The following is a 72,089-nucleotide window of genomic DNA, read 5'->3' as shown; positions in this document are numbered from 1 at the left end:
GAGTTGGTTCTTTGAGAAAATCATCGACAGATCCCTTAGTCAAATTAACTAAAAGATCCAGAGAGAAGATCCAAATGAATAAAATTAGAGATGAAAGAGGAAACATTACAACAGATACTGAGGAAACCCAGAGAGTCATAAGGGCATACTTTAAAAATTTGTATTCTGCTGGGCGGTGGTGGCACGCACCTTTAATCCCAGTACTCAAGAGGCAGAGCCAGGCGGATCTCTGTGAGTTTGAGGCCAGCCTGGTCTAGAGAACAAGTTCCAGGACAGGCACCAAAACTACACAGAGAAAACCTGTCTCAAGAAAAAAATCTGTATTCCCCCAAACTGGAAAAGTGAAAAGAAATGGATGAATTTCTTGATATATACATGATCTATTAAAGTTAAATCAAGATCCAAGAAGACAGGGGTGCTCACTCTTTCCATAGCTATTCACCATATTTCTTAAGTCTTAGCTAAAGCAATAAGATAACTGAAGAAGATCAAGGGGATACAAATGGGAAAGAAATGAGTCAGATGTCTTTATTTGCAGATGATAAGATTTTATACATAAAATACCTTAAAGACTCCATCGAGAAACTTCTGTAGCTGATGAACACTTTCAGTAAAGTAGCAGGATACAAAATTAACACACAAACATCAGTATCCTTCCTATACACAAATGACAAAACAGGCTGAGAAAGAAATCAGAATAACAGCATCTTTTACAATAGCCTCAAAAAAAATCAGGGATAACTCTAACCAAGTAAATGAAAGACTTGTATTATAAAATCTTTAAGACATTGAAGAAGACAACGTAAGATGGAAAGATCTTCCATGCTCATGGATCAGTAAGATTAATATTGTGACGAGCGACAATCCGAACTGACCTACTCTGGTGATGGGATGGCCAAACACCCTAATTGTCGTGCTAGAAACCTCATCCAACTACTGATGGACCTGGAGGCAGAGATCCATGACTAGGCCCCAGGTGGATCTCTGGGAGTCCAATTAGCGAGAATGAGGAGGGTTTATATGAGAGAGAATTGTTGAGACCAAGGTCGGATAAAGCACAGAGACAAATAGCCAAACAAACGGAAACACATGAAATATGAACCAATGGCTGAGGGGTCACCAACTGGATCAGGCCCTCTGAGTGGGTGAGACAGTTGATTGGCCTGATCTGTTTGGGAGGCATCCAGGCAGTGGGACCGGGTCCTGTGCTCATTGCATGAGTTGGCTGTTTGAAACCTGGGGCCTATGCAGGGTCCCTTGGCTCAGCACGGGAGGAGGGGACTGGACCTACCTGGACTGAGTCCACCAGGTTGATCTCAGTCTGTGGGGAAGGCTTTGCCCTGGAGGAGATTGGAATGGGGGGCGGGCTGGGGGGAAGGTGAGGGGGGCGGGAGGGGGGAGAACAAGGGAATCTGTGGCTGATATGTAGAACTGAATTGTATTGCAAAATAAAAATTTAAAAAAAAAAAAAAAAAAAAAAAAAAAAAAAAGATTAATATTGTGAAAATGGTCATTCTATGAAAAGCAATCTACATATTCAATGCAATCCCCATAAAAATTCTGACACAGTTCTCCACAGAAACTGGAAAGAAACAGTTTTCAGCTTCACATGGAAACAAACAAATAAGCAAAACAAAACCCAGGATATATAAAAACAATCCTAAAGAAAAAGAACTGCTGGAGGTCTCACCATCCAGGTTTCAAGTTGTACTACAGAGCAATAGTAATAAAAACAGCATGGTATTAGCACAAAAATTGATCAATGGTGGAATAGAATTAAAGACCCAGACAAAAGCCCTCACACCTGATTTTTTTTAAAAAAAACAAAGAAGCCACAATTACACACCAGAGAAAAGACAGTATCTTCAACAATTGGTGCTAGTCAAACTGGATGGCTGCTTATAGAAGAATGCAAACAAATCCATATCTATCACCCTGAACAAAATTCAACTCCAAATGGATCAAGGAGCTCAACATGAAGCCAGATAGCATGAATCTGACAGGAGAGAAAGTGAGGAATAGTCTTGAATTCATTGGCACAGGAAAAGACCTTTCTGAATAGAACACTGATAGTACAGGCACTGAGATCAATTATTAACAAATGGGACCTCATGAAACTGAAATGCTTCTGTACATCAAGGGACACTATCATTCAGAAAAAGTGGTAGACTACAGAATTGGAAAAAACATTTACCAGTTACATCTGATAGAGGCTTAGTACCTAAAATATATAAAGAACTAAAAAAAATAATATCTGAACATTAAGAAAGTAAATAACACAATTAAAAAGCAGGGTACATAACTAATCAGAAAGTTCTCAAAAGATGAAACATAAATGGCTGAGAAATACTTAAGGAAATGTCCAACATCCTGAGCCATCTGGGGGAAACAAATTAAAATTACTTTGAGACTTTCTATTACCGAAGTCAGAATGGCCACGATCAATAAAACAAATGACTGCTCATGCTGGTGAGGATATAGGGATTTATTGCTAGTGGGAGTGCAAACTTGTACAGCCACTATGGAATCAGTGTGGCAGTTCCTCAGGAAGCTGGGAATAGCCCTACCTCAAGATCTAGCTATACCACTTCTGAGCATATATACTAAGGACTCCACATCTTACTACTGAGACATGTACTCATCCATGTTCATTGCTGCTTTATTCATAATAGCCCAGAAACCAGAAATAGCCTTGATGGCCATCAACTGATGAATGAATGGATACTGAAAATGTGGTACATTTATGTTGGGGGCACAAAGGTCCTTGTGCCCACAGATCACTATGGAAACCAGGAATGTTAATCAGGCAGAGGTGTCTCTTCAAAGGATGAAATACCTATTTTATGCCCAAAAAGCGGGGAGTGGATATTGTTAACAACCTGATAAACTTTTGCTATGTATAGAGACAGACCTCACCCAAATCCCCCAGAATGATTATCCCAGACTTTTCCCTCCCTAGACCTTTATCTTTACCTCTCAGTTAATAGAAACCATCCTTAGGGGAGATGACACATGTCTTTTATAGACTGCTGACCTCTATGCTATCTTGATCAGAGACCACACCAGATCGGAGGCCTTTAGGCTACAGAACCTTTCTTCATGGTCACACGTACTTTGCAAAGGAGTTTTTATGTAGTCATGCCTTAAGCTTTATTGTGCATCTGGAATTGGAATGGTTGTTTTTCTGGGAACTTTTTCCCAAACAATACTGTGTTTAAACATGCTTAAAATAAACTGCCTGGCACCAGACTCTCTAGAAGCTCAATCCAGCCCGTGTCAGGATGGACCAAGTTTCCATTTTCACCTTTTTGTGGACCGTTTCCTTGCCTGATGTAACACCTGCAGGTAATCCCTCACATTCACACAACGGAATATTATTCAGCTACTAAGAAAAATGAAATTAGTAAATGGATGTAAGTAGGGAAAAAAATCCTGAGTGAGGAAACCAGACCCCAACAGACAGATATATATTTTCTTATAAGTACATGCTAGTTTTTAAGCTTTAGATATGTGTTTCAATCTGAATAAAGGTTATTATACCAAAGTGCCTAGTGAAGGACAAGGTGGGAGGAGACAATCTCCCAAGGAAGAAGAAAGAGAATATAGTGTTCTGGAGAGACAAAGAGGACACTGGAGTGGGAGGATTGGATGGGGAGGGGGAGAGGAGTAAAGGAGAGAATATGAGGATGGACAACTAACACTAAAGACCATTTGACATGGGTACCTACCTACCAAGCTTCCTAAAACACACATATACAAAAAGAGTCTAAATGGAGTCACCAAATACAGAGGAGACAATACCCCAACTAGACATCTTATGACACCAAGTAAAACCTCCAGTGTCAGGAATGGGTTCTATCTCATTGAGCATTGGCCAAAGGTGCCCAAGGAAACTCCCAAACACCACAGGGTATTGCCAAGGCTGTTGGTGGCTCTCTGCAACCTGATGATAAAGCACTATTGCTGAGGACAACACTCACTATGTCATCAAACATGAGGAAATTGGAGTTGGTGCCTAACTAGCAACTTCACATCTACTAACTAGCAGTCATATTTTGTTCACTATTGAAAAAGAAAGTTAACCATTAATGTCATCAGCTACAAAACCTATGATCTACAACAGTCTCCAAGGTGTACTGGTACAATAGTGGTACAAAATGTTACGGGAGTAACCAACCACTTCTGCTTGGATTTAAAACCCACTCCATGAGATGGGACCCAAACCTGACACTGAAAGTGGCCGAGAACCTAAAGCTAGATAGGCCCTGAACCTAGGGAGAAAATTATTATTCATCCAGAGGAACATAGCAATAAAATGACTCCTGATGTCATGGTGCTACATCCATACATGAGTGCCTCACTCAGCTCTCATCAAAGAAGCTTCTGCTTGCAGTAGATAGTATTTAACACAGAGACATGTGAACAACTGGACAATGTGCAGAGAGTGAGAGACTTTGGAGCACTCACTCCTAAATGGGATGTCTTCATCAAACCTATCCCCTCAAGGATCAGGGATCAATGTGGAAGAAAAAGTGGGAAGATTGCAAGAGCCAGAGGCAATGGATGGCTCCAAGGAAGCAGCATTTTCCAGACACAACAGTGCTGACACACTAAATGTGTTTATATAAATGAGTTTATATAACTCACAGAGACTGTGGCATCATGCACAGGGATCACACAGGTCCAAGCCAGATAGGGTCCCAGTGCTGAGAAAGGTTATTTGCAATTGGTGTCACTAGAAAAGGGAAGTTGGATTTCTCCACTTTAGTCTCACTGCATTTCCAACCACACATCTCAAGGCAGGCCACATGTCCAGGAGTAGTTGGCCAACACAAAACAAACTTAATGCTATTTTTGTGGACTTTTTGTTTCATTTTGCTTTGTTTGGGCTTTTTTTTAATCTTATGGGTATTTTGTTTGTTTGTTTTGATTATTCTTTTTGCAGATTGTGGCGATATAGTGTATACCCTAATAAAATTAGTCTGAAGATCAGAGAACGGAACAAGCCACTAGATTAAACATAGAGGCCAGGCAGTGGTGGCTCACACCTTTAATCTGAGCACTTGGGAGGCAGAGATCTGTCTGAATCTCTGTGAGTTCAAAGCCACTCTGGACTACATGAGATTGACTCAGTCTAGGAGAGAAACAGAACCAGGTAGTGGTGGTACACACACACACACACACACACACACACACACACACACACACACACACCACGCATTTAATCCCAGTACTTGAGATCTCATGCTTTTGCTTGGGAAGCACACACGCCTTTAATACTAGCACTAAGAAGGAAGTGATATGGCTGGTTGGAGAAAGGTATATAAGGCATGAGGAGACAGGAACTAAAGCCCTTTTGGCTAGAGGCTTTTCGGCTGGAGACTTTTGGGTGAGGATTCAGAAGCATTCAGTCAGAGGATTCATGGAGTTGGCAAGGTGAGAAGTGGCTGTGGCTTGTTCCTTAGTCTCTCTGATCTTTCAGCATTTACCCCAATATCTGGCTCCGGATCCTTTATTTAAAGACCAAATCAGATTTTGTGGTGGAGCAGTTTTTTTTTTTTTTTTTGGTGTTTCTTGAGGATTTTATTTGTTTACTTGTTTTTAAGAGAGAGAGAAATGAACATAAAATTGGGTGAGTAGGGAGGTGAGGAGGAATTGGAGGATGGGAAAAACATGATTAAAACAGATAGTATAAAAAATTTTTCAGTAAAAATGTTTTTAAAGTCTTACAAAGAAAGAGAGAGAGAAAAAAAAACCCTGACATCATACTTAATGGCATAAAGCAAAGTTTTCCTACCTAATCAGCACAAGAGAAAGTTGACAGCTTCCACAACTTCAACATTGCACTACCAGTCCTAGACAAGACAATTAGACAAGAAAAAGAAATAAACACTATTTAAATTGGGAAGGAAGAAGTAACAACTGTCTTCTTCTCAAGTGACATGATTTTGTAGATAGAAAACCCCAACTAATCCACAAAAAAAGCTATAGGAGCTGATTAATTAATTCACCAACATCATATGACATAGAGCATCTATCTTTTTGCTAGAAACAAACCAAAGAACAACCTAAGAGGAAATACTTAGGAGCACACTTAACCAACATGTGATTAGACTTGTACACAAAACACTTCTAAAAGAAAATTTAAAATACCTAAACAAATGAGAGGACTGTTGTGTTTATTACTGAAAGCTTAATATCATGAAGACATCAGTAATCTCCAGGCTATCTATGTATTTAACTAGTTTTAAAAGCTCAATGACTTCTTTTTCAGAAATGTGGAAACCTGTCTATATTCATGAGTTTTTACTGATGTGACAAAATTCTGGGTAGAAACAAAGGAAGGGTTTGTTTTGGCTCATAGGGTCATAAGTTTAGGTCCACTGTGGTGGGGAGGGCCCGACTAAGCAGATCAGAGATATGATGAGCCAGGAAGCAGAGAGAAGGGCATGTTGGTGCTCTTCTGGCTTGTTCATCCTCCCCACACCCTTTTATTCTGTCCATGTTTCTCACTGTGGGACAGTGCTGCCTATATACAGAATGAGTCTTCCCACTCAGTTAATCTTCCCTGGAAATACCTTCACAACACACTCAGAGGTACAACTCATCACTCTCCTGGGTCATTGTAAATTCAATCAAGTTGACAATGTACGCTAATCATAACACTATCTTTGAGTTCCCATGACATCTCAATGATCCAGCAATTCCACTTCTGATACACCTCCAAGAGAGATGAAAGTATAAATAACTCATAGAGGTATTCATGAACCCATGCACTATTATGTATAATAGCAAAAAGGTAATTCAACTGTCCACTGGCAGACGAAAACAGCATGTGGGTACTCTGGAATATCATTAATTTTTTTTTTTAAAGAAAGGGAATTCTAATGAGATGCTAAAATACAGATAAATCCTGAGGAGTTATGCTAAGTAAAGCCACAGAATAACGGGTACAGTTGGTCCCCTTCTATGTCCCATTCACAGATACAAAAGAGAATGTGGTTATTATGGGATGGAAGAAAGTGCCAGCAGTTGTTTAATGGATACAGAGATAGCAGTTGTGTTATTTTTTGAGAGTTTCATGAAACCCAGGCTTGCATCAAACTCACAACATAGCCAAGGATAACCTTTGAACTTCATTTAAAAATTTTATTTGTGTGTGTGCCTGCTTGTGTGCATGTGCACTGTGTGTGTGGTACTTGTAAAGGCGAGAAGAGGGCATCGAATACCCTGGAACTGGAGTACAGACGTTTGTGAAGCTGCCTGATGTGAGGTCTAGAAACTGAGCCTATATTCACTATAAGAGGAGCAAGTGCTCTTAACTACGGAGTCACCACTCCAGCCTCCAACCTTTGAACTTCTGATCCTCCTGCCTCACCTCCTATGTTGGAATTAAAGTCATGCACCACTATATTCAATTTATGGGGTGCTTGAGGTTGAATCCATGCTTCATGTATGCTAGGGAAGCAATTCTAACAACTGAGCTACATCTTCACCCCAAGATTTAGTTTTGTAAGATGAAAAGTGTTCTGGAAATAGATGGTAATAATAACTGCAGAATGTGGAGGTAATTAATACCATCAAATGGTACACCTGTAGATGGTTAAGATGGTAAGGCCTATGTTACCTAAGTAAAAATCTAGAAAAGGGTCTATTCCAAATAATGATAATGCTGAATGCTGGTAAGGATGCAGAGAAAGTGGGGCCTCATAAGTTGCTGGTGGAATGGCAGACTAGTATAGCCATCCTGGAAAACAGCCTACCTGCTTCTTACAAAAGTACTTCAACTATCACATAACCAAGAAACTCACATTCTTGGGCATCTATTGTAGAGAAACAAAACTTACATTTATAGAAAAACCTGTTATGCTCATAACATTAATATTTGTAATAGTCAAAGCTAAACCCAGTCATCCTTTCACAGGTGAGCTGTAAATACAATGTGGCCCATCCATTCCATGGAGTGTTGCTGAGCAGTGAACATCCTAACATCATGTAATGTGTATGGATCACTAGAGTGAAAAAAAGTCAATCCCAATGTATCATACACTGTATGAGTCCACTTATGAAATTCCTGAAAAGAAAAAAATTATAGAAATAGAGGACAGATTTGTAGTTGCTAGGGGCTGGTGACAGAGGCAGAAGGAACAGGGCTCTAAAGGGGCAACAAAAACAAAAGAAACTTCAGTCTCCAAACTGATCTATACTTACTTGTATCCATGTCAGTATCCTGAATGTAACATTTTAGTATAGTCACCATTAAGGGAAAACAGAAACTATTGGTGTTAATTTACATAACACTTTAAATCTACAGTTACCTCAAAATAAAACTTTTCACTTAAAAGCCTTGTTTATGTTAATATTTAGTATGCTTATTGTTGCAATTTTCAATGAAATAAAAGACATATTTTACTTTTCAAATTTTTAATTCTTAATAGGATAAATGTTGATAGATACAATTGCATTAACTTTTCCTGAGGAGACGCGAGCAAATATCTACTTACCCTAGACGGAGCACCAATGACAGACCAAGGTAACGACTCCTGCACAAGTCTTGCTTGGTAAACTAACGAGTTTCCTCATAGGTGCATGGGTGACTCCAGAACAGCTACGTAACTGAAAAGTCTTACCCCTGTGTGATGACTCCCACATCAATGGAGCTCTCCTTCAGTCACACCTCCACTCTGGCACCTCTGAACCCACATACAATTGGGGCAGAATTACATGCAGCTGGAAAGGGAAGGCCTTACAGTTGCCCTGATTGAGACAGTCATGGCTGTTGTACCCAAAGAGCAACATTTCATAACAATAACTCACATAAGGAAAAAATGCTGTGGGTCTGAGTTGGCTCAGCAGGTGGACACCTGCCATCATGACTGATAACCTGAGTTCAATTCTTGGAACCCTATGGTGAGGGGAGAGCACCAACTCTCACTGGTTGTCCTGTGACTTTTACATGCATACACACACAAACTAAATTTAGTAATTGTTTTGAAAATTTTCATGGGGGATCCATAATAATGTTTAAGAGTGTTCTGCAATGTGCAGAGAGAGAGGGAGAGAGACTTTGGAGAGCTTAGCTCTAAATGGGATGGCTTCATCACACTCCTCCCCTCAAGGCTCCGGGGTCTATGTGGAAGAGGAGGAAGAAAGAATCTAAGAGCCAGAGGTGGACTCCAGGGAAGCGGTGTCTCCCAGACACAGCAGGACAGACGCACACATGCACTCACAGACTGTGACAGCACACACAAGCCTGCACAGGTTCAAACATGACAAAATTCCAGCACTGAGAAGCAGAAGTGGACACAAAGTCCCACCCCTAACCAGGAAGCTATTTGTAATTGATACCTGCTGGGAAAGGAAATCAGTTTTCTCAAATGGAGCATCACTGGGTATACTAAGCTTTTGCTTTTAGGCCACCAACCAGCTCCCAAATCATGACATGGAAACTTGTTATTAGTTATGAATGCTTGGCCTTAGCTTAGGCTCATTTCTTGCTAGCTCTTTTAACTTAACCTGACTCTCTTGACTTATGTTTTACCTTGGGGCTTTTTACCTTTTTTCTTTCTGTATGTTCTATTTAGTGTCTGGCTAGCTGGCAGCTGCCTGGGTATGACCCTCTCCTTCTTCCTCATTCTGTTCCTCTTCTCCTCTCCTCTCTTGAGCCTAGATTTCTCCTCCTACTTATTCTCTCTGCCCACCAGCCCCACCTATCCCTCTCCTGCCTAGCTATTGGCCATTCAGCTTTTTATTAGACCAATCAGGTGCCTTAGGCAGGCAAGGTGAAACAAATGCAACACATCTTTACACAAATAAATAAATGCATCATAAACAAATGTAACACATCTTTACATCATTAACAAAGGCAGCATAAACAAATGTAACACACCTTTACATAGTTAAAGTAATATTCCACAACAACTGGGTATCCCAACCACACTCCAGGGCTGGCTCCATGTCCAGGAGAACACAAAATGGACTCCATGGTTTCTGTGTTGGCTTTTTGTTTCATTTTGTTTTTCTTTCTTTCTTTTTTTTCTCTTTTTGAAAGTGAGAGAACATGAAGTTGGGTGGGTAGGGAAGTGGAGAGGATCTTGGAGGAGTTGGGGGGGATATAATCAAAATATTTTGTATGAAAAAAGTAACTTACTAAGATTTCAACATCAAAAGAAGGAGGAGGAATGAGCAGCAGGAGGAGGAAGTGATGGTAGTTTCGGGAATCACATAACATAATTTGTGAACCATTTCTCTGCCTCAGCCCAATATATTTACTATTTCTCCATTTTTGGAAAGACAGGAGTAGCTGCATTTAGCCTGGAATGTAGATGACTTCTACAAATTAACAAACAGCAACTGAGATGCCGCGCCTCCTCCCTGTGTCTGACTCCACGGCAGCTACCGCAGGGCAGCAGCTAAGAAGACATGCAGAAGTGCACACAATACCCAAGAACCTCACCTTGCCTAGATAACGTGCAGTACAACAGGCATCACATCGCAAGCAGACAAAACTGTTTTCCTGATAGTTGTTCTGTCTTGAAGTTCACTGCCAAGCCTATTATTAGGTCTTTCAGACATTAATGGGACAGAAAGCCTGTAGCATTTTAAATTGCTTGTGGTATGAGAGAGGAAGAGGACCTTAGGAACAGGAGTGACTGACAAACCTGACATTGCCCAAAGCAGAGTATCTCTGCATACACAACTCCATTAAAGACCTTGGCTTCTAATTGGAAAATAAAAAAATACAACTAATGCTGGATGAGCATAGGAATCTAATTCGGAAAGAAGGACAAATGGTCAAGGTCTGTGGCATTGTTCATATTATGTTAATCCACCATTATGATGCATATTCAAGACAAGTCCCCTGTTATTATATGGCCTGAAAGTTTGTGTCTAGATAACTGTTCTCTTTTCAATAGACTTTCCTACAGAAAGGGCGAGCCATACCACTTAAGTCTCAGAGAAGCCCAGCCTGTCAGCACCGACCAACTGGCCTCCTTCCACAAAACACATTCTGTGCCTCATTTCCAATAGCACTCACTGACTAATGTATGCGCAATGTTTCTCTGAATTGAACTGTAGGAAGAATATAATGGTGTTTCACAGGTTTGCTTCAGATTTAAGTGATTTCTAAACAGTGCTTAGCTTTTACATAGCTATTAACCTCAAAAAGGGTCAGATAGAAACTAATAAGGAATTTCAGCTCTCTGTCCTGGAGAATTCTTTTCCTTTTCAGGCAAGGTGGCCTTCACTACATTATTTATATAACATTTTGTACTGTTTTATCAACAACAATAACAACAACAAAAACCCAACCTGATTAACAATGAAACTCTAACGGTAAAGAGGGGGCGGGGAGTAAACTTTAGACCCTTTCTGTCAGGAAAACTAATTGATTTATAAATAAAAGTGAGAATAATACATTTACAGTATCAGCTTTTTTGCCCTCTGTGTCTTTATTTTTACTTCTTTTTTAAGAGAGTAGCCCAGGCTAGCCTCCAACTCATTATGTAACTGAGGATGACCTTGAACTCCTGAATCTCCTGACTCTGCCTCCCAAGTACTAGTACTGATGTTATAGGTGTGCATCATCACGCCCAGTTTATGTAGAACTGAGGGTCCAGCCCAGGGCTTCTCAAGCACTCTACCAACAAAGCCATAACCTCAGCCTCTCTCCATAAGTCTTATTTACCATTGGAAAAATGAAGTCCATTTTTCCAATGTCCGTTTTTCACCTAACCTAAGTATAAATTTGGACATTCATGATTATCTCACATTTGGAGGTTCATGTGGAATCCAGAACCCCAAGATGGATACTATGCTGTGATAACAGAGCTTTGGGTTGATCAAAAGTTAGCACTGACATGTGTCCTGGGCAGTTTGCTTTATTATGTCCACTTGACTATCTGGAAAGAGGGAAACTCAACTGAGAAAACACCTCCATATGACTGGCCTATAGGCCAGACTTTGAGGGCATCTTCTTGATTGATGATTGATGTGGGAGGGTGCAGCCCACTATGGAGTGGAGCCATGCCCAGACAAGTGGTCCTGGGTTGTATAAAAAAGCTGGTTGAGTGTAGCTAGAGTTTTCCTGCCTGGCCCACAGTCAGGACAAATCTCTCACCTGCCAGTCCCACAGCTGCTCAGACCCAACCAAGTAAACACAGAGACTTATATTGCTTACAAACTGTATGGCCGTGGCAGGATTCTTGCTAACTGTTCTTATCTCTTAAATTAACCCATTTCTATAAATCTATACCTTGCCATGTGGCTCGTGGCTTACCGGCATCTTCACATGCTTCTTGTCATCGTGGCGGCTGGCAGTGTCTCTGACTCAGCCTTCCACTTCCCAGCTTTATTCTCCTCCTTGTCCCACCTATACTTCCTGCCTGGCCACTGGCCAATCAGTGATTTATTTATTGACCAATCAGAGCAACACATTTGCCACACAGAACATCCCACAGCAGTTGAGCATGAGCCAGAGGGATTGAGCCCGTAAGCAGTGTCCTTCCATGGTTTCTCCTTCAGTTTCTGCTCCAGGTTCCTGTCTTGAGTGCCTGACCTGACTGCCCCTGAAGATAGCCTATAACCTGTAAGATGAAATAGGCCCTTTCTTCCCAAGTTACTTTTGTTCATGGTGTGCATCACAACCACAGACAGCATACTGGGACTGAGATCACTACCACCTATGTGTGTGGAAGGTTTAGCGGGAACCGAGGAAGGTCATTTAGTCTGCTTTCTCATTCCCTGTCTTGGCAATGTGGACTCTGTCTTGCCCTCTCACCAGAAACATCATCACACATCCCATTGCCCTTCCTATGAACCCCATTCTAATGCCCCAGCTGTGACTGTCCATGGTCCTCCATGGTGGTGGAGTTGAGAGGTCTCAAGGCGACCTTGGAGACTTCACTGACCCGAGTCAATTAGACTCAGAGTAAGCCTAGTTAGCACTGAAGCCTCTCATTCGCCAAAAGGTTTCCTGATGGTTCTTCTGCTTGTTTCTCTTCTCCCTGAGCTTGTTTCTCTTGTAGTTCTGCTAATATTAGCATTTGCTTACCACCCCACTTATGCAAGGCATCCTGATGGACAGCGGCCACCAGGCAGTCCTTCACATCTCCTTAAGAGAAAAGAAAATCAGGAATAACATGGGAAAAGGCTGCTGCACAAAAGGACATTTGCAATGGGTAATGGGCCTACAGGTTTTTCCTTTGCTTTTGAAAGACATTGCTCTTCAGGAGGGGGGCTTGAGTCTTTCCTCACCTGTCCTAGAACTGTATCACCTCATTTCTGGAGCATCATCCCTCATTTTTCTTTCAGTAGTTCAACGCATACATATACAGTGCACACCATACAGCAACAAATAAGACAGATACGGTCCTTGGTTTCCCTGTTGGAAAAAGCAAGACACAGACAAAGAAAGAAAGAAATGAGCTACACAGAGAATTAAAATCAGCACATGTGACAGTGATTACATGAGTACATTAGATTGTGTGACTAGGATTACCCTCCCAAAGGGGTGACATTTGCACTCAAATCTAAATCATAAGATGACAATCAAGGGGAAAAACAAGACGGCATCAGGACAGGAGCAGTCCTGAGACAAGAGTACACTCATGCCCCTACCCCAATCACCTCATCACCTCCAAATATTTTCCTGAAAATGAACTTTCTAAGGCCCAGATGCATTTACTTACCTATGTGTGTGCATGCAGTTGTGTGTGCCATGGCACATGTATAGAGATCAGAGGACAAACAGTGAAAGTCAGTTCTCTCCTTCCACCATGAAGATCCCTCAATATTGAACTCAGTCATCAGAGTGTTTTCTGGGCTTTCTGACTTGTGCTGGATGTTTGTAAGTCCCTGATTGGTTGATGTTTTTCTGTCTACCATCTCTTGCTATATTTTTACTTTGGATTGCTATACACTTAATAAACAACTCATTCATAACCAAAAGTATGAGTATCATAGGTCATTCTCCAGACCCCACAGAACAAGATCACATTTCTAAAGTGGGGTAATTGTTAGAAAAACCCTTTGGAATTCGGACAAGAACAAGCTCCTAAAACAGCTGTCAAGTGTCAGCTGACTTTTAAGCAGACCAATAACTACTGTTAAATATATGAAGTCCGTGAAGTGCCTCACTCCCTGACCAACTGTTACTGTCCTTGATGACATGGGGAGAATCGGGGTCCCCTCTGGGGGTTCTTGGTGTCATTAACAAAACAGGAATGGACCCAAAAGAAGCCTGAGGACAATTTTACTAGCAAACAACAACAAAACAGGGTAGGCAAGCTCTAAATCTCAGCAGCTGCCCAGAGAAAGAGAATGGAGAAGAGAAGAGAAAAAGGCACGCCATGTAAGCAGACACCCTGTGGACGAGAAGCAGCTACATGGCAGGGAGGGAGGCTTTGGAGAAAGAGGAAAGCAGTAAATATTGGGAAGAGCCAAAGTGTTAGAGAAAGCATGCTGAGGAAAGAGATAAAAAGAAAGATAATGCATGCTTTTCTCCACAGCTTATGAAGACGTATGAAGCTGTGAGCTGCTGTGCTGTTAGCAGGGATTCTGGGAAGGAAAATATGGTATCTCATTCAAGGACTAATCATTCTTTGGGGCATGGCCCGAGGTGGACCCACCGTCCTAGGGGTGCCCCTTGCCCGGGTGATTGACCTGGACCAGCTAGAATGTTAGGTCTCTACCCAGACCGAAGATTCTATTCTGCTAACCAGAGGAGATTTTTTTTCTTGTTAATGGGCTTTTATTGAGACTCTAACAGTAACTAATGTAGAGGAAAAGCAGATATCAGAGCAAAATAGCTACTGAGTATAATCAGGAAATAATTCATGCCATTTTTCTGTTGGGCACATAGGACCTGGTGATCTCTTTGGCAAAGCAAATGTTTATTAGCGATAAACAGGAAAAATATTTAAAGCCTGGTAATAGGTAGCCAACAGATTGTACACATTACAAAGGCAAATGCAATAATAAAGGAAGGGGAGTTCCATAAAAACGAAATAATCAAAATGGTATTCAGAAACCCATTAGCAAGGAGCCAGGATACTAGGAAAAGTAGCACTCTCAATGTAAGCAAAAGACCTCTGCTTTTAAAATCCTTAATGAGGATGAATAAAAAAAAAATACTAAAAGCTTGTGGGAAAGTCTTGAATATCAGACTGTCAGAAAAAAAAAATCAGCCTGCTGCCTTGTCCATAATGGTCTCTGGAGTCCACGAGGGTGGAGGAGGGCGCCATGAGTTCACGCAGGCGCAGTGTGCTCACGCTGGTGTTGGTCCTTGTTTAAGCCATAGTCTAGTTGGACGCCACGTGGAGATCTTTTGAGCTCTCTGTTACCGGTCGCTGACCTTCACCTGCCATTTTCCTGGAGTTGATTAGACTTTCCTCCCGCCCCACTTTGACTGCCATGTGACAGCCAAGAACACAGAGTCTGCCCTGTCACAGTTGGTCATGACTTTTCACAGGCTGAGCGCTTTCTCAAGAGGCGCTTGCTTTGTCGAAGCTCCTTCCAACAATACATAAGTCTGTATTCTGGTAGGTGAGGGGGACTCTCTCTGAGAGAGGGAACAGATAGGCACCTGGAGTTCTTGCAGCTGGCTCCCATTGGCCGTCATGCACACTCTGAGTGGAGGCAGCAGGTTAAGTTTGGAAGCCATGTTGTCTGCTGCCTCAAAACTTCCTGGACCTGTTGGATTCTTTTTTCCATTTCTTTCTGAGAAACCAGCTGTGGCAAAGAGGAAGGGTACAGGCGGGTGCCTTTCAGGAGGTGAAACCCTTCAACATGACTTAAGGTGCACCCGCCTTTCTGGGGGATGTCCCATGGCCAGGTGATCGACCTGACCCAAGTGAAGTGTTAGGTCTCCTCCTCCTCTTCCTCTTCCTCTTCCTCCTCCTCTTCTTCCTTGTTTGTTTGGTTTTTTTTGAGACAGGATCTCACTAAGTAGCTCTAGCTGTTCTGAAACTCACTATGCAGACCAGACTGGCCTCCAACTTCAGAGATCTGCCTGCCTCTGTCTCTTCGGTGATGGAATTAAAGGTGTGTGCCACTACACCTTCTTTGAAGGGCTTTTATTGCTACTCTGACAGTAACTAATGTAGAGGAAGAGGAGATCTGGGCAAAATAGCTACTGAGTATAATCAGGAGACAAATTTATGACATTTTTCTGTTGGGCACATAGAACCTAGTGATCTCCACCAGACCACAGACAGAGGGCTGTGTGGTCAGTTCTACAGATGCAGATTTAACAAAGATCCAAGAGAGGTTTGGATTGGCTGAGGATCTAGGACAGTTGGTAGAGTGCCTGTCTAGTATTCATCAAGTCCTGGGTTCCATTCCCAGCACTGCAAAACTGGCACTCCTGTACTCAGGAACTGTGGGCAGACGTAGCAGAAATTCAAGGGCATCCTTGGTGTAGCTGGAGTTTTCCTGCCTGGCCCACAGTCAGGATGAATCTCTGTCACCTGCCAGTCCCACAGCCACTCAGACCCAACCAAGTAAACATAGAGACTTATATTGCTTAAACTGTTTGGCCTTAATGGCTCAGGCTTCTAGCTATCTAGTTCTTACATCTTAAATTAATCCATTTCTATAAATCTATACCTTGCCACATGGCTCGTGGCTTACCGGTGTCTTCACATGCTGTTTGTCATGGTGGCGGCTGGCAGTGACTCCCTCACTCAGCCTTCCACTTCCCAGAATTCTCCTCTCTCCTTGTCCCGCCTACTTTCTGCCTGGCCACCGGCCAATCAGTGTTTTATTTATTGACCAATCCGAGCAATTTGACATACAGACCATCCCACAGCACCTTGGCTACAAAGCAAGCCTGAGCTACATGAGACCTTCTCTCAAAAAAACAACCAAAAGCTAGGCTTGGAGGTCTCTCTCCGTGTGTCTCTCTCTCTGTCTCTCTGTCCCTCTTCCTTCTTCCTCATTCCCTCCCCCTAAAGAATTTTGGAAAAAGCGGACCTATAATTTGGGCTTTATTTTATTTTTTAAAACATTCTAATTTCATTTTCCTACCTTCTATAACAACAAACAGCAATTATCTCTCATGAATAAAAATGTCACTTAACAAAGTGGCATTTTACAAAAAAAAATTTTAAGCAAAATGAATGTTTTAACATTCACTCATTTTTCAAAGTAGTCTGCTGTGCCCTCTTGGTATCAATTATCACTGTTTCTTCTTACTTGGCACTTTGCATTGATGGAATGCTTTATTTTATTGGATTTGAAAGTGTGTGTTCAGTGTCTCCTCTATAACTACACTGTCAAAACAAAATCTGTTCCATGGGGGCTGCAAGATGGCTCTGCTGATAAAGGTTCTGACCAACAAGCTGGATGCCCTGAGTTCAAACCCTGGAACCCACATGGTGGAAGTAGAAAATGGACTCCTGCAAGTTGTCCTCTAACTTCCATGTGTGTGCCACAGCAAGAGTACACACACACACACACACACACACACACACACATATATTATTCTACAAATAGATATACATATATGTGTATGTATGTGTATATATATATATATATATATATATATATATATATACATACATACATACATACATATATATGTATATTTGGCCAGAAATATGACTCAATGGTTAACAGCACCTGCTGCTACTCCAGAGGACCTGAGTTTACTCCCTAGCACACGTGGTGAGGCACTCATAACCACCTGTAACTACAGCCCAAGGACTCCAGCGCCCTCTTCTGGCCTCATCAGGTATCCACACACATGCAGGATAATGCTCACACAATCAAACATAAGTAAAAGTACTTATTTAGAAAAGAAAAAATAAGCTAGGTGTGGTGGCACGTGACTTTAATCTCAGCACCCAGGGAAGAAGAGGCAGGAGAATGTTGGAGGCCAGCCTGGTCTATGTAGCAAGTTCCAGGCCAGCCAAGTCTAGATAGTGAGGCCCTGTCACCAAAAAAAAAAAACCAAAAAAAAAAAAAAAAAAAAAAAACCCGAAAGAAAGAAAGAAAGAAAGAAAGAAAGAAAGAAAGAAAGAAAGAAAGAAAGAAAGAAAGAAAGAAAGAAAGAAAAGTTGAGGAATAAGAAGATGAAGAAAAATATAAATTAAATGAATTTTTTAAACACCTGCTTTTTGACCCTATATGTGGTGATTTGATGTGGGAGCCCAGCTGGAACACCAGCTCCCATATTTTATGACAGGAAACTCTTGAGAAGAGACGGATAAGAGATATTTAGATAGAAGAATAGAGGAAAGAGAAACAGATAGAAACACACGATAGCCTCAGGAGGGCCTGGATCCTTATCCACCACCCCCTCCTGCCTTTTCAAAGGCTCTTTATAGAAATGCCAAGGAGTGTAGCAAAAGACCTTCCCCTAGCCCAGCCAAGTGTAGACCCTTCCAATCATCTGGTAACCATGCACATGGTCAAGCAATCCTCTAATGCAGTTCTGCTGGGTAAAGCAAACTCAGATCTCACTAGGAAACCTTTGTGAGCCTCCACAACTCCCCCTTCTTGATATAATAAAGGGTCCCCCAGGCCCCTCAGATAGACTGTGCCTGTCTTAGGTCATTCTTCTTGATTTATTTTACAAACATATATTCAGGAAGCTATCAAGAAGAAAGTTGTCCATCTTTGGCTACCAGCCTCTGGCAAGAGGGCGTACAGAGCTTAATTCAACTCTGACCCAGGTCCCTACTAAGAGCTTGCAAACATCTACAGTGATTTCCATAGCTGCCACACCTCCCAGTAAAGGAGTAGAGTATAATAAGAAATGTCTAGGAAGAAGACAGAAAGATTCCCCTTATTATGACACCTTCACTTAAGTTTTCCAGGAGCTACTGAGATGATAAAATTGTATTTTAAGCTGTCATAAAAAGTATTCAAATATATCTGAAGGTAAAAGAGTAATAAAAACAATTCTAGTATGAATATCACTACACACCTTTTTAAAAAACTTACATTCAACATTTACACTTTTTACATTCGATATTTACACTTTTTACATTTAATATTTTTATATATATATATATTTGGTTTTTCAAGACAGGGTTTCTCTGTAGCTTTGTGCCTTTTCCTGCAACTCACTTGGTAGTCCAGGCTGGCCTCGAACTCACAGAGATCCACCTGCCTCTGCCTCCCAAGTGCTGGGATTAAAGGCGTGCGCCACCACCGCCTGGCAATATTTATATTTTTTACATTCAGTATTTACACTTTTACAAGTAGCATGAATATCAATATACATATTTACACTTTTTACAAACATATTCAAAATGAAACTCTATAGAACTACTTTACAAACTTTAGCAAACATCTAGAAGAGATTTCTTAACAGAACTATTATATTTTCTTTCAACAAGACAGAAAATATGCAAATCATTTCCAAAGTTCGGAGTTTACAGTCAACTTTGATATCATTTTGAAAGTTTTCTTGAGAGTTTGAAGTCAGAGCCTAATTCATCAGTGGCTCTAAGTTTAATTTGGTGACTGAGGGTAAAATTATTCCCTCTTCTTAATTTTTTTAAAGCTGCTTTTTGAGATTATCATGAGTGTTTCAATGATGCCAATGTTGCTGTCTTGCATTTTAAGTACAACCCAAGTTTCTTATTGTTTTTTATTTTCCCATAAGTTTTTTTCTTTTTTCACACCCAAAGCAATTTCCTAGTGTACAGATCTCTTTCCCTAGTTTTCTAAAGGGTTTCAAAGTGGCTTGTTGACAAATGGTATTAGCATTTTAATTGCCTTCTGACAGGCAAGCTATTCCCCTGTTTCTCATTTTTGAGAGGCAAACTAACAAAGCTTGTGGAAAAAAATAGCATTTTGAGCTAAAAAAAAAAAAACAAAAAAAAAAAAACAAAAAAAACCCAAAAAAAACAGAATTTGGGGGCAGTGCAGTACTGGTATCTCTCTTACAGACTTCATTTCCCAACTGCCTTCCTCTATATCATCACACTGTTACAAACCACATTACAAACTACATTTCTCAAGCTTCCTTTCTCTATATTGTCACACTGTTACAAAAGAACTACATTTCCCATGCTGCCTTTCTGGTCCACCACACTGCCATTTCCATTTACATGGTTTACTGAAAATCAATATCAAGCAAGCTTTTTTTTTTCACCACGGGAGGTTTCTGTTCTCCCTGAGCTGGCACTGACAGGTATACTTTCTTCACCTAACATTGTCCCAAAAACGGGCTGTATCTGTCTGTGTGAACACACTTGGACAGGTGTTTTGGTAACCCTTACCAGGTCAGTGAAAAAGTAAAGAGAGTACTTGAAAATAGAGTTTTTTTAGAAAGATTTTTTTCCCTGATAGAAAAAGAAAAGAAAGCTTTTTCAAAGAGACATTTTCCCCAACAGAAAAAGAAAAGAAAAAGCTTCTCAGTTTTGTTTTGTTTTTTTTTTTTAAATACCAGCTTGAAGGGGAGATAGGACTAGCAAAGAGGATATGCCCTGTTCCAAGAGGCTTTGTGTTTTTTCTAGAGCAATTACAGGTGATTTTTCTTATAGATGTTATTTCCAGGTGAGTTAAAATTTTGCCCTTAAAGAAAGAAATCTGAGCAGGAAAGACCTTCCAGTTTTTTCGAGAGAGATTACTAAGTTTTTCATAAGAAAGCTTTTAGTTTTTGAGAGAAAGATTACTAAATTTTTCCCAAGATTTCTGTTCCCTATTCTTGGCTTAATGGCCAAGGAAACTAATTCTGATGATAAGATGTTATACAGTAACAATGTCAGCAGAATGAAGAGTTTTGTTTCATCTGCATCTGCCTCAGGAAAAATTCTTTCCTCTGCCACCCAGGACTTAAATTGAAGCTGTTCATAGGCCAAACACTTCCACAGGAATCTTTTTCTGCCCATTTTTTCATCTTTGATAGATTTTTTTTCTGATTCTTCCCCAGGAGTTTACGTTCATAGTCCCAAGAACATAGCTTCTCTGTCTTGTTGCTTTTCTTATCCTAAGTTTTTCTTATAGTATACTTCTACATTCTTATATTTTTCCTTAATTTTTATAGATATAAATTTAGAGAGATGGCTCAGTGATTAAGAGCAATGGCTGCTCTTCCAGAGGTCCTGAGTTCAATTCCCAGCACCCACATGGCAGCTCACAGCTGACTGTAACTACAGTTCCAGGGGATCTAACACCCTCACGCAGACATGAATGCAGACAAAACACCAATGCACATAAAATAAAATTAAATCTTCATGCACCTTTAATCCCAACACTCGGAGGCAGAGCCAGGCAGATATCTGTGAGTTCAAGGCCAGCCTGGTGTATAGAGTGAGATCCAGGACAGGCACCAAAACTACACAGAGAAACCTTGTCTCAACCCCCCACACAAAAAAAAGAAATTAAGAGAGAGAGAAAAAAGAAAGAAACCTAGACAGAAACATTTGCTGCAGCATCACTGTTCAACACTGTTCAGCCGCCTAACTTTCACTTCCGAGAATAAAATACCATTGCCTTTATTATGAGGCATGCTCCCTTACACTTGTGATGCCCCCCCTCCTTTCACCAAGTCTCCTGTCCCCCTTCCTGGTGCCATTTGTGGGAACCCAGATCCCACATTTTACAACAGGGAACTCTTGAGGAGAGAGGGATAAGAGATATTTAGATAGAAGAATAGAGGAAAGGGAAACAGATAGAAACACATGATAGCCTCTGGAGGGCCTGGATCCTTATTCACTGACCCCTCCTGTCTTTTCAAAGGCTCTTTATAGAAATGCCAGGGAGTGGAGCAAAAGACCTCCCCCTAGCTCAGCCAAGTGCAAACCCTTCCAATCACCTAGTAACCATGCACATGGTCAAGCAATCCTCTAATGCAGCTCTGCTGGGTAAAGCTAGCTCAGATCTCACTAGGAAACCTTTGTGGCCTCCACAATTTGATAGTACTATCTACCAGGCACCAGAAGTGATGTTGGAATCTTTAACAGCATCACTTACTGGTCCCGTTCTGGGTGTAATTGTTACAGATGTGGAAACTGGGGCAAAAAAAGTGAAGAAATCCCCAGAGCACGTGCTAGTACGTTACCAGAGATGGAGTTTATCCCCTTCTCTCCTCCAGAGCCTTGCTCTTTCCACATCTGCTGATGACCTTGTGATTTGCATCATGAGAATAGGAATGGGTTTTGGGGGAACTTCAAGTAAGATAATATAGGCAGGCCTGGCCTGGTGGTAAGTCCTGGTGGCTCTGGCCTGAAGTCCCAGAGTAAGAGGAGTGCAAATTCAACCATCACCTGGGCTACAGAGTGAGTTTCATGCCAGTCCAGGTAATTTAGCAAGAATTTGTCTCAAAAAGAATGTGTGTGTGTGTGTGTGTGTGTGTGTGTGTGTGTGTGTGTGTGTGTGTATGGCTGGGGATGTAGTGCAGGTATGGAGGGCTTGCCTAGTATGTAAGAGGCCCTAAGTTCAGTCCCCAGCACCACAAAACCACACAAACAAGGTAACGTTGGCAGTCAAGTAGCCAAGCACTTGTGATAACGTCTTTCTATGCTGCCAGGAAATTAGTGGAGTTTTTATGCGACTTAGGATTTTGCTTCAAAATCTACCATTGGGGCCTATGAAATAGCTCAGCATGTAAAGGTGATTGCCTTGGAAGTCCGATGACCTGAGATTGACCCCTGGGACCCATATAAAGGTGAAAGGAGAGAACTGAGTCTGAAAAGTTGTCCTCTGACCTCCACATACATTCCATGGTACACATGACCCCACACACGTCATGCACATTCAAACACATAATAATACTATTTTTCATTTGTTTGTTTTGTTTTTCAAGATAGGGTCTCTCAGTGTAGCCCTGGCTGTCCTGGAACTCACTCTGTAGAGCAGGCTGGTCTAGAACTCTCAGAGATCCACCTGCCTCTACCTCTCAAGTGCTGAGGTTAAAGCGTACACCACCACTGTCCAGCTATAATACTAAATTTTTAACAAACCCACTTGTTGTACATGTCACTGCAGATATATGTGAGCTAATGAGGAACGTCATAGAGTTCTTTATTTCAATTCCCTGTGGTATTCTTGTGAAAAACAATTTGTTGGCTTGGGAATGAAGTAAACACATTCTAGAGCTGTGATCCTATGAAATTAATGACCACTGCTTAATTCCTGACAAGAAATCTTCAATTCCTTCCTAAATGTGGGTGTCAATCAGTATACCATACTTTCAGCCAACTGTGGTCACAACACATTAAGAAAACTCTTGTTCAAATACATTTACAAATCAATAGAGCCAATTAACAAACTGATTATGCACTTATTTATTTGAAAAGTATTTTTCCACTCAGGCCCTAGGCTAAGCCACCCAGAAATATATTGATGACATTCTAAGTCAGGCCTTCTCTCAAAGGCTTGACGTGAACATGTTATTGAGTCCTCACAGGAAGCTTCGAGGGACTGGCCTGTCTCTAGCTTTTGCCAGGATTGGAGCAATAATTAAGTAGTGGGGCATGGAGGGGACAGGTCAGCTAGTAAAATATTACCTTCCAGTCATGAGGACCTGAGTTCAATGCCCAGAACTCACTTTTTTTTTTTTTTTTTTTTTTTTAAAAAATCTAGACATGATGGCATGCACTGGTAATCTCGGTTCTAGGGATCTGAGAGAAGTGGATCCCTGGCCCGTAGACAGCCTAGCCTACTTGGCAAGTTCCAGGGCAGTAAGTGACCGTCAGAAACAAACGACAGTGAGAGGTTGACAGTGTTTGCAATGGTTTTCTGGCCTCTTCACACACATGTGCACACGCACATACACACACACACACACACACACACACGCGCGCACACACACACGTGTGCATACACACACAAAGAATTAAGTGGAGGGACTGTCTTCTCCCTTCTCTTCCCATCTGTGGCTTTAGTAGCACACAGGAAGCTTTGCACCTCTGGGTGTGGACAGCCCAGAAGGCCTTGCAGTCACTTCACAGTGGATGAAATTTTGGTGGGGTGGGGGTGAGGGGGTGGTGAAGGGTAGAGGAAGTAATAGGGGAGGTAGGGTGGAGAAGGAGGGCCATTCTATTTTGTAAAAGTCCTAGAGTTTGGGAAATATTAGTTTAAATCACATAGTTCCCACCACCACCTCTTTTTAGCTCAATTTAGCTAATTCCCTTTTATTCTAATGGTGCATCCATGCATTTCATTAGAGAGTTAATGGTCTCAAACCACTCCACAAACACCGGATGACCTTGCTGCACACTCCCTAACAGGCTTTGTGCTGACAGTGTCAAATCCCGCGTCAACACAGGCAATCAAGCTCAGCAATGGGTGCACTCTTCACATTTTTATTTCATTCTTAATAACAAATTCACGGGTGTAGACATCTCTCATACTTCTCGTCCCTTGGTACTCAAATCTCAGAACTGATGGGAGCACTTCAGCAAATACACCCAGCAGAGAGTTCTAACTCATGAGCCCTCTGAAACTGCAGATTTGCACATATGCACATCTTTGCATGGAGAGGATCACTAATGTTCCCCTGATTCTCAGAAACCACAGCTCCTCCAAAGTCTAGAATTACTGCAGTTCTGTTGCCCCATTACAAATCTCCTTTCCTTGATTCCTTCAGGTATCAGCCAATGAGCATGGGACACCTTCATGTCCAGCATGTCACTAGACAATGAGAGTACCAGGGTGACCACGTCAAGCATGGCCTGGCACTTTGTGGATTTCCAACATAGTGGGCCATGCAAACTCTCACACAGAGTAACAAGTACTGTGGTGGGGGTGGTTGGGAACAACAGGGGTTGGAGGCCATGTTAAAAGAGAACCCACACCTGACCTCATTGGGAGTGATCAGGAAGACAGCAGAGGAAGAGAGTTCAAATGAGACAAGAATGGAACTTGGTCAGTGAGAGTCAAAGGAAGAACTGTAAGTGTCCATGGTTAATAACAACGCTAAATATTAGAGCAGAGCCACACAGATCAGCAAAGGCAGAGAGCTCTGCAGTAAATCTGTGGAAATCACACTGAAGCACATGGACCTTTTCTGAGAGTGATGGTTAAGTGTAGCAGAACCTCTGGCATGGTAGACATGGGCCGATTTACAGTTCAGAAAAGTGACTTTAGACACTGCAGGAAAATAGGCCCAGCAAGACTGAAGGCAGAGGGGCCAGTTAGAAGCAGTGGCAACAAAGTCTAGTTTGGGGACGTGATCAGCAGAAGTGTAGAAAGAGGCAAACAGATCTGACACACACTTAGCACTGCCTTGTAGGCAGAGCTGAGGTCATAGTGTCCATGCTTAACTTTAGGTGGATTCAGTGAGAGACCTTATCTCAAGAGAATTTGGCTGAGCGAGTTAGAGCAGGAGGTCTGAGGTCCTCCTCTGGCCTCCAGGGCCACATTCAGAGGTCCATGGGTGTGCACACCACATGTGTGCATATACCACACATTGATATACACTCACACATTAATGTTATCATACATACACACTAAGATATCTCCACAGAAACACATGTGAACACTCATACACATGTTTTCATACCTGAACCTTCATACTCAAACTACCATACTCACAATTCATGCATACTTCATACATTCACTCATATACACACTCACGAACATCCTATCCACATACACAGAGACTCACACAGACTTTCTCTCTTATACATACACACACACATATACACACACAAATAAAAACAAATATTTTTTAAAGTAATTTGCATATAATATGAATTTTTCATTTAGCTATATACAAATTTTATCCTGGAAAAATGCTAGATAACCAGATAAAACTGTACCCATCTGCACAGAGTTGCACAGGAAAACACTAACATGTACCTCTACCATCATTCAGCTATCACAGTCCTCCACAGTGTTTTGATTTGAGTCCACACATTCAGACAGTCTTCCTTCCACTACCACACCAAATCCCTAACTGCTGCCCTTCCAGCACCTACTTCCACAGGTAAGACCTGGGTCTTTTTTGAGGCTAGGTCCTATAGTATTACAACATTTGTGTATATTAAACATGTAGAAGCATGCTTTTCTGTACCACAGTGTTTTGGAGGATTTCTTCCCACCTCAATTTTCTCATAAGCCCCTGGTTTTTAATTGGGTGGTGAGTTTTAGGGCACAAGATTGTGTTACTGCAGAACTAAAGGTTTCTAGAGAACGGGATAACTTATGCTCGGTGCATCTCAGTTAGTTTTCCTGTTGCTGTGACAAAACACCCTGACAAGGGCAACTTAAAGAAGAGGGGCTCATTAGGACTCACACTTCAAGGTGCCTTCCATCATGGTGGGGAAGTCACTCAGCAGGAGCTCCAGGGTACTGGTCACATTGCCTCCCTCTGGTCTAGAAGCAGAGAGTAGTAGGTGCTGCAGCTCTCACAGAGGGTAGGTCTTCTCACTCCACTAACAGACTATCCCCAGGTGACAACCCAGATTACCCTCACAGACTGGACAGCTCTAAAGTGGCACGATTGCTTTTGGAAAATAATTCTACCCCTTGAACAGCTGAACACTGACCTTGTAATGTATGATTCTACTACAACATATACAGCAGAAAGAAAGCACTTCACGTGTGCACTAGGAGACTTGGTCAAGAATGTTCTGAGCATAGATATTTAAGGCAGAAACAGTGCAAATGACCAATGACAGGGTAGAAGTTAAAGGAGAAGGTGATGTTTTGCAATAGAAAAATAAATATTCAAAAATAAAATGAAAAGTATGACTATAATAGAGCAGAAATAAAGGCAAATCACAGAAGACCATATGGAGCATATAAGAACACTCAAAATTAAATAATGCACTGCTTAAGAATGTGTGTGTATACATGTGTACTATAGCTTAAAGGCTTTTAATGTCGTGTGTGTGTGTGTGTGTGTGTGTGTGTGTGTGTGTGTGTAGTGTGTATGTGTGTAGTGTGTAGTGTGTGTGTGTGTGTGTGTGTGTGTGTGTGTGTGTGTGTGTGTATGTGCTTGGGTATGGGTGCCTGAAGAGGCCAGAAGAGAGCATTGTATTCCCAGGAGCTGGAGTTATTGGCTGTTGTGAGCAGCCATGTGTGGCTGCTGAAAACCAAGCTTAGGTTCTCTTCAAGAACAGTACACACTCAACCACTGAGCCATTTTTTTTCAGCCTCCAATATAACTTAAACCTTAAAAAACAAAATCCATGTAAAAATGAATAGAAAATTCAAGATGGCAGTTACCTCTGAAAAAGACACTGAAAAATGGGATAAAGGAGAGCATGTGGGAAGCAGCAATCACCTTCTAGGAATTTCTAGTTCATGCACCAAATTCATATTCATTCTACTAATCTAATTTTGTTTACTTGAGCTCAAAATACAAAAGATGAGGGAAACATATTTTTTCAATAATGCTTTTACTTTAAATGCAATTTATATTTGCATTGTTTAAAAATCATAGCTGAAAGTAATTTAAAAGAAGAAAACATCACCTTGATCCCAGTAAGATGGTAACATTTATTCATAGTTGATTAAAATTCAGGAATGTTCCATTATAAGGAGTTGCCTAAATCTTAATATTAGAAGAGGTGGTTCAGGTAAAAGCTACTTTTTGAATTATGCCTTCTAACTTCATTTCCCTGTAAGGAAATTTTCAGGAGGCCTTACCGTAAGAGAAAAAGCACAAAATATGAATGCCTCCATTAGAAAAGAAACTAAATTACAGCTTAGGGGGAGGAAGACCCTGAGTCATTCCCAGGAGGATGAGCTGTGCACTTTCACAGAGGCAATTTCCTTCCCCCCTAATTTGTCAATTTCATGGCCATCCATTAAGAAGTCAGAATGTCTTCGCTCAGCAAGTCCTCCCATACAGGTGTGCAGATGGTAGCACCTGTAATGTGCAGCCTGTTTACTTTGCAAGAATTCTCTGTATAGCATGACTGCTGCTTGTCTAGAAAGTCTTTGATCAAATTCACTCAGGTACGGACTTGCCGTAAGTCTGCCAGGAAAACACAGGTGCCGAAGGTCTCCTTTAGGCCCATTTCCTAGACCACACACACACACAGGCGTTTGTCTGGGGCACTTTAGGTGAAGAGTACAAAGGAGGATCCTAATAGACCGTGACCATGTAAGCACCATGTCCCATTGCTATCAGTCTCTCCAAGGTGGTACATTATCAACTAGTGCTGGTGTTAAAGGCACAATGGAATTCTATCTCTGGTACAAATAGGATTGCACAGACCCAGCAACCCAAGTAGGTGGAAGACCTGAGCTCTGGTCCTGACTGAAACTGACTTACTGCCTCACCTAGGACAAGTCAGTCGATCTCATCTATTTGATGAAATAGTTGGGCTTGATCTTTACTTGAGAGTCCCCAAAAGTCTAGATAGAGTTTAGTGAGTTGAATCCTACTGATTCAATCCATTCCTAGTAATCAGTTAACAAATTCAGGGATAGACTTTACTATGTGCTGTGTAGTGTCATGAACAGACAGGACATGGGTATGGTACCCACAGGACTTACAAATGCAAGGTCTACATAGAAATGTGTAGTGTCTGAAATTTGATTTTGACAGCAGAACCAGGAGAGTCACGTAAACGTATAAGTCTGAAACTTCAACTTGCTAGAAGAGAGTCCAAACTTACACATATGTACATCAATTGCCAACTGATATTTAGCCAAGAGAAGTCAGTGGGTAAAAGACAATATTTTTAAATAGCAATGGAGGGGGCAGGGAGCAGCTCCTGCTTCATACTATATAGCAAAGTTTACTCAACATGGATACAACAACTTTAAAGAGTTAAACAAAAATTTCTCAAAGAAACAATATGAGGAAGCTTCTTTTTGCTCTTTAGTAGTGTTGTGTAGATCCATTTTTTTCCAATATCAAGGATTGAATTTTTTTTTTTTTTTTTTGGTTTTTCGAGACAGGGTTTCTCTGTGTAGCTTTGCGCCTCTCCTGGAACTCACTTGGTAGCCCAGGCTGACCTCGAACTCACAGAGATCTGCCTGGCTCTGCCTCCCGAGTGCTGGGATTAAAGGCGTGCGCCACCACCGCCCGGCTAAGGATTGAATTTTGAGCCTTGGACTCACACCCCCTTATTAGGCCAGGGCCACGAAGCTCTGTTCTTTACCCAATTATTTATTTATTTATTTATTTTTTAATTTAGAGACAGGGTCTCTTGAAGTTACTCAGACTAGCCTTCAACTTGTGACCCTCCTGCCTCGGCCTCCTGAGTAGCTAGGATTACAAGCTTCTATTACAAGTCCTTACTTACATTCACATCTTTTGTGTAACCAAGTTTTGGCTAGACAAAAATTTTAAATGGAACCAAAAGTCACAAATCACAAAAGAAAAAAAAGCTGCATACAATAAATATTTCTCCAAAGAAGTGTAAGTAGTCAGTAAAAACATTTTAAAAATTGCCATCACCACTCCTAAGGAAAATGCAAATCAGAACTATAGGAGGCAGAGCCAGGCAGATCTCTGTGAGTTTGAGGCCAGCCTGGGCTACCAAGTGAGTTCCAGGAGAGGCGCAAAGCTACACAGAGAAACCCTGTCTCGAAAAACCAAAAAAAAAAAAAAAAAAAGAAAAAAGAAAAGAAACAAACAGAAAGCAGTATGTTAGCAATCATAGAGAACCTGAAATCCTTTGCCTTTGCTACTGTTGATAGGGATGTAAAATGGTACAATCATCAGGGAAAATACTGTGGCATTTCTGTTAATATTATAGACATTGAGGCAGGAAAATCACAAGATCAAGGCCTTCCTAAGTGACTTAGCAATACTTTAGCACAAAATAGAATGTAAAAACAGTGAGGTGGCATGGGAGGGAGCTGATCACCTGACTAGCATGCATGAAGCCCTGAGTTCAATCTCCAGCACCAAATGAGTAGGCTTGACACTATTAAACCATAAAAATCATTCATAGTAACCTTTATGTACATTTTACCGCAATTAAACAAGACGAGGTGTGGTGGCACACATATGTGTCAGGAGGCTCATCCTTGGTTATATAATGAGTTTGAGGACAGCCTGGGATGTATAAGACCGTATCTCCAGTACATTTTTAACTAGTTAAAACAATCACAATTATGTGGGTTCAATCAGGAGTCCAGAATCCAGAAGGGGATAAAGGCAATCCCACATGACTGTGCTTATTGCTTTGTACAATGACAAACAAGGACGCGTTCAAAATCCAGCCTACCATCTGTCCTTTAAGCCAAACACTCTACTTCAGGAAGAAAGGGAGAGGGAGGAAAAGAAATGAACTAAGGAAGGAAAGAGAAGGAAAGAGGGGAAAGGGAGAGGGAAGACAGAAGGAAGGCAAGCCAGGAGAGCCAGGGGAAGAGATGGAAGAGAGGAGGAGGAGAGGTCGGTCCCCAGATGGCTCCATGTACAGGCACTTGCCTGCAAGCCTGAACCTGAGTTCCATTCTCAGGGCCCACATGGAGGGAGAAGGAGGAGGAGGCTCCCTTCGTTTTGCCCTCTGATCTCTCCATGTGTGCCATGGCAAACCCATGTACACATACACACAGATAATAACTAAATGTAAAAATATTTTTAAGAAGTGGAAACAGGAACATTCAGCACTTTTGTTTGCAAAGCATCTGGCCCTGAGAGGCTGGCAGTGGCTGCCTCAGAGTGCCTGGAGTCTGTGCTTCCTTCCAAACTACAGCATGGGCAGCTGCAGCTACAACTGGCATTCCTATGGAAGAACAGATTAGTCTGCCCCTCTCCTCTCACTGGCCTCTGTCCCACATGTCCAGCAGCCATAGGCATAACAATTCCACCATGTCCCCCTGGGGGCTCCTTCTAGGGGAACACTCTGTCAGTGTTAAGTCAATGTTTTTTGAGTAGCTCCTTTTATGTCATGGACTGGATTATATCCTGAAATATCCCAGATAAATATTATAACCTCAAAATCCCCACCCCCGTGTGTGTGTGTGTGTGTGTGTGTGTGTGTGTGTGTGTGTGTGTGTGTGTGTAGTGTATACAAGTGCACTTGCTTGTGCAGGCACATGTGCAAGCCAGAGGCTGACATTTGGGTGTTTTCCTTAATCACTTGCTCACCTTACTTTTTGAGACAGCGTCTCTCACTGAACCTGGAGCTTGCTATTTCAGCTAGAGTGGTTATCAAGAGAGCCCCAGGACTGACTTGTGTCCATCTTCTAGAGCTGGGGTTACTGGTTTGACATGCCATGCACAACTTTTTATGTGGGAGCTTGGAATCCAAACTCAAGTCATGTCCCTAGCCTGCGCTGGAGTTTTTTTTTTTAAGTATCTGTCATATATCTTGTTTCCTTCTTTGTACATTCATTCATCTTGGCCACTCCACTAGGAAAACAGTTCCCTTCCTGTTGCTAGAGTTTTCCTGCCTGGCCCACAGTCAGGACAAATCTCTCTCACCTGCCAGTCCCACAGCCGCTCAAACCCGACCAAGTAAACACAGAGACTTATATTGGTTACAAACTGTATGGCCATGGCAGGCTTCTTGCTAACTGTTCTTACAGCTTAAATTAATCCATTTCCATTAATCTATACCTTGCCACATGGCTCGTGGCTTACCAGCATCTTCACAAGCTGTTTGTCATCGTGGCGGCTGGCAGTGTCTCTCTGACTCAGCCTTCCACTTCCCAGCTTTATTCTCCTCCTTGTCCCGCCTACACTTCCTGCCTAGCCAATGGCCAATCAGTGTTTATTGACTAATTAGCAACACATTTGCCATACAGAACATCCCACAGCACCTTCCTGATTTAATTCAAAGGATGCTGCTGTGGTCATCAGGACCAAAGTCAAGTGCTGTCATCTTCAGGGACCTTCCTTCTCTGACTTGTGAGAAGGAGCCTAGATCACTCAGGTGGGACACCACTGTATGTCTCCCATGTCATAGTCACAACACAGAGTGTGGTGATATTTTATTTGTGCTTTAATAAATAAAGTTTGCCTGGAGATCAGAGGAACTAGCAAGCCATTTTAAGTAAACAAAAAAGTCAGGCATTGGTAGCACATGCCCTTAATCCTATCCCTTAGCAAGTAGGATCTCTGTGTGTTCAAGGCCACACTAGAGAACAGAGCCAAGCATGGTAACACACGCCTTTAATCCCAGTACCAGCCATAGAGGTCTGGAGGCCTGTAGAGACAGACAGAAAGTGACAGAGCTGTGTAGGAAGAGGAAGTGAGGTAGCTGGGCTAAAAGAGCCAATGAGAGGGCAGAACAGCAAGGCAATAATGTTGGTGGAAGTATTAAGGCAACTCCACATAGTTAAAAGGGAGGTTTATTTTGTGGGGTAACTTACAAATAAAAGGATAGGTTACAGGATCCAGGAGGGGTGAAGTGGAGTCCAGCGGTGTTCTCTGGAGAACTCTGCTCGCTCTACCATCCAACATCCAGGATTACCAGGAGCCAAGAGAGCTTAAGTGTTCCCATCTCAGCCCCACCTCAAGGGCAGGCCATAGGTAGGCATGACAGTTACCAGAAGCTTCACTGGGGGTAGTACTTCCAGGTCAAAGCTGGAACAGCTACCCGCTACACAATAAAGGCATGGGTAGACAGGAAGTAACTTGCATTTGGAAGCTGCAGAGTTGGTGAGGTAAGGTTAGCTGTGGCTTTCCCTATTTCTCTGATCTTTCTCTAAGGCTTCCACCCCTATATTTGGCTCCATGTTTTCTGTTTAATGAGACCATTTTAGAAATTTGTCTACAATTGGCACCTACATGGCAAAAATTCATTAAAAAACTGTTTATGGGCTTACAGGGCCCCTGGCTCAGTCTGGTTGCATGGCTCAGGCCAGAGCATGTGGCTAGAGTTGCTTTGGCTTTCCTTCTCCTGGTGGGTGGTGAGCTCTCTCTGGATTCCCATCCCAGACTGCACCACACTAGGTAGCTGATTTGAAATTCTCTCAGACTTCTGTTGTTCTATGCAATTGACAGACTTGGTAAGGCAATTAAGGTATCACAAAGGGTGAAATTAGTTAAAAGAGAAATTTTTTTCTCACATTAAAAATGGGAAACACTTTTACAAGGGAAGGAATTTGGTCTCTGTTTGATAACACATTAGACAGTCTGAAAATGAAACAATTAAATGAGAGGATAATTAATATTGATGGGATGTATGTAACATCAATTATGAATATTATTTGCTTGATCATTTTTATTTTAGCATTAAAAAGGTAGGTCAATTTAAGTGCCAAGATAAAAGCTTTATAAAAGCCTGTTAAAATGAATCATAGAGAAATTCAAACCCAGACAGAAGAATTTAAAGATGAAATTATATCAGGATTGAATTATATGGTTACAGAGACAGCCTGTTTTCAAACAACCAAACTTAATCTGTCTGATAACCTTACAGGAACTACCTGCTCAAGGGCATGTACAAGCTAATTGGACTCCAGTAGAAATGTTTGATTTAAGGAGATTTAAAGAAGCTATAGTATCATATAGCATGCATTCTCCAATTGTAAAGCAGATGTTGAACTCCTGGTCAATTTGTAATAGAATTATCCCTCAGGACTGGAAAGAGTTAATTACAGCTATCCTAGAGGCCAGTCCACAGTTACAATGGAGAACGTGGTTCAAAGAGGAGGCTAAAACAATAGAACAACAATGTAGGACTAGAGGTGTGGAAATTTCCCAGGACCAGCTTCTTGGAGAAGGCGATTATGCTGATACACAAAGACAATGTTTATATGATAACCAAACCTTAATTCTATGCTGCATGGCAGCTAGGAATGTGTGGGGCAGAATAGAGGAAGCAGGAAAGAAAATTGAACCATCTACAAAAGTTATACAGGGTCCCAGAGAATCCTTCACAAATTTCTTACAAAGACTATCTTCAGCAGTACATAGAATGACACCAAATTCAAAAGGTAGACAGATAATAATTAAATCTTTGGCTTTTGAGAACACAAATGCAGCATGGAAAACAATAATTGGGTCATTAAAGGCAAGATTAGCATCCTTGGAGGATTGGATCAGGGACACAATTAATATTGAGTTTCATGACAGTAATATGTGGATAGGAGAGGTGTTTTTAAAAGCTTTGAGGAAAAATAATGTCAGATGTTTTAGTCATGGTAAACAAGGTCATTTGAAAAGGGAGTGTAAACAGGGCATTCCTAGAAAGAATGTTTATTCAAGGAACAATGGCAACAGAATGCCCCTCCCTTCTGCATTATGCAGAAGGTGTGGTAAGGGTAAACCAACGAATGTAGATCAATAAGCGAGACAAGATAATCCTTTGCCTCTGCCATCAGGAAACTCCCAGAGGGGCCTCACGCAGGCTCCCATGACAAATTCAGCTCAGACTTTTCCTGCCATTGTAGAGGAAACCCCTCTCAGAACAATTAAATAACCAAATGCCTATTGGAATAAACCAGGCTGCTCAGGGTGATAGAACAGCTGTATCAGAGAGAACAGGAAATTCAGGAAAAACCATAAAGTGAATTTTTTGGCAAACTTCTATAAATGAACAAAGACCAAAATTAAAAATATGAATAAATGATGTTCTCTTGGAAGGTTTGGTAGACACAGGTGGGGATATTACAATAATTGCACCAGAATTTTGGCATCCAAATTGGCCTCTTCAGGAGGTAAATGTTCAGCTATTAGGGATTGGAATATTATCTCAAGTATCACGTATTAGCACAAGATGGCTCACATGTATAGGGCCAGGTCAGAGAGGAAAATTAAAGCCATATGTGGCTAATATAGCTATGAATTTATTGGGCTGTGATCTATTACAACAATGGAATACTCAGATTAACAAACCTCCAAACTCAGAAACAAACCATAAACTAACACGCTTCTGAGAGAAATATTAGGAGGTATTATTATAAAGAGCAGTCACTAGCCATCCATATTATACAAGAACAGGGCACAACAACTGATGATCTTTCAAAGACACCAATAGCTCTACCTTTAAAATGGTTAATAGACAAGCCTGTATGGGTTCAGCAATGGCCATTAACAACAGAGAAACCGCAGGCTTTAGAAGAGCTGGTACAAGAGCAGTTAAATGCTCAGCATATTGAAGAATCAGCCAGCCCTTGGAATTCTTCTGTATTTGTTATTAAAAGAAATCTGATAAGTGGAGAATGGTAACAGACCTAAGAACAACTAACAAAGTAATTCAGCCAATGGGCTCTCTACAGTCTGGAATTCCTTTGCCTACTCTGCTGTGGGATGTATGGCAAATGTGTTGCTAATTAATCAATAAAACACTGATTGGCCATTGGCTAGGCAGGAAGTATAGGCGGGGCAAGGAGGAGAATAAAGCTGGGAAGTAGAAGGCTGAGTCAGAGAGACACTGCCAGCCGCCACGATGAGAAACAGCTTGTGAAGATGCCGGTAAGCCACGAGCCATGTGGCAAGGCATAGATTAATGGAAATGGATTAATTTAAGCTATAAGAACAGTTAGCAAGAAGCCTGCCACGGCCATACAGTTTGAAAGCAACATAAGTCTCTGTGTTTACTTGGTCGGGTCTGAGAGGCTGTGGGACTGGCAGGTGAAAGAGATTTATCCTGACTGTGGGCCAGGCAGGAAAATTCTAGCAACACTACTCTGTTACCTAAAGGATGGCCTCTTACAGTTATCAATTTAAAAGACTGTTTCTTACAAGAAAAAGACAGAGAAAGATTTGCCTTCACGGTGCCTACTTATAATAGTTCTCAGCCGGTTGAGAGATATCAATGGAGGGTTCTCCCGCAGGAAATGTTAAATAGCCCAACCTTGTGCAAATATTTTGTATAACAGCCACTGGAAGTAATACATAAACAATTTCCTAAATCTATAATTTAGCATTACGTGGATGATATTTTACTAGCTGATTCAAATGCAGATACTTTAGAAAAAATTTTGAAGAAGTAAAGAAAATTTTGCCTTGTTGGGGATTACAAATTGCTCCTGAAAAGATACAAAGAGGAGATTCTATTAATTATTTAGGATATAAAATAGGTCTACAAAAAATTAGATCCCAAAAGGTGCAAATTAGGAGAGATCAATTACGGACTCTTAATGACTTTCAAAGATTATTCAGAGACATTTCCCTTCTATGAACTGTTGTTGGGGTAAAAAATCATGAACTGAGTAATTTGTTCAAAACCTTAGAAGGTGACAAGTATAAATAGTCCAAGAGAATTATCAGCTGAATCTGAGAGAGAATTGGCCTTGGTAGAAAAGAAAGTATAGGAAGGACATGTGGATCGTGTAGATCCACAGCTTGATTGCATTTTGGTTATTTTACCCTCTAAGAATTCTCCTACAGGAATTTTAATGCAGAGGGAAGATATTATATAGGAATGGATATTTCTACCAAATAAACAGAGTAAAAAATTAAAAACTTATGTGGAAAAGGTCTCTGAATTGATCTTAAAAGGAAAATTGAGACTTCATCAATTAGCCAGAATAGACCCAGCGGAAATTGTAGTACCTTTAACCAAGGATGAAATTGACAAATTATGGGCAGAAAGTGAACCTTGGCAAGGAGCTTACAGTAATTTTTTTGGAGAAATTAACAGCAGATACCCCGAAAGTGATAGAACTCAACTTATAAAGAGAGCTGATTGAATTTTGCCTCGAATTGTTCAGGAAACACCCATATCTGGAGTTCATACATTTCATACAGATGCAAAAAAAAAAACAAAAACAAGGAAATGTAGGTTACAAATCAAAAAATTTAAGTAAAGTGGTTCAAAGTCCTTATAATTCAGTTCAAAAATTGGAACTGTATGCTATTCTGTTGATATTAATGGATTTTTCAGAACCTCTCAACATAGTTACTGACTCTCAGTATGCTGAGAGAGTGGTATTACATATTGAGACTGCAGAATTTATCCCTGGTGAGTCAGAATTAACTTTGTTATTTATTCAGTTACAAGATATAATCAGGAATAGGAAGCATCCTTTATATATAACTTACATCCGATCCCATATGGGTCTGCCAGGACCTCTAGCACAAGGTAATAATGAGATTGATAAACTATTGATAGGATATGTGCTGGAGGCCTCAGAATTTTATAAAAAAAAAATCATGTCAATAGTAAAGGTTTAAAAAAGGATTTTTCCATAACCTGACAACAAGCCAAGGAAATTGTAAGGAAATATCCTACTTGTCCTTTTTACCATCAGACTCCACTACCAGCAGAATATAAACCAAAGGGTACTCAGAGGAATGAAATCTGGCAGATGGATGTGTTTCACTTTGTAGAATTTGGAAAATTGAAATATGTACACCATACCATTGATATTTATTCAGAATTTTAACAGGTGACTGCTCTGAGTTCTGAAAAAGCTAATTTGGTAATCACGCATTTGCTGGGAGTTATGGCCATCATGGGTATACCTGCACAAATTAAAACTGACAATGCTCCAGCATATGTCTCTGTTAAAATGAAACAGTTTTTTTTTTGCTTATTACAATATAAAGCATATTATAGATATGCTGTGGGATGTTCTGTATGTTAAATGTGTTGCTCTGATTGGTTAATAAATAAAACACTGATTGGCCAGTAGCCAGGCAGGAAGTATAGACGGGACAAGCAGAGAGGAGAATTCTGGGAAGTGGAAGGCTGAGGCAGAGAGAGCTGCCAGCCACCATGATGAGAAGATGTTAAGAGCCATGTGGCAACTTATAGATTAATAGAATTGGGTTGATTTAAGAAAAAGAACAGTTAGCAAGAAGCCTGCCATGGCCATACAGTTTGTAAGTAATATAAGTCTCTGTGTGTTTACTTGGTTGGGTCTGAGTGGCTGCAGGACTGGCAGGTGAGAGAGATTTGTCCTGACTGTGGGCCAGGCAGGACCAGAAAAACCCTAGCAACACAGGTATACCACATAATCCTATAGGCCAAGCAGTTATAGAAAGATCAAATCAAACTCTAAAGGATATGCTAAATAAACAGAAAGGAGTAACAAAACCCCCCAGAAATAGATTACATAATTCTCTGTTAGTTTTTAATTTTCTCAATGCTAATGAGAAAGGAACAACAGCATCAGAGAGACACTGGATAATAGAAAAAAACTACAGAATTAAATTAGCCTATATACTTCAAAGATATGCTGACCTCAGAATGAAAATCAGGATATGTGTTATGTTGGGGATGAGGTTTTGCTTTTGTTTCTACAGGAGAAGAAAAGCTATGGATACCATCAAAATTGGTAAACATTCGATTTGAACAAGAGAGACCTCTTAATTAGAAGAGGTGATAGTTCATTGGCCAGCATGACCATCCGATTTAAACTAACTTATAACCACTAACAAATGCTTTTCATTTAATCAGATATAACTTGCCAAAAGAGAACCTCCCCAAAGTTAGGCTTGGGGAAGGGTTTTTTGCTGTGGGATGTATGGCAAATGTGTTGCTAATTAATCAATAAAACACTGATTGGCCGTTGGCTAGGCAGGAAGTATAGGCGGGGCAAGGAGGAGAATAAAGCTGGGAAGTGGAAGGCTGAGTCAGAGAGACACTGCCAGCTGCCACGATGACAACCAGCATGTGAAGATGCCGGTAAGCCACGAGCCATGTGGCAAGGCATAGATTAATGGAAATGGATTAATTTAAGCTATAAGAACAGTTAGCAAGAAGCCTGCCACGGCCATACAGTATGAAAGCAATATAAGTCTCTGTGTGTGTTTACTTGGTCGGGTCTGAGAGGCTGTGGGATTGGCAGGTGATAGAGATTTATCCTGACTGTGGGCCAGGCAGGAAAACTCAAGCTACAAATGGCGTCCAATGTGGTGGCAAGAGTTTCCACCTAAAAACTGAGAAAAAAAGATTCTAAAACGGAGCTAAAAACAGCTTCCTAATTGTCTCTCTCAAATGATCAGCAGCTGCTGGTTTGAGCTACTTGTGGGTTTTAGTGTGTGCGCTCAACCTGCAGTATGGCGGGAATGAGGCCTCTGCAAGTGGCACATTAAGCTGCATGGTGGATTTAGCCTTTGCTAGTACAAAACAAAAAAAAGATGTTTCTGGGCTACATGCTGCTTGGATAAAAGCATAGACCCACGATAGCTCCCAGAGCTGGTGGTAAAGTACCACGGCCATGTTGGGAAGCTGAGGTGGGCAGAGCCAGCAGCCACAGCTGCTGCAGTTTAAGGCAATAGATTCACAATAAGACAGATTCAGATGTAATAGTTTAAATGTGTGTAAAATATACGTAGGCTTGAAAGAGCTAAAAGAGGTGATATATACAGTTATAGAAACAAATACATAGTTTTTAAAAATAAAGTCTTTAAAGAGACAGTAAAGGTAATATAAAAAATAAGCCACGTAAAGATGAATATTACACAGAGAATCTGGATTGTGTTGTCTTTGGGATTTTTAACTGCAGAGAGATATTTGATTGTAAAGGAAGCTGAGTTAAACCAATATGCATATTTTAAAGATATCTTGACTTCAAAATTTGGATATAAGGATATGTTACTTTGGAAAGGAGACTCTGCTTTTGTTCCCACAGAAAGCCAGAGGTTATGGATTTGTTCAAGATTAAGATACATCAGGTTTGACCAGCCAAGACCCCCTGAAGGTCTCCAATGACACCATGGCCCAGATGATCCAACATCCAGAATGGTTTGAAGGCATCTGGCTCAGACGATACAGCCTCATGGACTATTCCATAATTCTAAAATTTTCTTTGTTTCCCCATAAGATACAGCGCCCCCTTCCAGCAGGAAGTAGTAAGAGAAGCTACGCCCAAATTCCCAAATTATATGTAATTTTACTTTGTTAAGGTTAAAACCTTCCTTTTTGAAAAAAAAAAAGGGGGAAGTGCTGTGGGATGTATGGCAAATGTGTTGCTAATTAATCAATAAAACACTGATTGGCCGTTGGCTAGGCAGGAAGTATAGGCGGGGCAAGGAGGAGAATAAAGCTGGGAAGTAGAAGGCTGAGTCAGAGAGACACTGCCAGCCGCCACCATGACAACCAGCATGTGAAGATGCCGGTAAGCCACGAGCCATGTGGCAAGGCATAGATTAATGGAAATGGATTAATTTAAGCTATAAGAACAGTTAGCAAGAAGCCTGCCACGGCCATACAATATGAAAGCAATATAAGTCTCTGTGTGTGTTTACTTGGTCGGGTCTGAGAGGCTGTGGGACTGGCAGGTGATAGAGATTTATCCTGACTGTGGGCCAGGCAGGAAAACTCAAGCTACAGTTTTTGTTTTTGTCTTTCAGGAGAGTAAAGGCTAAGGAATCTGAAGAACACTGGACAAATAAGACATCTGAAGAAAAAGGACAAATAATCTAGAAAAAAAGTCCCAAGAAAAGGAGTAAATTGGCCTATTGGTATATCAAATATAAAATTTCATAAATCTTCCTAAATGTTTGTTTCTTCTCTTCTCTATGGACACTTAACACAAATGGTCTTTATGTAGTCCCAGTTTAATTAAAAATTAAAGCTGGCTTTGGAGTTGGAGAATGGCTCTCTCTTTCTCTAAACCCAAGCATGTTTGTTAAAAAGGAAAATGCAGAATCTCTGAATCATGTCAGAAGAGCCATCTGATATGGGGCAGAAGAAAAAAATTAAGGGACTATTCTGTTGCCACTAACCTCAATTCTTTGGTTCTATTTTGATTCTTTAAACTTTTCTTAAGGTATGAATTTTACATCAAAATTTGTAAGATTAATATATATTTTTTTAAACTTTTGTTATTACATTAATGGTCATATAGAGTACTAACTAATTCTAGAAAAAAAAGCTTCATTTAGCTGCCTATACATGTTTTTGTGTTGGAGTCTCTATCAGTTTTCTGTAGGGGATCATGACCAGGCCTAACAGTGAATTTGAAGTCTCCAGAAAGATGATGGGGCCTCACAACAATGATTCCACATGGACAATAATAATACCACCAAGCTGACAAACATCACCCAAAGATCAGCTTTGAACTACAAACTGCTCAGGACAATTTCGAGATGGCTAGCTGAGATGATTCAGCATCACAGACTATCTGAGCAAGGACTTGTGATGAGCCTTGCACTTTCACATTACGCAGAGACTGGATAACATATTATATAGCTACCTCTCCCAGAATTTGACAATTAACCCAAAATTTTTATTTTCAGAATCCCCTACAGGTGCCTTCACCCACAAACAGCAGGAAGCAATTTTAAGAACACAACACACACATTCCCAAGAGGTGGGTGGGTGGTTTATGGTCTTTCAATGGGTTTTGGGTTTGGGGTAATTGTCATTGTTTAGGATGGTTGCTTACAAGTTGTTGTTTATGGTCAGAAAAAAGACTAAATAAAGGAGATTAGATTTAAGGATCTTGTTTGAACAGAAAAAGAAAAAAAGGATCTAGATAAGAGGTAGATTATTAAATCTACTCTGAAAAAAAGATATAGAAATGATAGAATAAAGGGTAGATTATTGAATATACTCTGAAAAGAAAAAAGAGAGAATATAGACATGATATAGATAAAAAAGATAGATTCTTGAATTTATGTTTAAAAGACAACTACTAGTTTTAAATATTTTACATTGGATTGGACTTCTGTATATTGTATACAAATTATATATATTGATACAAATTTGAGATTGATTTTGTTAGAAAATGCTATACGTATGTTTCTAATCTTGTTCAAGATATTGTACCTATACAGTTCATTTAACAATGTAATGCAATTTGCTAATCCTTGAATGTTATTATTACCAAATCTTGGGATATAAAGAAATGAAAGTTAGTAGTTAGACATTACAATTGAACTTGTAGTCATATTAGGTATGTTTTCAAGGTCAACCAGAGATATGCTTTAGATAAACAGGTCATCTTCAAAACCTTCAGATATCTACAGAATATGGCATTTGAAATGTTTTAATAACATAGTTTTTTTTTCTTTTTTTTATGACTATGACACATGTCGGCTCCTGGCAGCACCAATCTACTTCAAAGAAGATATGGGCATTGAAGAAACTGTGTATGGAGTTAACTTGCATTGTGGCAAAAGTTAACCACTGGGCAAGAAAGTGCCCTCGCACCAACTGCTGACAGTATGCTATCCAAAATGGACAAACAGGACACAAAACAAAGGACTACTTGTAGCATGAATCTTAAAAGGTCTTATTAATAAAATCAAACCTGGAGCCAGGTATTGGGGTGAACGCTGGAAGATCAGAGAAGCAGAACAAGCCACAGCCACGTCACCTCACCAGCTCCTCAGCTGATCCTGTTTCCTCAGACTGGAAGCCTCTGAGTCCTCATCCAGAATGAATCTCAGCTGAACTGCTGCTCAAAGCCTAAAAGCTTAACCAGACTAGTTCCTGGGCCTCACACCTTATATACCTTTCTGCTTCCTGCCATCACTTCCTGGGATTAAAGGCACGAGTCACCATGCCTGGCTATTTCCAGTGTGGCCTTGAACTCACAGAGATCCATGCCTCCAGAAGGCTAGGATTAAAGGTGTGAGTGCCACCATTTTCTAGCCTCTGTATCTAGTGGCTGTTCTGTTCTCTGACCCCAGATAAGTTTGTTAGGGTGCACAGTATTTTGGGGGACACAATACCACCACAACTACTGATCCTTGCCAAGACAAGTGTGGTTGCAGCTTTGGCAACAGGTGTCCTCTGAGGCCAGGGCAATATGGCACCATCACTGAAGTGGCTTTGCAATCCAGAAAAGGTACAGTGCCCCTTCCTTCAAAGGCAGCTGAGCAGACAGTGGGCTGGTGGCTTCTGGTGTGCAGTGGAACAGTAGCTGAAACAGTTATTCTTGAAGGCATAACTAGGCTAATAGAGTCTAACTTCTCTATGGTAGACTGGCATTTAATAAAGAAGATAAAGCTACCCACAAGCTGAGAAGAATGGGAAGCTGAATTCCAAAACCATCAGCAATTTCCAGAAATTAAAATCCTGAGTCATGACAGGACACTGGCAGAATTCAAGTTTATCTGGTACATGGAATACTTACACCAAATGTGAGGTTTAATTGTCGGCCTTGCGAACATCCTACTTCACAAATGTGTCTGTCAGATGTGCTAAGCCTGGAGGCCAAAGACGATGCCCCAACATGCAGAGAAACCTTCAGGAAGCTGGCTGTTTCTGTCATAACTCATTTTTTGGAAGTCACTTGTTTGTACTTCCAGTTTTACTAGGTAATATTATTTCCTTCTCAGGTCTCTGAGGGAGTTGAAGATTAGATAGTTGTAGTGACAGTTTTCCTTGTTAAGAAATTCAGAAAAGAAACTAAGAAGTTTTAAGTGTATAAGTTTGAAAGACATCATAAGATAGTTTAATGTTGATAATACAAGATAGGATAGAATTAGGTACATTTTAGACTCACCAAAATAGCATAGATAATGCAATATTTTCTCTGAATTTGTCAAATGCAAATGGACTAGACATTGTTGATATATTTATTGCTTGTATATAATGTATATAGTTATTGTATTTATTGTATATAGTTTTTCTTATATTAGTTATAACTTTATTATTATTTTTTTGTTTTTCTTAGCCAAAAAAGGGGAAATGTGGTAATATTTTATTTGTGCTGAAATGTGGTGATATTTTATTTGTGTGTTAATAAATAAAGTTTGCCTGGAGATCAGAGGAAATAGCAAACCATTTTAAGTAAACAAAAAAGTCAGGCATTGGTAGCACATGCCCTTAATCTTTACCCCTTAGCAGCCAGGGTCTCTGTACATTCAAGGCCACACTAGGGAACAGAGTCAAGCGTGGTGACACGCCTTTAATCCCAGTACCAACCATAGAGGTCTGGAGGTCTGTACAGACAGACAGAAAGTGACAGAGCTGTGTAGGAAGAGGAAGTGAGGTAGCTGGGCTAAGAGAGCCAATGAGAGGCCAGAACAGCAAGGCAATAAAAGTGTGGGTAGACAGGAAGTAACTTGCATTTGGAAGCTGCAGAGTTGGTGAGGTAAGGTTGGCTGGTGGCTTTCCCTATTTCACTGACCTTTCTCTAAGGCTTTCACCCCCATATTTGGCTCCATGTTTTTTATTTAATAAGACCATTTTAGAAATTTGTCTACACAGGAGCTTATACATGACTCATGTTTAGGACACATTGCTGACCTAATTTGAAGTCACTGCCTTCAAAGTTCCATAATGCATATGTGAGTGCAGGAAGTTTGATGATTACTTGGGCCTTCTCTGGCTACCAAGCTCTGTCTGTAGTAATCACACCAGCCTACTAGAAATGCCTCTGCCTCTGCAAGTGAGAAGCTATGGTTCTCTAGCTCCCCATACTCCCTCATCCTATGCTTAGAATTTCCAACAAATAAGATGGTTTGTGAGAGTAAAATATTCCTTTGTCTTTAAAATAAACCAGTCCATACAAATGTAGGCACAGTACTTAAAAACTGTAAAACTTATCTCCTTTGGGGACAAATTAACTCTCAAACAAAGGGAGAGGAGGGCATTTTCTAGGCCCATCTGGCTGTGCCCAGTGTTGGATCTGCCAATCATCTGGCATCAGTTCCCAGCTGGTCTGGGGCATTGAGCAAAGAGCTGCAAGCCGACAGCCTATACACTGGAATAAAGCAAGACAAGCAATTACCGTTTTCTGGGGAAAAGTAGACTTTATTCAGGGTTAGCTTCCCCCTGTTGCTGCCTTTAGAGAAAAGAGTCTTACAAGTGAGAGTCAGATAAGGGGAACAGAGACCGAAAGGTTTCAAAGGACAGGGACTTCAATGCAGTGCTCTCTAACTCCACCATAAGAAAGGCCTGGTCTGGGAGCAGGTTCTTCCAGCTCCTATAACATGTCATGAAGAATTTTGCTGAGCAAAAATTCAACAACTTGGAAGGTCTCATGACAAATAGACCTTTGACAGTTAACCTAAAAAGTGCTTGGGAAGCTGGTGTGGTGGTGTTCACCTTTAGTCCCAGCACTTGGGAGGCAGAGGCAGGTGGATCTCTGTGTGTTCAAGATCAGCCTGGTCTACATTGTGAATTCCAGAACAGCCAGGGCTACTTAAAGAGATCTTGTCTTAAACAAACAAATAAACAAAAAACAAAACAAAAACAAATGCTTGCTGTGTTTCAGACTGTGTGATGTGAGGCACATAAGATAGTGTACATGTATTTTTTAAATTTTAAAATTAAAAACATTGTTTTATGTGTGTGGTGGTGGTGGGGGTAGTGTTGTATCTGCATGTATATCTGTGCATCATGTGCATGCCTAAAGGCCCATAGAGGCCAGAGGAGGGCACAGGATCCCCTTGGAACTGGAGTTATGGAGAGTTGTGTGCTGCCGTGGGTGCTGGGAATAACCCTGTGGTTCTCTGGAAGGGCAGTCAGTGCTCTTAACAGCTGAGCTGTCTCTCCAGCCTCGACGCACATACACATTTTTACACAGTGCCTGCTACTGAGTCCCCCTTCAAAAGACATTGGTGGTATACATTATGAGTGTCATTGTTATGCTGATGGTGTTCATTCCTCACAGTAACACTGAGTACAGATGCTATCTTCTCATGTAACATGTGAGGCTTTAAGCCTGGGCAGGTAGTACCATGCACAGGTAGACACAAATAGAAAATGGAGGCATGGCAGACATGCTGTTCCATGCAGTAGCTTCCTCTGTAAAAAAAAAAAAAAAAAATAGCATCTACCATGGTAACATGCCTGCCACAAATAACCCTGTGCCGTTTGATGTGTGTTCATATGTGCCCAAGCGTATATATGTGTGCCACATGTGTGCAGATGCCCAGAGAGGGGCTGGAGTACAGACAATTTTGAGCCCTCTGATGTGAGTACTAGGAACTGAACACAAGTCCTCTCTAAGAGAAGAAAGCACTCTTAACTGTTCCAGCCCCACCTCAGTATCTTTTGTTTATTCCTTTGTTTTCTTTCATATTTGGAGATATGGTCTCACTACAAAGCCCTGGCTGTGCTGGAACTCTCTCTATGTAGACCAGGCTGGTCTCAAACTCAGAGATCTACCTGTCTCTGCCTTCCAGTGCTGAGATTAAAATCATGCACCACCACAGGGGTTTTGTTGTTGTTCTGTTGTGTTTTCCTTCACTTTTGTTATCTTTAATGGCAAGTCCTGCAAACCATATTACTGTCTCTTTTTAATACAAGGACTTGGAGAGATGACTCAGCAGCTACAAGAGTGTGCTTTTCTTACAGAGGACCAGAATGCAGTTCTCAGCACCCATGTTTGGCAGCTCACAACTGCCTGTAATTCCAGCTCCAAAGGATCTGATGCCTCTAGCCTCAGTGAACACCTGCACTCATGAACACACACATACAATTAAAAATAAATCTTTTTTTTTTTTTTTTGACAGAGTTTCCCTATGTAGCCCTGTCTGTCCTGGAACTCACACTGTACACCAGGCTGGCCTAAACCTCAGAGATCTACCTGCCTCTGCCTCCCAAGTGCTAGGATGAAAGGCTTAAAAAAATAAATACAAAGACATCAGGGTTCAAAAAGAAATACCCAAGGCTTCCTAGCTAATATGGAGCTGAAAATAAATTCAAACTCAGATCGACCTGACCCCAAAACAGACTCTCTTTGGCCATCTCTACAAAACCACAATTGACGATGAATGGGGCCTATACATGTTGGGCACTCACTGTGTGGATGCTGGGAGATGATGTTCTACAAATAAGGAAGGCCTATGGGAAGTTAAAGACCAATATGATTTTCTACGCATAACTCTAAATTCAGAAAGAATGTGAGAGCTGGCAGATGCAGAGATGGTCTTCTGGATATAATATGGTTATTGCCAGAGATCCTTCAGTCTTCCCCAGCACTGGGGTTACAAGCACAGGCTGCCCACCTTTTTCATGTGGGTTCTGAGCAGTGAACTCAGGACCCTCCCTGCAAGCGCCTTAGCCATGGAGCTACCCCCCTGAACCAGAAAGACATTATTTTTGAGACTTAAATGGTGTTTACTGCTAAGGATCAAAATTTGAAGCCAGGGTACTGTACATGCTAACCCACAAGCCCTCCCTCTGAGCTCCACCCCAACTCCCAAGTTAATACGTTATCCACTGTAGGAAACTCAGAATGTCTGGGCTTCTCTGACCACAGTAAATCATGCCCCAGACACAGCTCTGTTTCTTTGCCACTACTCTGGGGAAAAGTGCACCCTCAAAAACAAAAAAGCAAAAGACAAACAACAATAAAAACCCAAGGAAATATTCAAAGGACCAGGCACTGCAGCTCCATCCTTGACTGATTTGGGCTTCTGAAGTTGTGTTCCTGGAGGAGTCATTTGGATCCATGTAATTTAGCTCACGTGGATTCACCAGTGCGGTAAAAACTATGGGTCTTACCTCACCAAAAAATTAACAAATTGAATTTCAGTCTGTTAGTTTTCCCAAGGATTAACCTTCCTCTTGTTCATTTCATTTTGAAACAACTTTGGGGTTTTTCAGGGTAACCTGGTAACACTGTATCTCTTGGCTCTTACCATGTGTCTCTTTTGAGCATGCAGAGATGTCGTCATCTAATTAAGAAGCTCTGTTGACACCCCCAAATGATTGTTCTGATGATGGCAAAATGTGTTCAGAAGTTTCACAGATTATCAAAGTTTCTTAGTTTTTTTTGGTTTAAACTTTGCAATGTAAATAAATGTAAATCATGATAGTGAGTTGTGATTTTTATAATTGCTCAAAAAATGTGATTAATTCCGATAAGGATCACTCCAAAGGTAATAAAGATAAAAGCTGTCAAAATTAATTAAACACATATTCATTAAATCCAAGGTAGCTTTGGATTCTTTATTGCACAAATACAATTAACGCTTAATCTGAATCTTGGTGAGTTACATAATCATGTGCCTTGGAAATAAAGGGAGGGTACAACCTTGGCCTTCTCCGGTTTACATGGGAAAACATTAATGACGCTGACATCGGAGACAATTAGACAGTGTCAGCCAATTGTTTTTCGCCAGCTTTCTCTCACATCTGTGGTGTCTACAAGCAAGAAGGCTCATTGTTTGCACCGGCCTCCTTCGGGCCTTGGCTTTTTGTGTAAACCGTCAATCTCTTGGCAAGTATCAAAGCCGTGAGGAAATTAGACCGGACCAGCTCTGCTGCCCCACACTAAAGCTTAGCAGGGAGCATCCACTATTCTTCTAATTAGGCGGTGACCAACAAAGTAACCTGTCAATGTCTGCTAGCCATTTCCCACACACCTGCACGTCATACCCTAATAAGCGTTCAGCAAGAGGGAGAAAGGAGCAACTGCTGAAGGGTGAAAAATGAACCAAATATAACAATGTTTCCATCCCACCTATGCCTCTGGCAATTTCCATGTAACATTAGGGGTACTCCGCATGTCTGAAGACTCACAATACAGTATCTGAAATCTGAGCCCAGGGGGGAAAGACACACAGTGAGATCATATTAAGGTTTGCTTCGAAAATATCACACCAAGAAGAATCTAGAGTTATGTATGAAACCCAGGAAACGGAAAATGACTATAATTTAGATTAGGTAGCAAGAGGCTGACTTAAAAAACAAACAAAACCCAAAAATTTTTTTCCACCGGGGCCTTTGAAGGAGAGAAATGCATATTATTGTCTTTACCCCTTCCGTTCATAAAACAAAAAGATAATAGGACAGGAGACTAAATGTGGCACTTCTGTGTTTCCCAACCCTCTTCATACTGCCTCAGGAAGTCTGAAACACCAATCATCATGTGACCTCCATACGTTAATTAATTTCTTTTACAGATCTCTGGTTTTCCATGGATTCCCACCGTCATCTTCCGGAGACATTTCTGCAAACAGCATTACCATGTCTAGTACTTTTATTCACAGAGAAATTTCTCAGCCTCGCAGTTGAGGAAGCCACAAAGGTGCAAGATCAAGCAGACTAAATACACTCAGATTACCCTCTGGCTTTAAAATGAGCCTGAAAACTCACCACCCAACCACAGAACACATCCCTTACATCTTTAACAGTACTATTCTCAGATGATTCCAACCAGATCTGAGTCTGTCTAATTACTTGGGTCCTGAAGGTCTCTTTGTTTTAGCATTAGTCTTTATTGATTTCAGTATTTCTGAATACAAGATACACCATCTCTTCATACACACACACACACACACACACACACACACACACACACACACACACGTCAAGACCAGAGAACACAGCAATCCAATATCTCTACTTAAAACGACAATGGCAATAACTTTCTAACTGAAGGGCTATGAAACAAACTTTGCACAGTACCACTCCCTACTTTTTTTGTCCCGAACAAAGACTTCGTGGTGCAGGTACCCACATGATAGATTCCTTATGAAAAGGCTTTTAAGACCATATAGGCTTTGCAGCAGTTTCTTTTTGTACCTCGGAGGGGGAGAGAGAGAAAGAGAGAGAGAGAGAGAGAGAGAGAGAGAGAGAGAGAGAGAGAGAGAGAGAGAGAGAGAGAGAGAGAGAGAGGAAACAAGAGAAACACAAGAACAAAATTGTTAGGGGAAGAACATCATTGCATCGCATCTCAATGTGCCAAGGAACAGGCTACATTGTGTCAGCATCCTCCTGAACCCCAGACAAGGGAGACCAAGGTGAAATTGGCATTTGGTAGATACTTCTGAGCTCTACTTTGCTTTTCATTAGACTTTATCCAAAAACAGCATTTCCAATTATAAATAAAAACTTTCTCCACCTCTTCCTACTCGAAGCAAGTACAGAAGGCCCCTGTTTAAAATGCAGCCCCTGAGCTGCCACTGGCCTGCGTGTTCAGCTGCCAGGGGCTTTTGTGTACAAAGATGTTAATTGGTGCTAATCCCCTTGTAGAAGCTGTTTTGGTAGCCTGACCTGGCACCCTAAAGAAGGACACCTTGGTGTGAAAAACTAAAGAGTCCATTGAGGAGGGAGTGAAAGGCAGGCAGGCATTCCAACACATTTTAATTTTAGGAATTAAAAAGAGGAAGATCATGATGGAGACCCTAGAGGAATTTTACAAAGGTTTAATGTGGGTGAAGTAAGTCCCTACAAACACCCAGGCTAAGCTACACACACACACACACACACACACACACACACACACACCACACACATACATACATACACACATACACACACACCACACACAGATACACACACACCACACACACATACATACACACACACCACACACACATACACACACACACCACACACACATACATACATACACACACACACCACACACACACACACACACACACACACACACACACACACACACACACGAGAGAGAGAGAGAGAGAGAGAGAGAGAGAGAGAGAGAGAGAGAGAGAGAGAGAGATTCCCCAAATGGGGACAACAAGGGACTGATTCTGTTTCTCCCCTTTATTGCTTTAGTTTATGAACCCATTTTTTGAAGTCTGAAAAGTGAATTGATTTCTGTGATTTACTGAAGTGTCTGGCTGTCCCTGCCCTGGTTGAACAAACCAACACACTTATGAAAATCAGGTTGCTGTCCTTTCCAGCCCCCAAGGACTCTGCTTCATTTGGTTAAGAACAACATCGGACTCAATGGCTTCGGTTAAATTGTATGAGAGGTTCATGTTAAGAGAAAGATAAAAAGAAATCAGTAACACTCAGGGAAACTTTTAACTCTCTCTACTACAGGGAACAGCATCTTGACGCAGGGCACTATTCTACACATCAATTTAGAGATTACACATTCACACCTTGGGTGGCAAATTATGCTAATGGATTGCATGATGAACAACCGTGAGGTTGTGAGGTTTTTGGCAGAGTTCACAGATCAACCTCTTGGGGGAAAGGAGCAGGCCTTTCATCCACTTCGAAATGAAGGACGTGAAGGCGAGAGACGCTAAAATTGCACTCCGTGCCAAATTTTCAGTCATGGTCCAGTTTTGAACCTCCTCACTGAGTTTTGAAGTTTCTCTCTTCTTACCCTCATTAGCCCAGCATACGTAGATGACAATATGAGGTCAGGGGGTGGGGCTTTAGTGAGAAGGCTTGAAAGTCTTCAAACCTGGAGAGAGAATGGCAAGCTTCTCTGGTTCTAGGAGCAGAAGTTAGTCCTGGTGTGCTTTTAGATTCTACATGGAAGAGGTGGACTCCAGGGAAGCAGTGTCTCCCAGACACAGCAGGACGGATGCACACATGAACTCACAGACTGTGACAGCACACACAAGCTGCACAGGTTCAAACACGACAAAATCCCAGCACTGAGAAGCAGAAGTGGACACAAAGTCCCACCCCTAACCAGGAAGCTATTTGCAATTGATACCTGCTGGGAAAGGAAAATCAGTTTTCTCAAATGGAGTGTGACTGGGTATCTCAACCACACTCCAGGTAAGTCAACACAAAACAGACTCCACAGTTTTTGTGTGTGCACTTTTGGGGTGGGGGGTGAGACAGGGATTCTCTGTGTAGTCTTGCCTGTCTGGATCTCGCTCTGTAGACCAGGCTGGCCCCAAACTCACAAAGATCTGCCTGCCTCTGCCTCCTGAGTGCTGGGGTTAAGGGTGTGCACCACTACCACCTGGCTTGTGTGTGAGCTTTTTTTTGGGGGGGGGTATTTGTTTGTTTTGTTGTTTTGGATTTTTTTTGTTTTTTGTTGTTGTTGTTTTGTATTACTAGTTTTCTTTCTTTTTAAGTGTGTTTTGATTTTTATTTTTGTTTTTCTGAAAAAGTGAGAGAGAGCATAAAAAACATGAAATTGGGTGGGTATGAGAGGTGGGGGGGGTCTGGGGAGAAGAAAGAATATGATCAAAATATATTGTCTGAAAAAAATTTAAAAGAGAGACATGCCTGGGATGTGAGGAGATCCAGCATCAAAATGATCAGGTCTGGTCATCAGGTCTGGGCTCAGCTGGTGGCGATGGACTTCTTACCTAACGTGCTCAGGATCCTGAGTTCTATCTCCAGCACCAACAACATACTCAAATTCTTTCATCTTTTCTAAGTGCATGGTGCATGCATATGAACACATGGGTGCACACATGAGGAATTCCGACTGGTGTCTTTTTCTTACCACCCTTCACCCTCACCACCTTGAGATGGGGTCTCTCAGTGAACCAGAAGCTTGTCATTTTGACTAATCTGGCTGGCCAGCGAGCTCCCTGTCTTTGCCCCTCAAAGCAGGGGTTACAAGCAATAGCAAGTGCTCTTACCCACTTCACCATCTCTCCAGCCCTCAAGGTACCTAAATTATGAAGACTGTCTTCAAAACAACAGTTGGTTTTTTAAAATGATTACCACCTATAATCACCACTGAGCCAAAGTCTACTCTAAATATGAATCCTTCAAATATAAAACTATTTCAAAATTGTTTGGTGGAGGCTGGGCATCTACTACACCACTTCATTTGTTTTTCATGTTTGGTTATTAAAACCAGAACTTAAATATATTCACCAATTCAAAACATTGTTAAATTGTGAGATAAAAATTCATGTGTGATTCCAACATTCACATTCACCATACATTTTTTTTTTTTTTTTTTTTTTTTTTTTTGGTTTTTCGAGACAGGGTTTCTCTGTGTAGCTTTGCGCCTTTCCTGGAACTCACTTAGTAGCCCAGGCTGGCCTCGAACTCACAGAGATCCGCCTGGCTCTGCCTCCCGAGTGCTGGGATTAAAGGCGTGTGCCACCACCGCCCGGCTCCATACAATTATTTTTAAATCATTCCAGACAATCAAAAACAAGTGAGCTAGAGGCTGGAGATGGCTCAGAGGTTAAGGGTGCTGATTGCTCTATCCTGAGGACCAGAGTTCTCATCCCATCATCCCAACAGATGATTCACATATGCTTGAGAATACAGCTCCAAGTCATCAGGTACCCTCTTCTGGCTTCCCCCAGGCATCTGCACATGTGTGGACATATACTCGCACAGGCATACACACACTATACATAATAAAAAATAAAATTAAATCTTAAAAAAATTAAGTAAAGTATAAAGGTGCTGATGTTTTCAAATGTTTAACCATAATCTATAGTAGCTGTTCAATTGGTGTTTGTTGAATTAAACTTTATTGACCATTTCCTGTGTACATTAGAAGCCTCACTCTGTCCCTGCACACAGTGGGGGAGGCTTTCAACAGTTACTTTTTCTCTCTTATCCATCAGGTTGTTCTAAAATAAATACATGTAAAGCCCTGGCACACACAGGTCCATGGAGGGGGTGTGGTGGCCAGCAGACCACTACCATATTCGTTGTTATTTCAGTTTTGCAACACCAGGGGTGAGTCCAAGGCCTGACGCATGCTCACAGGCCAGGCAAGTGCTTGTCTCCCGCTGAGCTGCATCCCTAGCCCACCCACCTAGTCCACCCACCTAGTCCACCCACCTAGCCCACCCACCTAGTTCACCCACCTAGCCCACCCACCTAGCCCACCCACCTAGTCCACCCACCTAGTTCACCCACCTAGTCCACCCACCTAGCCCACTCTTGGGCTGTTGTTGTTGTTAGTGTGTGTGTGTGTGTGTGTTTGTGTGTGTGTGTGTGTGTGTGTGTGTGTGTGTGTGTGTGTTTAGGTGCCTACAGAGATGAAAAGAAGGTGTTGGGTTCCCTGGATTTGAAGTTGTAGGTGGTTGGGAGCTTCTCAATGCCAGTTGCTGGAACATGAACTCTGGTCTTCCGGAAGAGCTCTTAACTGCTGAGTCATCTCTTTCCTCTCCTCCTACCTCTGTTTTTATCATTAAAGTTTTATTGCATTCTCAGATTCATCTTTTGTGTCTGCCTTATGGCTACTTTCTTGCTACAATGGCGGTCAAGTCATTGAAACAGACAAATGTAATAAATCTTGAAATAGATTCCAATAAACACGTTTCTCTTGCTTATTGTTCTTTTCCGACAATGGTTTTAGAATCAGTAAACCAAAATATTTCCAATATTTTAAGCTCCAGGTGCCACACCATTAGCAAAAGGCCCACATGGCCAACTTGCATGAAGTTGGACCTTACAGACCACAGGGGAAAGAGCCAGGGAGGGCTGCACACAACTTGACCCATAGGCTAGGGCTGAGGGTCTGTCTAGCACGAGCCTCACATGCTTGTGGCCCTGGCTTCAGTCCTCTGGATTTCATCTCTAGCAGTTAGAAATAAAACACACAAACCAGCAAAGAAACACTGGCCTAAGGGCTAGATTATGTTTGTCCTCAAGAGCTTTTCACAGAAATGGGCTCTAACTAAAACCTAGAGATTCAGGGTTAGCTAGGCAGAAAGTACGGATCCAAGCATTTGAGGTTCAAGGGAAAAGTGGTAGTGTCTGCTTGGCTCTGGTGCACAGTGACGCCGGAGGAGTGGCTACAGAGAGACAGGAAACCACAGGCAAGGTGATCTCTCCCTGGCCTCCACCCCTTAAGGCCAGACCACTTCTTAACACTTCATGTTAGGAACCAAACTTCCACAACTCATCAGAGCATAGTGGTGAGTAGCACAGAAAAGGGTTTTGATTAAAAAAGAAGAAGAAAAAAAATGAATGTGAGGGTAGCACAATGTCACTATATCCTGAAGGGTCTTTAGACCTCAGTAAAAAAAAAAAAAATCTGGATTTTAGACTAAGGACTAAGTAGGCTGTGAAATCAGTGAAGGATTTTAAGTGACACAATCCAGTTTATATGCAAAGATCTCTTTGACTGTTGTGTAATAGTAAGATGGGTAAAGGAGAAGGAGTTGGAATAAGGAGACTCCATGGCTGAGAAAAGACTAAAATCCAGGTCTCCTAAATCTCTGTTGGTATTCTTTGTGCTGCTCTGGGCTGTTTGGGGAAGGCAGCTTACATAACACCATGCCTTAGTCTCCATCTACAATTCCTTCATCGGAATGAGGCAACTTCAGAGCAGTCATCTGGCTGTGGCTGTTAAAAGACTAGGTGTTACACTAAAGATCTTCTGTCATCAGGCTCTGGAAACGAATTTAGTTGCAGAAATATGGTTCAGCATTCAAGGGACAGAGGACAGCTAGAGAGCACACAACCCTAGTAGCAGTCCTAGGGAGGATGGGAGGAGCCAGCCAATTAAATGTCTCAGTGCTGTGGTTTTGTTTTTGTGACGGGTCTCACTACTTAGACCTGGCTGGGCCTGAAACTCATAGAAAACTCGTGCCTCCGCCTCCTGAGTGCAGGGATTAAAAGCATGTTTTAAAACCTAATGCCTTGGTTCTTAATGCTGAGAAATGAATGATGAAACTCTCAAATGAAAGAGGAAGATGGGCCGTTTGTTCAGACAGGGGTCAGTGGGTGACAGGCGGAACAAGGCTCCTGGGGTAAGGAAATCCAGAGGGAGACGGGTTTCTTCCTAACATGGAGCACAACTTTCCGGAGCAGAGGGGCTTGAAGACAGGGCTGCAATCCCTCAGCCTCATCCAGACTCTGAACTAAGCAGTAAATACAACAAGCTCCTTCACCCTGAACATGGAGCTCAGCAACCACAAAGCCCCTCCCTTCCAGTGTGACATTTGGTGGTTACCACAAACCTGAAGATGTTCATTTGACAAAGGACACCTCTCCTCCACTCTCAATTTCAAAAACAAAAACAAAAAGCTAGACTATTTTTAACGTAATGGAAACAAAGCCACAGAGCTTTTCTCCCTTTTAAAAATTGTCTCTCGGTCTAGTGAGAAGGCTGGGTCAGGGAGGTGCTTATATTGAAAGCATAAGGACCTGATCTGGGTCCCCAGAACCCATCTTATAAAAGCCAGCCATGGCCCTTTGCACTTGTAATTCCGGTGCTGGGAAGATGGAGACGGAAGGATCCCTGGGATTCACTGGCCAGCCAGCCCACTCAGCAAGGTCCAGACCTATCTTTTTAAAAACTGAACTACATGAAGGTTGTCCTCTGCTCTACGCACACCCTTGCATGTGGACACGCACATGCACACGCATGAGACCTGGATGAAAAGATGAACTGTCACATGCTATAATCGGTGCTCCTGGTATGACAGGGTCCAAGTACTTACACTGCTAATAGAACCTTAACACAATATCCTTTCCCTGCTATAAATCAACTCTCAGGTATCACTTCTCTCAGCAGAGCCCAGGCTTTAGTTCTACAAGTGGTGAGGCTGACGCTTACTAAACCTTCCCTGCTACACTTAATTCAGCCACAGATTCTGGGATTTGTTTTCCTCTCACTTCAAATACCTGAGGAAATGGGCCTGGGTGAAAAGCCCAGCATTGTTAGCAAATCCGCTCCTCGCCTGCTTCCTGGGATCTGAAAATTAGCAGGGAGCACCCGGACTTCCTGCCCTGGTGTTCTCTGGCTTTCTTCTCCCCCACCAAGAAGATCTAGTTACCTTTCTCTAGCCGCAGATATTGGCAATTTTCCTTTTTTTCGAGGGAAGAAGAATTGAGTTCCTTTTCTTAAGGGTTCAAGGCAAGAAAAGCAGGTGAAAAAGTTAACTGGGAGGAGTTGGGGGTGGGGAGAAAAAGACAAAACAAAACAGTGCCAGTACCATAATTACCCAAGTAGTATAAAGCTCTATTCTCCCCGGGATGAAAAAGGGGAATTACACATGTAACTTCCATTAACATTAATGGGACTTACCTCCAAACTCCCCAGAGCATGAGCGGGACAATGGCCTCAGAGGAGCCACTGACCCTTTACCCTTTCAGCTCTCCTGTTATCTGTTTAAAGGGCAAGGAGATTGAAGGTGCTCCACACTGGGTTTATTCTCACCTGCCTCCTCCCTCAGCTTGAGATCTTGCAAAAATTCTGAGCCCCTCACCAACCTGGCTTTCCTTGTTCTTATTTTATCACCTGATGGAAATAGAACCTAAGGAGTCATGTGCATTTTGTACGTGTGCTTTCCCTTAGTGGTTTGGGGTTTTCAGAACTGCTGTTTGGGTCCTAGAGTGTAATTATCAGCAAACATGCCCAGAACCAATTCCTAGGGAGAAGATATTATTGGAACGAAGTAACTAAGACACTGACCAGAAAATGGGGAGATTCCTGCTGGGGATGTAGGAAAAACTTTAGGAAGGAGATGATATTTTAACTGATACTTAGCAATTACCTGAAATGATCTCTAACACAACCTATGAGACAGAAATAAATACAGAAAATGTGGGACTGGGGTATAGAGTGTAGAGAAGTGAGTAGAATGCATGCACAAAGCCATGATTCATATCCCCCACTGCAGACATCACACCTGTAACCTCAGTACTTCAGAGATGGAGGCAGGAGGGTCAGAAGTTTAAGGTCAGCCTCAGCTACTTAGCAAGCTTAAGGCCAGTCTGAACTACATGAAACCCTATCTCAAAAGAAAGGAAGAGAAGAAGGAAGGGAGGGGGGAAGAAAGGAAGGAAGGAAGAGAGGGAGGGAAGGAGGGAGGAAGGAAGAGACTTTAAAAACAAGCAAAGAGTTACACAGTAATGGTGAGATGGTAGACTAGAGGCCAGATAAATATGGATTTGACTTCTGTTGCTGACCAACCACGTGGGCAGAACAAGGCTCTGTCTCCCTCACATACAAGGGAATGAAAATACTTCCTTCACATAGCTATTGCGAAAAGCAAATGAAGTAATACAGGAAGTTATTGAAAGCCTCAACCCTGAGCCTAGTACTATTAATTGCTCATCAATTCATAATTACCATTGAAGTGATTTGTCATTAATAGCCTCCTAATTATTTTTTCTTCATTAGAAGTCTGAGTGAAGTGTCATTAAGAGCTTCCAGAGTAGATGTTTGATGCATCTGGAAATCACATGAATTGGTTTAGATGTAGCTAGAGTTTTCCTGCCTGGCCCACAGTCAGGACAAATCTCTCTCACCCACCAGTCCCACAGCCGCTCAGACCCAACCACGTAAACACAGAGACTTATATTGCTTACAAACTGTATGGCCGTGGCAGGCTTCTTGCTAACTGTTCTTATATCTTAATCTAATTCATTTCTATAAATCTATACCTTGCCACGTGGCTCGTGGCTTACCGGCATCTTCATATGCTGCTTGTCATGGTGGCAGCTGGCAGTGTCTCTCTGACTCAGCCTTCCACTTCCCAGAATTCTCTTCTCTGCTTGTCCCGCCTATCCTTCCTGCCTGGCTACTGGCCAATCAGTGTTTTATTTACTAACCAATCAGAGCAACATATTTGACATACAGAACATCCCATAGCAGTTTAGATTTCAGGCAGGCTCAACTTCCTTTCCTCCAACACAGTCTTCTAGCCTCAAAGCCACTAGCTCCAGTCTCCACCACACACCTTTCTCCAAACTTCAGGTGCACACACTTCTACACAATCAGTTTCTCTAACCTTCACAGTCTAGATCCACATCCCTCCCATAAAGCACATAGACTACCCAAACCCACTGTGATGTGCAGACTTCAAAACTCTTTCCAGAAGGTCTTGTGTGGGGTGTTGTTGTAGCTATGAGAACAGATCATGGCCTCAACTACACAGCCAACTCTCTGAGGCAGAGCCTAGTCCTTGATGTCCATCAGAAGCCTGCTGTGGAATAATCTTCTTGTACACTGTAAAGATGTGTCACTTGCATTGGTTTAATAAAAAGCTGATTGGCCGATAGCCAGGCAGGAAGTATAGGTGGGGAGACCAGACTAGGAGAATACTGGGAGGAAGAAGGGCAGAGTCAGAGGGGTTTCCAGCCAGCCAGGCACACAAAATGGAATAGAGGTAAAAGCTACAAGCCTTGGGGGCAGCACATAGATGAATAGAAATGGAAATGGGTTAAGTTGTAAAGCTGGTTAGTAACATATGGTGATATTTTATTTGTATTAAAATGTTATTTGTATGTTAATAAATAAAGTTGCCCGGGGGTCAGAGCTATTAGCAAGCCATAGGAAAGCAGGGCAGTGGTGGCGTACACTTGTAATCCCAGCACTTGGTAGGCAGAGCTGGGTAAGTCTCTGTGTGTTCAGGGATACAGCCATTATTGGACACACATGCCTTTAATCTCAATACCAAGCAAGGAAAACCTGGAGGCCTATACAGACAGGCCGTGATGAGGCGGTCATGTGGTTGGGTTTACAACCAATGAGAAGGCAGAACAGGAACACTATATAAAGACATTAACACAGGGGTAGTAAGTTCGGAGAGGTAGGACCACTGCAGGAGGAAGGGTAAGGTTTTAGCTCTTAGCTCTGACCTCTTGGCTTTCTTCTTTGCATTGGTTCTGTGTTTCTTATTTAATAAGAAGGTTGGTTACATCTACAGTAACAAGCCCGAGCTATTGGCTGAGCATTTAAAGTTAATATTAAGCCTCTGTGTTGGTTATTTGGAAAGCGGCTGCTGAAGCAGAAAAACTTCCCCAAAAGAAGCCTCAACAGCACTTGGTACAATGTCTTCTAACAGATGCAAACCACCATAGCAAGAACACATAAATGGGATCTCATAAAGGCTTCTGTACAGCAAATAAGCAGAGTGCCAAGACAGCCTGTAGGATGGGAGAGAATCTCTGCCACCTATTTGATAGGGAGTTAATATCCAGAATATATAAAGAACTCAAAAATTAAACAAAAGAGCAAATAGTATAACCAATAAATGGGTAAACAGGCTGAACGGACACTTCAAAAGAAACAGCACAAATAGCCAATACACACAAAAAGTGTCCAACGTCTTTAGTCACCGTGGAAACACAAATCAAAGCTACACTGAGATTCCATCCCACGCAGTCAGAATGGTTATCATCAGGAAGGCAAACATCAGTGAAATGGCTCAGGGGGTAGAGGTACCATACAAGCCTGCCAGCCTCAATCCCCAGGATCTACCTGGTGGTCCTCTGATCTATACACAAATGCACTCATGCGTGTGTCGGTGTATACATGAGCTCAAATATGCACACATGCACATATGCACACACACACATAAATAAATAAGTGTAAACATTTAAACAGAAATACGTTACTGTGTATAACTAATATATACTAATAAAAAAAACCCTGAAAGGTTGAAAATAAAAATTGTCCATTTTTAGGTCACAATAAGAAAAATGATATAAAAATGATTATATCCATTACTTTGTGCTTTATAGTAAACAAAGGGGCTTAGATTGTTTTGCTTAATACTCATGAAAATTATATTAACTAAGCAAATTAAGAATTTTTTTTAAACAAGGTTCACATTGTAGTCTCAAACTCACTATATAGCCAAGGTTGGTCTTGAACTTCTGATCCTCTTGCCTTTGCCTGCCAAGGGCAGTACTACAAGCATTTGTCATGCTACCACACTCCGTTTACCTGAGGCTAGCAATTAAAGCCTTGTTTCTTGTGCACTAGGTGGACACTCTACCAATTGAGCTACATCCCAGCCCTGCAAATGAGGAATTATTGTTCTTATTTATAATGAGGTAATCAGAGCCAGAAGGGTCAAGTGGCTTGCTATAGTCACAGAGCTGGTATCTGACAATCAGAATAAGCCTGATCTTTAGGTTCTGTCTTAGTCAGGGTTCTATTGCTGTGAAGAGACACCATGACCTCAGCAACTCTTATAAAGGAAAACATTTAACTGGGGCTGGTTTACAGGTTCAGAGGTTTAGCCCATTATCATCATGGCAGGAAGCAAGGTAGTATGTAGCAAGACATGGTGCTGGAGAGGTAGCTGAGATTTCTACATCTGGATCCTCAGGCAGCAGGAGGAGAATGCCATACTGGGCCTGGCTTGAGCGTCTGAAGTGACACACTTCCTCCAACAAGGCCACACCTCCTAATACCACCACTCCCTAAGAGCCCATGGGGGTCATTTTCTTCAAACCACCATAGGTTCCTAGCCTGGTTCTTATAAGCTCGAGTTGGACTCAACTTGTAGAGTTCATAACTACCAACTGAGGTAAAGAGGAATGAGGCTCTAGGTTCAGTTCCCTAGCCCCACGTAAAGGGTGGTATGGTAGATCACACAAGTAATCACCCTACCCAAAATCGAATATTTATAATAAAGATGTATTTAAATATGGCATTGAAACTGAAAACCTCTACTCATTTCCCTAGCCTTGATTTGTCTCTAGTAATGAGGATGATGATTAAATTATTAATCAATTGAGCATTGACTCACATATCTAATATAGTGTCAAGCTCCCACGTGGATGAGGGCCATTCAAAGATCCTCACAGAGACTCTAAAAAGGGAAGCACCATCTACCCATTTACATATGAGGAAAGGAACTCTGAAAGGTGAGATGATTCATCCACTCCACTCGACTCTGTGTGGCTCCAAAGACTAAGATGAATGCCCACATACCTCCTCCACTGCCCTGCTAAACCTCCAAGTTTCATTCATTCTCCACTTCCTCCTTCACATGGCCTGTGGCAGGAGAGCCATAAGAAGCCAGTCAGCTGAAGACTAAACAGTTCCCCACCTGCCACATGCCACAAACAGAACGTGTATGTGTGCAAGAAAAGCCCACAACATATAGACTTAAAAGAAGCAGGTGCTGTGCAAACAACCCGAAAAGTGTTGTGAAACTTGATGGATTTTTTAGTTAGAGCCTTCTCTTAGCTCACTAGCCCACTCCCTTCCTCTGGACCAGTTTCCTTTATAAATAAAGAAAGGAAATTCTCTATTTTTACTGGCTTTTGTTTAGAGGTGTTTTTTGTTTTTAAAATTTATGTGTATGTGTGCTTGCTTGCTTGTTTGTGTATGCACCATGTGTGTGCGGGTGTCCATGCAGGGTGTTGGATCTCCTGAAACTGGAGTTAACAGGTTGTTGTGAGCAACCCAGTGTGGCTGCTGGGAACTGAACTCAGGTCCTCTGCAAGAGCAGTACATTCTCTTAACTGCTGAGCCACCTCTCTATCTCTTCCCAGCTCTTATCTGTCTGTCTGTCTGTGTCTGTCCCTACCTCTATTTCAAATCCTGTATCCCTGGTATAATTCTTTCTCCTGGGACGCAAGGCCCTAGAAAGTTTGGCAGGTAGCCTCTCAACTCAGATCCCTGCCTGTAACAGGCCTGGACCCAGGAGAGAAAAGCAGTAAAGAATGAAGACATGCAATGCCTAGATCCCATGTGACTTCCAAATCCAGCAATAAAGTGCCTGTGCTACCTGATTAATTCCGGATATGTAGGTCAATGTATCTTCACACAATGTCATAACACAATGGGAGACAAAGACTTGAAAGTGAGTCATCATGTGTTTGACAACAGCTGTGACTGAGGCCAGCCTCTACCTCGCCGCGTCTCAGGAAATCCGTGAGATGCACTAACCAGACGACAGATAGGGAAAGACAGAAGGCAGGACGTCGGACCTCAAATTCCAGGTCTTCAACTTCTCCCCTCATAGTGATAAGTCAAACCCAAAGAAAGTTTTTCCCTCAGCAAATCTCAGTGGTTTTTGTTGTTGTTTTGTTTTGTTCTGAAACCAGGTCTCATGTAGCCCAAACTAGCTTCAAACTCACCATGTAGTTGAGACTAATACTGAACTGATCCTGATGTTCCTGCCTCCACCTACCTAGTGCTGGAATCACAGGTGTGTGCTACCACACACGGTTTCATTCAGTCATGGGAATGGAACCCAGGGCTTTGTGCGTGCTAGAACTGAGCTGCACCCCTAGCTTGAGAAGAATTTTGATGGATAATTTTTACCTCTACCTGCCAATGCTAGTTACTTATGAATAGCGGACTAAACCAGGCAAAATATCAATCTGCATTTCTGATTACTATTTTGTGGCAAAGGTGAAACCAGGAGCCTTTTCCTTAATCACCATTTGAAAGTGTTGAGAGACTAGAGTGTTGAGAAACTCCCTGTTACCATGGTTACAACTTATTTTAAATGGATGGGCATTAGCCTAGTGGCGCTGATTGACTCTGGGAAATGGAAAAGTGAGAGAAGTTTAGATACTGTGCAGTCACAGGTTCATACTCTGGCTCTCTATGTCTTAGGTTTTTACCTTGGCCAAACAAGGATTCTTAAAGTTTCCTAAACTAATACAGATACTTGATAGAAATGCAGTTTCTCAGACCCTACCACAGACTACTAAGTGTGTGTGGGGCGGGGGTCTAGGGGAGATCCCAGCCATCTAGGTTTCCACAATATACCCCGCGTATGGATAGTTGTAAACACCAATGCTTGAGAGCCACTGGTCTGGGCTGCAGATCTAGCTCAGTTAATAGTCTTGCCTGCTATATATAAAGCACTGAGTTCTGTCCCTAATACCTGACAAGCCCAAGTGGTAGTGCATGCCTGTAATCCCAGCACTGTGAAGGTGGAGCAGGAGGAACTGGAGTTCACAGTCACTGGGGTTAGGGTGGGATATATAGGTCAGAGAGAGAGAGAGAGAGAGACAGAGAGAGAGAGAGAGAGAGAGAGAGAGAGAGAGAGAGAGAGAGAGAGAGAGAGAGCGAGAGCGAGCACATGAACTAGCAGTCTACCTCACAGCAAATGTTTAGCTTTGTGTCTTGTCCTTATCTGGACAACACTGATGTCTTAGTCATCACTGCATGGATTGTGACATAATTAGTCTGGAAGCACAGACCTCCAACTTCTAAATCAAATCTTTAAATATGAACTCTAAAGATGCACGCCTTTAATCTCAGTACTCAGGAGGCAGAGGCAGGTGAATCTCTGAGTTCAAGGCAAGTCTGGTCTATGTCATGAGTTCTACACCAATCAAGGCTGCACAATGAGACACTGTCTCAAACTAACCAGCAAAAATGATGTTCCTGGTGCCTCTGGTATGTAGTCAAGGTTGAAGCCCATGCGTCACCGAGTTGTTCAGCATTAACTGAGGTAATGTATCTTCAGGGATTAGGGCACTGTCAGGCACACGGTAGACATGGGTGCATGTAAGCCTCCTCTAACAGACCGCGCTTTTGATTCCATGATGTTTTCATTATAGTTTCAGATCACAGGGAAATTCACCCACACCTTGACTTAAGTGGTTTTCTCCACATGGCACAACGGTTTTTAAATATTCTTGTTTATCCTTTCCTGAAGTTTGGACATGTATGACATCTGAATCACAAAGACAAATGAAGCTAAATTTTTGTTTTTCACTTTAAAATTTTTATATCTGTTTACTTGTTTGCATATGGATCTGTCAAAGCATTCCTGTGAAGGTCAGGGGGCAAATGAAACAAAATTCTTGTTTTTCACTTTAAAATTTTATTTCTATTTATTTATTTACATATGCACATGCCATAGATTGCTTGTGAAGGTCAGAGGACAACTTGTGGAATTGGCTCTCTCCTTCTACCATAAGGGTCCTGGGGATTGAATCTGAATTGTTGGGCTTGGTAGCAAACGTCTTTACCTGCTGAGCCTCCCTGCCAGCTCTGACTGCAAATTTTAATAGAGAAAAGTCTTTCCCCGGAGGCTCTTAGCTTGTGATTATCCTGTGGATTGGTCACTGTGGAAATCGCATTATTTTCACTTAACAGATGAAGGAACTAAATGGTAGATAGACATCTGCACATGAGTTTGTTCTGGATTCTGCTGAGAGAGTCAAGAGTGAATACGATCATTGCAATAGGTGGCTCTTCAGTGGAGTATCTCAGTTCATCTGCCTCCTCAGAGCTATCTTGAGCTACTTCAGAGACAGGAGCAGTGAAGTACAATGTGAACATGTATCCACACTCCTCTGTCTCTAGGTCCCCAGCCACACAACTCCAAATCTGTTGAGGAAGCGTTTTGCCATATCTGATTTATTCTGGATACATGTGCCATTCTATTTTCACACGGTACCAATATGATGAAAGCCAAAGACTGGGAATTAATCAGACCCCACCTACACTTCAAAACCCTACCGGCAACTGCCCTCACCTCAGTGCTCAGTGGAAAAGCAAGCTCACCGTGCAACTCAGATTTATTTGCTTATCTACTCTGCGTGTGGGTGAGGCGTATGTGTGTTCCTGTGGTTAAGTACATGAGTTCATGCAGTTGCATCTGCACGTGTGTGCAAGCATGTGTCGGCCAGAGGTTGACACCGGTCCTCCACCTTATTTTTGTTGATACTGATTCTCCACCTTATTTCTGAGGCACATCTCTCACTGGTTTTGCCAGGCTGACAGCCAGTCTCCCTGTCTACTCTGCAGCCCCGGGACTGTGGTTGAATGCCAGCATGCTAAGCTTGTTACATGGGTGTGAAGGATTCGAACTCAGGTTCTCATGCTCATACAGCAAGTATTTAAGTGACTAAGCCATCCCTCCGTCCCCATATATTGATTTATTAGAGACAGCTGATTTCCAACTAGCTATGTAGTCCTGGATGACTTTGAATTTCTGATCCTCCTGCCTCTACCTCCTGAACTCGGGCATTATAGGTGTGCACCACCACAGCAGGTTTATGTGGTGCTGGCTTTCAGCATGCTAGACAAGCATTCTATCTGTGGAGCTATATCCCCAGCCTGCAGCTTGTGTTTTTAAAATCTAAGTGTTTAAATTAGCATACAAAGAATTAAGTATCATAATGACACTTCATTGCGGTGATTATATTGTGTCCCCCAATATATTGTGTACCCTAATAAAACTTGTCTGGGGTCAGAGAACAGAACAGCCAATAGATTAGACATAGAGGCCAGATAGTGGTGACATACACCTTTAATCCCAGCACTTGAGATCTCACGTCTTGCTTGGGAAAGACACACGCTTTTAATCCCAGGAAGTGATGGCAGGAAGCAGAAAGGTATATAAGTCATGAGGTCCAGGAACTAGAGATTTTTTAGCAGCAGTTCAGCTGAGATACCTTCCAGTGAGGACTCAGAAGCTTTCAGTCTGAGGAAACAAGATCAGCTGAGTTGGTGAGGTGAGGTTGGCTGTGGCTTGCTCCCTTGTCTCTCTGATCTTTCAGCTTTTACCCCAATATCTGACTCTAGATTTTTTATTAATAAGACCATTTAGTGATTCATCTTATGCTTCATTTTTTTTTTCAGAATTTATTTGTTTGTTTGTTTGTTTCCTCTGTGTGTGTAAGTGGTCCCCTGGAGCTAGCTAGAGAGAGGTACAGGCAGTTGCTAGCCTCCTGATGTGGGTACTGGGGCCAAGCTTGGCTCCACTGTGTAAGCAGCACATGCTTTTAACCACTGAGAACTCTCTCCAGCCCCATAATAGCGTTTTCAAACCTTGTGTGTCGTAACTGATTTTCCTCCCACACGTCCCTCCTTCCCCCTTGTCTCCTCTTCTACCTGGCTCCATCCTACTTTCGTATCGCCTGCATTTTTCTTACATTTTAAAAGCGTGTGTGTATCAGGGCACCAGCAGCGTGTTCAGGAGGAGTCCTAGCGGGGGCCCAGCACTGAAACGTGTGGTGGAGACCAGGGGCCTCGAACCAGACCAGTGACTTCTCGCAATGAACACTCCTTGCAAGTAGAGATGTGTGGACAAAGGGGTACACAGAGTGACTTGTTGGGCCTCGCTGCAGCTTCCATGATGGGATTTTTAATTCCCTCCCTTTTTAAAATTTTTTCCTATTTTATTTTCTTCATTTTTTTTCTCTTGAATTTTGTTTTATTTGGTAGTGGGGTGCAGGGGTGGAGGGTGGATGGGAAGGGAGGGGGAGTGAATGGGATCAAGATAAAGGATGTGAAAAACACATGGATTAAATACATTTTATTTTTAAAAGTGTGTGTGTGTGTGTGTGTGTGTGAACAACAGTGTGTCCTGGTGCACACATACAGGTGTAAGATTACTTGCAATCGTCAGTTCTCCCCTCTGTCATGTGGGTCTTGGGGTAAAGCTTGGGTTGTCATGTTTGGTGGCATGCACCTTTACCCACCAATCGATCTTGCCAGGCTGTGCTACCTTTATTTCTAAGGACCACCACAAAGTGTGGTGTCACAGAAAAAGCAGCCACCACCAAGAAGTCTGATTCTGCTTCCAGAGTGACTGCCCTTACAGCCACACTGCTTACCACACATTTGTGTGGGTTTGTCATTTCACAGGGTGACAGCAGAGTGGGGCTGTATGCAAAGATTTACAAACGAGAGGCGCTCAGACTTTAGGGTGAGTCAGCTCTAAGTGTCTCAGTCAGAGCTTCTGACTCAGCAGATGGCGCGTCCAACAAGCGCCCTTGTCTTCCTGACACTGACGTTCCACCATGCTGGAAGGACCACATCTTCATTCACATGTGTCCTCCAGGCCAGGCATGGTGGCATATATCACTAACCCACCACTCAGAGGCAGAGGCAGACGGATCTCTGTGAGTTTGCAGCAAGCCTGGCCTACACAGCAAGTTCTGGGACAGCCAGGGCTAAATAGAGAAACACTATTTGAAAAAAAAATTAAAAACATGTATCTGCCATCATACTTTATTCTTATTCATTCCTTTTTCCTGCTGTCTTCCTCCTCTCCACACCCTCATCCTTCTTTCATGCCGCATGTATTCCGTTGCTCTGCTTTTTCCTCTCCATTAAAATCTCTTCCTCTCCTCTTACGGTCCCCTTTCTACCTTTATGACCTACACACACACACACACACACCACCACCAACAACAACAATATACACACACACCTTATATAAAAGGTGTGATATTTATAGGAGTTGGGGAGACAGCTCAAAGGTTAAAAGCACTGGCAGATCCTCCAGAGCTGCAGAGTTCAATTCCCAGCAACCACATGGTGGCTCACAACCATCTGTAATGAGATCTGGTGCCCTCTACTGGCAAGCAGGCATACATGCAGGCAGAACACTGTATAGATGATAAATAAATTCATTTTTTAATGTGATATTTATCTTTCTGAGTTTGACTTATCTTGCTTAACATTATAATTTGCAGTTGCCACCATTTTCTTGCATAGTTCATTTTTCTTTATATCTAATTAAAATTCCATTGTGTATATGCACCATATTTTCTTTACACATTTGCTAATAGACACCTAGGCTGATTCTGTTTCTTAGCTCTTGTGGATAATGCAGCAATAAACATGGACGTGCACATCTCTGTGGTCTATTGACTTATCATAAGGTATGTATGTGCCTGATTGGTATAGCTAGGTCATATGGGAGTTCTGTTTCTAGTTTTTTGGTGTTTTTTTTTTTTTTTTTTTGAGAAACCTCCACACTGACTTCCATAGTGGCTGTACTTACACTATTATCCCCATTCTATTTCTATTTATCACCCTCCTAAATTCCTGTCAGATCAATAACAATTGGTAAAGTCAGCATGTCATCGCACCTAGATCAAAGATGCTACTAGGGAAGAGACCTCCACCACAATGTCAAAGATCTGACAGTATTGATCTGTCAGGGGAAAATGTGGAAAAGGCAGTCAGGGGCATGAGGTCATGCTGTGCCCACCCTTCCTCCCTCCCTCCCTCTCTCCCTCCCTCCCTCCCTCTCTCTCTTTATTTTTTATTGAAAATAGGTTCTTGTCTCATACATCCTCACCAAAGTTTCCCGTCACTCCACTCCTCTCAGCACCTCCCCCATCATCCCTCTCCCCCAGATCCACTCTCCCTCCATTTCTCTTCAAAAAAGAGCAGGTCTCCAAGAAAAACTAACCAAACAGGACAAAACAAGATACAATAAGACAAGGCAAAAAAAGCCCTCATATCGAGGCCGGGCAAGACAACCCAATAGGATGAAGAGTCCCAAGAGCAGGCAAAAGAGTCAGAGACATACTCCCTCCACTGTTAGGAGTCTCACAAAACCACAGGCTAACAGTCATAACACACACACAGAGGACCTGGTGCAGACCCTGGCAGGCCCCGTGCTTACCGCTTCATTTTCTGGGAGCCCATGTGAGCCCTGCTTGGTTGATTCAGAGGGACATGTTCTCCTGTGTCCTCCATTCCCTCTGACTCCTACAATCTTCCTTCCCAATCTTCCACGTGGTTCCCTGATCTCTGAGGGGAGGCACCTGATGGAGACCTGCAATAAAGACTCTCTCTGCATAATGTCTGGCTGTGGGTCTCTGCAGCTGCCCCCATCTGCTGCCAGAGGAAGGTTCTCTGATGATGGTCAAAGCTTGTATCTACAAGTATAACAGGATACCATTAGGAATCGTTCATTCATTTATTTGTTTATTTTATCAGTCATATTTGGTTCTACCCTAGGTTTCTGGTTCTGCAAGACCACCATTGTCTCAAGGCCAGACTGTTGCTAATCACAATAATCCTCCAAAGCAGTTGTTCCAGGACACTGCGACACTGGAGCACTGCCTGACTGGCCATGTAGAACCCTTACAAAATCAGTCATTTCAGGGGCCAGGAAGATAGCTCCAGGTAAAGGTGCCTGCCACCAAGAGTACAACCCAAGCTCTGTCTGTGGAACCCCGTCATGGAAGGAGAGAACGGACTGAACCAAGATGTCCTTCTATCTCCACACTGCTTTTAAAAAAAAAAAAAAAATTAAGCAGTCCTTTGAATGCTTCTGTGTTTCTCCACTCTCTTGCCTGTTGTGGCTGAACTGCTAGACTCTGCTCTTCCTGGACCAGCCATTCTTCTACCACCCACATTACCAGCCTATCTCTGCCATCCCACACGGCACTGTCAATCACAGACTGGTCCGGCACAACTCTCTGGTTCTTTATAGCTTTTCTTCTCTGCTCCACAAAAGCTGATATTGCACCTTAAAGTCTTCCTCCTCCTACCGGCAGAGGGCCTGCCCTGCAACAAGGAGCAGAAAGCCCCACGGTAACGATTAGGAATTAACTCTCCTGGGAGATTTGCGAAGTGCTGCCACACGGCTTCAGATTGGACTCTGGTAGATGTCACCCTGTTGCCAGCCAAGGACACGATGGTTCAGGTAAACACCATGATTCCGGAAAAGCCCCACTGTTTGTGAGCAACACAACTTCAGCACCTCTGACTGGGTTCTGCAGACGTCCAGCCTAGATGCATCTCTAAATTTTTCTTTCCAACTCCCTCCTTCACTTAGCATATTAGCAGGAATGATTCATTATGAGTTAGTCGGCGAAGAGCTCTAATTACAGGGCTCTGAATGGGAATGTTTAATTACATAGCTACACGTATGATTTATCAACCAGTTTTGATCGTTGACAATTCCCTTTAAAGAATTCTTTTCCCCTAAAAATTAAAATAATGTATTTTTTAATTGGCCCTGGTATGCTTTGTTTTCATTCTAATAAAGAGCTGACTGCTTCATATAAGTGTCATGGTATGGAGGCAATTGGTCTAATGTCAGACAGGCATTCACTCCTGGCAGATTGCTCATGGTTCAGTCTGATACTTCAACGGCTTATCTAGAAACAATAACATTTTTCTAGACCAAGTCATAGAAACTAGGGAGCTGCCAACCTTCAGGAAACCCCAAACATCTTCATCTTCACTCTCCTTGGCAGGCACCTTTCCAAATAAATACTACTCAGGAATCATACTGCACAGATCTGGCTTTGCCTTGTGAGGGCCATCCAGCCAAAGCAACAGAAAGTGTCAGAGGGGCCCATGTCGAGACAGGCCAAGAATGAGGAATTAGACCAATGTTTCTGAATCAAAGGACCAAATTAGACTCAAGACTGGGTTTCAGGAACACAGACCATACGTGGAAGCAGGCTGGACTGGAACTGCTACTCAGCTTCTGAGTTCCCCAAGAGTGCCTACTCCAGATAATCCTTTCTCTGGACCCAGAGAGAGTGTATCTTAACCACCACTAGGACCTTCTCATCTTCCATTTTATAGGCAGTCATATCTACTACTTCTCAGAGAGGTGTGTGTGTGTGTGTGTGTGTGTGTGTGTGTGTGTGTGTGTGTGACCAGTACAGCCTATAAATGGTGGAAACCAAGATTCAACTGTGAGTAGAATTCCATTAATTAATATAGCCAATAAATACTGATTCGGAGACAGCTAGATGTTGACTAACAAAAAATGGTGAGGAGTGTAGTGGGATCTGGGAGTAGAGCACAGTGGTAGAGTGGTTGTCCAGCATGCAAACGGTCCTCAGCTCGATCCTCAGCCCTGGGAGGAACAGTACTGAGGAAAGGTACTGAGGCTTCAGGTGAAGGATGAGGGAGTATATCCTGCAACACTTCACAGTAGATAAAATGTGCAGAGGAAGTGACTCACAGCCTGGCTTCCTTCTATTCTTGCCATTTCTGCGTCCAGCCAGAGCCTTGACCAGTGTTCAGAGCGTCTGTCCCTCTCCTTGCTTCCTGAGCAAACTCAAGGGAAAGCTGACATAAAACCATGTAGAGCTTCTTGTGTCTGGGAAGGAAACTGTACCACAAGCAGGAAGCAAGCTAGAGGATGGTTGGGTTGCTGCTAAGGCAGCTCATGTTGTCACCAGGAGGCACTGACGGCATCCTGTGGTAATATTTATTTGTGCTGAAATGTGGTGATATTTTATTTGTGCGTTAATAAATAAAGCTTGCCTGGAGATCAGAGGGGAAAAGCCAGCCATTTTAAGTAAACAAAGAAGTCAGGCAGTGGTAGCACACGCCCTTAATCCTATGACTTAACAGGCAGGGTCTCTGTGTGTTCAAGGCCATACTAGGGAACAGAGCCAAGTGTAGTGACACGCTTTTAATCCCAGTACCAACCATAGAGGCCTGGAGGTCTGTACAGACAGACAAAAAGTGACAGAGCTGTGTAGGAAGAGGAAGTGAGGTAGCTAGGCTAAGAGAGCCAATGAGAGGGCAGAACAGGAAGGCAATAAAAGTGTGGGTAGACAGGAAGTAACTCGCATTTGGAAGCTGCAGAGTTGGTGAGGTAAGGTTAGCTAGTGGTTTTTCCCTATTTCCCTGATCTGAGGCTTTCACCCTTATATTTGGCTCCATGTATTTTATTTAATAAGACCATTTAGAAATTTGTCTACAGCATCCTACAACAGGAACCGTTTACCAACAAGTACTATCTTAGTTCCTGTTCCTAGAAGAGATCTCTAATCAACTGCCAAAATGGTCTGAAAGGATGTGTGGTCCAGAGTAGCACGACTCCTCTGTCCTCCAGGGGGGCATCAACAAAGAAGATACAATGGCTACAGAATCAGGAAGGCTAGGCTCCAGTGCTGGTCCTGCCTCTGCGGCCCTGGGAACAGCTACTTTCCCTCTAGTTTGCCTAACTTTGAAGTGAGGGCTGTGAGCCTTTGATGTCTCAGGTTCTCCAGGACACAACAGCTCTTCCTTTTGGGTCACAGATTCTCTGAGACTCCTCTGAGAACCTGTTCTGACTGACCATCTTCTTCACTAACTTGGCTGTGAATTTTTAGAAAATTCATGGAAATCTTAAAATTCAAACCAAGATTCTTGGTTCAAAATGAAGTTTAGCCAGATCTAAAATGAAACCCTAGATGATCTCCTCTCCCTCTCCCTCTCCCTCCCTCTCTCCCTCTCTCTCTCTCTCTCTCTCTCTCTCTCTCTCTCTCTCTCTCTCTCTCTCTCTCTCTCTCCTCTTACCTTGGAGCCTTGTGAAAAATAAAAAATAGTACCAATATTGCAGTATTGTGGGTTCAAAAAAAAACTGATTCTGCAGTGCGTGTTCCTAGAAGATGCCA

The sequence above is a fragment of the Peromyscus eremicus genome, chromosome 1, assembly GCF_949786415.1.
Source record: "Peromyscus eremicus chromosome 1, PerEre_H2_v1, whole genome shotgun sequence".
Classification (NCBI taxonomy): domain Eukaryota; kingdom Metazoa; phylum Chordata; class Mammalia; order Rodentia; family Cricetidae; genus Peromyscus; species Peromyscus eremicus.
This window is presented reverse-complemented; position numbering follows the sequence as displayed.